This window comes from Pungitius pungitius, chromosome 9 (genome assembly GCF_949316345.1).
Source record: "Pungitius pungitius chromosome 9, fPunPun2.1, whole genome shotgun sequence".
NCBI lineage: Eukaryota > Metazoa > Chordata > Actinopteri > Perciformes > Gasterosteidae > Pungitius > Pungitius pungitius.
The window spans coordinates 6,077,934-6,149,651 of NC_084908.1; the positions used below are offsets into that span (position 1 = coordinate 6,077,934).

General features: G+C 44.6%; 4 protein-coding genes across 5 annotated transcripts in view; 1 reads left to right on the plus strand and 3 right to left on the minus strand.

Moving 5' to 3' along the window:
* Positions 1–18,946: 18,946 nt before the first annotated feature.
* On the minus strand, positions 18,947–50,802 carry LOC119218399 (sodium/potassium/calcium exchanger 3-like). The gene is made up of 17 exons (XM_037472801.2): positions 50,155–50,802; positions 45,088–45,216; positions 32,133–32,209; positions 28,710–28,784; positions 28,236–28,320; positions 27,603–27,706; positions 25,255–25,329; positions 24,832–24,857; positions 24,706–24,759; positions 24,486–24,619; positions 23,490–23,650; positions 22,833–23,100; positions 22,563–22,729; positions 21,831–21,945; positions 21,617–21,729; positions 21,376–21,441; positions 18,947–21,122 (listed from the first exon to the last, which is right to left on the minus strand). The coding sequence occupies exons 1-17, from the start codon at positions 50,348–50,350 to the stop codon at positions 20,970–20,972; spliced, it is 1,998 nt and encodes a 665-aa protein (XP_037328698.2). The 5' UTR covers positions 50,351–50,802; the 3' UTR covers positions 18,947–20,969.
* Positions 50,803–53,385: 2,583 nt separating this feature from the next.
* Positions 53,386–64,221, minus strand: dtd1 (D-aminoacyl-tRNA deacylase 1). Of its 2 annotated transcripts, XM_037472908.2 has the most exons (6): positions 64,093–64,221; positions 63,604–63,694; positions 61,745–61,980; positions 60,906–61,003; positions 57,190–57,345; positions 53,386–56,146 (listed from the first exon to the last, which is right to left on the minus strand). In XM_037472908.2, exons 1-5 carry the CDS (start codon positions 64,133–64,135, stop codon positions 57,190–57,192), a joined length of 624 nt encoding a protein of 207 aa, XP_037328805.1. In that variant the 5' UTR covers positions 64,136–64,221; the 3' UTR covers positions 53,386–56,146. The 2 variants fall into 2 exon arrangements, with proteins under 2 accessions (XP_037328805.1, XP_062420574.1); XM_062564590.1 differs by lacking the exon at positions 53,386–56,146 and having other exon boundaries at positions 56,153–57,345.
* Positions 64,222–64,837: 616 nt separating this feature from the next.
* Positions 64,838–66,993, minus strand: LOC119218619 (small integral membrane protein 26-like). The gene is made up of 2 exons (XM_037473186.2): positions 66,757–66,993; positions 64,838–65,767 (listed from the first exon to the last, which is right to left on the minus strand). Exons 1-2 carry the CDS (start codon positions 66,878–66,880, stop codon positions 65,604–65,606), a joined length of 288 nt encoding a protein of 95 aa, XP_037329083.1. The 5' UTR covers positions 66,881–66,993; the 3' UTR covers positions 64,838–65,603.
* A 3,350-nt stretch (positions 66,994–70,343) lies between these two features.
* Positions 70,344–71,718, plus strand: part of LOC119217576 (collagen alpha-1(XVII) chain) — a 16,883-nt gene continuing 15,508 nt past the window's right edge. Inside the window, exons 1-2 of the mRNA XM_062564351.1 lie at positions 70,344–70,395; positions 71,470–71,718. The exon at positions 71,470–71,718 is cut by the window's right edge and continues 141 nt beyond it. Coding sequence (XP_062420335.1) covers positions 70,344–70,395; positions 71,470–71,718 — 301 coding nt within the window. The remainder of the gene's footprint in view (positions 70,396–71,469) is intronic.

The following is a 71,718-nucleotide window of genomic DNA, read 5'->3' on the forward strand; positions in this document are numbered from 1 at the left end:
GAGACAACAAACAGTTAATTGTGCAATGTTCAGTCCGGTGTAACACCTTGAATCAGGAGCTCCAACAGTGAACAGTCTCATGTAGATCAGGTTGGTCTTCGTCTCTCCCACCAGACGTCTGCCTCTGTCTGTGTCTGCTGGACTTCAACTTGCAGCAGCTGGCTGTCAGAGTGGGGCGTGGATAGAAAGCAGCCACTCCTCTGATTGGCCCCGAAAATCCGGCACAGCATTCCTTGATGGTGGCAGATGGCATGTTCACTGTGGAATAGCACCAGAGTCCAGCATACATCTGTAATGTCTTCCATTGATCGTCAGAGTAACCTTGGGTTCTGGAACAGGTTACCATCAGCCATCGGATCTGGGCACCACTATGGCATCTATTATAGTGTGTATGGTGCTTGTGGTGGATGGACATCATGAGGGTATCGAGCTGTGTTGGACTGAGGCCTCTGGCCTTTAGGTGATTAGGAACCGGTGATGGATGCACTTTTACTGCGTCTGGGTTACTGATGGATGCACCGTTCTTGCGTCTGGGTGACTGATGGATGCACCGTTATTGTGTCTGGGTGACTGATGGATGCACTTTAATTGTGTCTGGGTGACTGATGGATGCACTTTTACTGCGTCTGGGTTACTGATGGATGCACCGTTCTTGCGTCTGGGTGACTGATGGATGCACCGTTATTGTGTCTGGGTGACTGATGGATGCACTTTAATTGCATCTGGGTGACTGACGGATGCACTGTTATTGTGTCTGACTTACTAATGGATGCATCGCCATTGTGTCTGGGTGACTGATGGATGCACTTTTACTGCGTCTGGGTTACTGATGGACGCACCGTTCTTGTGTCTGGGTTACTGATGGATGCACCGGTATTGCGTCTCGGTGACTGATGGATTCACTGTTATGGTGTCTGGGTGACTGATGGATGCACTGTTATGGTGTCTGGGTGACTGATGGATTCACTGTTATGGTGTCTGGGTGACTGATGGAGGCACCCGTATTGCATCTCGGTGACTGATGGATGCACTTATACTGCGTCTGGGTGACTGATGGATGCACTGTTATGGTGTCTGGGTGACTGATGGATGTGTTATGGTGTCTGGGTGACTGCTTAACATCACTAACTGAAGACACCTGCTGCGAGTCCGGTATCTTCGTGACTGTTTCATCACCCAAATTAATCAAAAAGAGTCCCAGTAAAGCCAAACCATGGGCTGATTTATTTTCTTTCTGCATTCATCTAACTCTTTTTGGAATATGCACTCATTTGCTTTCTTTCTGAGAGTCAGATGTGAGGATGGGTACCAATCTCAGGGGAGGGTACACCAAAGATCAGCTGCTGAACTTAATGGGCCTGTTTGCACTCTAATGTCATTTCAGAAATATGTTTTGTACATTGTGGCATATGTATCGAAGTAAAGCTTACTAATAATATACAAATCAATATCCTCATCTAGCTTCAACAAAACAGTGTAGTTCCAAATCCAACAGCTGCACTTCTGCATGTCGACAGGCAAAAAGAAGATAACACTTTTTCCCTCTGCCACTGAAGACCCTTTAATACCCTTTCATCATCTTTTGAACAAGATAAACACCACGGTTGTCTTTGGTGTCCTTTAAACAAGTATAAGAGTACTACACTTCTGACCATAGAAGTGGGAACTTATTCCACAGAACTGCAGTCTACGCAGAGGAAAGTATACTGGGTTATAAATAAACCAGGCTGCGTAGTACATTTTACCTGCATAGGTGCTAGTGATTCTCCTGGTTCTAAATGCAAATGAAGACCATGGCTATAAGGCTTCTAGGCTGTGTTTAAAATAGCCTATCCAGCTAAACATGTGCTCACTGTTTCCCCTAAGGCATATACTACAGTCTGGTGGGAAAGTGTAGCTAATTCCTCCCAATTCTTTCCACTTACATGGAGCCACATTTTCACAGGTCACTAGAGTTTTGTGTAGAGTGCTTTAAGTGCTCTGACAGGCTGACAGCTTTACACAACAGTTTATGCTGTCTTGGTTTTTGTCCTTTCCTGTTGGATATCTCTGCATTCTAACTGCTGTTGACAGATTTGACTTTCAAGCCAGAGTTTGTCGGAAAATGTGTAATCTTCAAACCTGTATACAAGTGAATAGGATTTTCAGGCCCAAAACTGCCCTGAGAGTTTAAAGGTGCTGATGTATATATGAGCAGAAGTAACATCTTTTAGGCTTTGAAAAGTTGTATTACACAAATATTAGCATTAGCACACTCACAGTGTGGGTCTGTGTGTGTGGATCTTTTCTGGTAATCCCATGATAAAAATCACTCCCAAAGGCATATCCTCCATGTGGTTTCATGTCTCTTGTGTTCCTGGGTAACTTCACTTCCTGCCTTGTCCTGTCCTGTCTTCCCCTGTGATTGTCTGCTGTGTCAATGATTGTTTCCACCTGTGTTCAATCACCTGCACCTCCCTTGTGTATTTAAGCCCTGTGAGTCTCTTGTCTCATGTCGCGTCATTGTTTCCTGGCTCGAGTTGGGCCCCGCAACGTACAGCGGGCGGCCCACCTTGGGCCCAACATTTGCCAGGGATCCCCAGCTGACTTCCTGGCGTACGTCACCAGCCTTCGCGGAGACGCCGGAAGGCGTTCAGGGCACTGCTCTCGCTGCCCCACGCTGACTTCAGGGGAGGTCGCCAGCGGACAGTTTCCGGCACCTGGACCCCCCTTAGCCTGGCGGCCCTTCCCAGGTGTCGACCCTGACGTCGACCCGGTCGTGACATTGGCTGCTCGGCTACAGGCCGCCTACGGCAACGCAGCAGTGTCAGTAAGGACCAAGCCCCCGCCGGCACCATGACTCTCGCCCGTCCCGACGCCCGTCCCGACTCCATGGTGCCTGTCTCAGCCTGTCCCGACGCCCGTCCCGATGCCCGTCCCGACTCCACGGCGCCTGTCTCAGCCTGTCCCGACGCCCGTCCCGTCTCCACGGCACCTGTCTCAGCCCGTCCCGATGCCCGTCCAGATGCCCGTTCCGGCTCCACAGCGCTTGTCTCAGCCCGTCCCGACGCCTGTCCGGCTCCAAGGCGCCTGTCCCGACGCTGCTGCTGCTGCTAGTGTGGAGTGAATGGACAGCAACATTAAAGCAACAAAGGGGAAATGCTGTCCCCTCAATGCTAATGTAAACCCTGGTTGGATGAGGATTCAAAAGGCCCGGGGCAAGAACCCCAGAGGAAAGGGGCCGCGCGGACTCATCTGACGGCGCTGCCAACTGGCAGCTGTCCAAAGTGTCGGCACTGGCTGACATGCATGGGCAGTGAACTAAAGAACTACACCATTAACAACTTATTCATTACAATAGCATGTTAGAACTTATTCACTGGCAACATTTTGTGTAAGGGAAAAGGCACGACTTTCATTTTGCAGTGAGAGAAGTAAAGCTGTGGTGAGACATCCACAGTGATAGAGATTACAGTTGAACGCTTCGCTTTAAAAGGTCTCCACAAGTTTCTACGAAATTGCAGTTTCCCACACGAGCGCAATGTGAACATAAATCCTTGTGTCTATGTTGTTTTCTTCCCCCTTGTTTATAGTTTGGGATAAATGTCACCCATCAGAATTGAAACGCAATGCACTGATGGCAAGCTGCTGTCAATCAAAGCCGACCCACACCCCCAAAGTGCCGACGACGGTTTGGTGTTTGATTATTGAATATTTCCAAGGAAAACGTCTTTCACTGTAAAAACTGGGATTGGCGTTAATTAATATCTACTAAATATTAGTACCCATTGCATAATAAAAATGTATAGTTTTGAATTACATTGAGCTGAATTTAATACATTTTGTTTATTTGTTAATTACATTTCATTTAATTTTGCTTGAGTAAAACCAGCTGTGAATCACTGAGTAGACTTTCATTATATTTTATCAGTTGCATTGATAATAATTCAGATGTATGTAAATAATCATTGTCCTTTGGTGTATTCTATGACAGATTTTTTTTTAGTACTACTGAAAAAATGGAGACTTACTAAATGCTTGGCATCTCCATCTGATTATACCAACTGACTGAATTAAGAGCCATTGATAAAGCAACCTAGAGTCCTTGTAACATAGTTGAATTGGATTGGATGACTTAGAACTCCAGGAATGAGCTTATACTATCATAGAGATTAGTTGACATATGACCAGCCTGTTAGTAAATGTAGAAGAAAATATTTGTGAATGTAGAAGTCATTTGGTAGATGTTCATCATCTTTTGGATGTACAGTGCATAAAACTCATCTTTTTGCTAATTCAGGATGCTGGTGAAGACTTTCACGGGACCTTGCCGTACAAAAGATGAAAATCTACAGAAACAAGACGGCCACGAAAGAGCGTCCAGACGTCAGCACCGCGTTGGACGGACTAAAAGTTGTGACTTGACTGCACTGAGGGACTTTCCAAAGTGCTGGTTGGGTTGTGTATGCAGTCAATCTTGCACACTTAAAGAAACTTAAACACATTTAAGGTGTTCCATAAAGTTTCCTTGGAGCTGGACTGTGCAAAGCAGCCTAACAAAAAAGTGAGGTTTTTGTTCAGTCAACTAATTTTCCTGAGTCAGTTCAACTAAAAAGTTGGGTGTACTTGAAATACCAAGTTCAGTGGTGATCAACTTATGAATTCAATTGTAATAGTGTGAGCAACACAGATTTCGCAGTTGACTCAACTGTATAGACGTGTGGCCCCTGCAAAAGCGCGTAGGAAACCCCACGCAGCCACCAACGGCTGACCCTACAGTGACACAAGAACACTCCATTTTGGATCAGGAGCTGCCAAGGTAAGAACGTTTTATCCTGCTTGTATTCATCGTTTGTTAAATTTAATCTTGAATAGGAAACTTGATAAATCCTACACATGGTGTACCTTGCTGCAGTAGTTTTAAGTGATTTTAAAAGCTATTGTTTATGGCCAAGTTTGGCTATTAGTAGTAAGCTAAGGTTAGTTAGCTTAAAATAAAAAAACTTAACATTAAACTATAAACTTGTTTTATAGTTTCTCTATTACTGAGTGTGTAATTTTCAGCTCATAAATAATTTCTTAAGTATAACTGAGGAAATCATGACAACCCATTTGCCAATAGTGCATGGCTATTAACTTAATTCACTGATGTTAGTGTCCTTTACCAGACTCTGTTAAAGGGCAATGATAACTTTAAGAATCAATTTTAAAACAGTAAGACGTCAATTTTAGCCAATAATTCAGCTGAAAACAATTTATTAAAATGTTTAGCAATATCTTATTGAAACGTTAGCCACATACTTCATGAACTAGGAAACAATGGCGTTAGACTTGTCATCTTTTAGGAGCGTTAATAGGGGGAGGGGAGAGTCAATCGCGGGAAAAGCTTTTTTTTTAACTCGCGCGGGCCTGTGATCTTGTGCTTGAGCACGTCCTTTTCTGACGCTATTAGCGTTTACACTACTGTTATTATTAAGCAATCATCCAACGCATGTGTTAATTAAGGTAACTTAACGTGCATTTGTGTAATAAGCTGTTAGGTAACTTGTGACGCGGAACAGAAAATCACAAATGCCCGTTTTACACGGAAGGTTTTGTCAGCACACAAAATGTTGTCTTAGCCGGCTAACGGTTAGTTTAGTAAACGCTCTGTTTTCACCCGAACGTGTCAGTTAGACAGCAGATCAAAACCAAATACAGTCCGGTCTCGAGCCTCTGATTCCACAATGCTGGTGTTTCTCGCTGCAGATGCGCATCCGTTCTCTGTCATGAACATACTGAAAAACCCTTAACCCCCGTTAGCCTTTTTACACACTTGTGCCTGTTCTGTAAAATCGAACTATTAAAACTACAGTTAATTAAATATTAACTATGAAATAAGTTTCTAAAAACTTAGTTCATAGATATATCGAAACACAGTTTTACAGGTACATTGCTTTGGCTGTTCAGTTTTGGTCCATGAATAACTGATACACAGAAAGAATGTTTGTAGTCATGTAACTCTAACTATGGAGATCTCATTCTAACTTGACTTTCTTTTTCTTCAGAGCTGGAGGTTGCACAGAGTTTTTTGGAACAACTTGTCCTGTGAGTCACATGAGTTGGTTCTGCAAGTTCTGCACAGTTTTTTCAACTAACCAACGCAGCATAATAAGGCATTACAAGGTGAAACACGGACACTATAATAGGTCTTGCCCCTTGCCTTGCATCTATAATGACTGTGTGTGCTCTTTTAGGACACAAGTTGCTCTTAGAAATCATTTGTTAAAACATGAATCAGTGGGTACTCCGTCTCAGCCAAGTGTTGCCCAAGAATCTCAGTCCAATGTCTTAACTCATCGGCTACAGTGTGATTTATGCCAGTTTGCGAAGGAAGGAGATTGTTGATGGTGAGCCTCCTATCTCTAAAGTTGAAGCACGATGGCCAGCACTGTTTTCAGAAAGACAGGTAATTATTTTGTATTTTAGCCATGTATGTGTGTTTTTATGTTTGGAAAATACTAAATTATCATTTGTTTTACTCCCCAGATAAGTGCTGAGTTCACACGCTTGGTTTCTACTGATCTCCATCAGTCATTTTTTGAGGGACTAGACAAATATGTCCCAAAACTCCTGGAGATGTACGAGATTCAAAGTCAGCGGTCTTCTAACCTACAGCGTCTGCTTCGTCGCATGGATGAACAAGTAAGGATGGCCTGATTTTGGTAGCCTTTGATCACATCCCTAAACCATCAGCAAAAGTTACATTGTGTAAAAATATATAAATTGGGAATCATTGTCAAATCTATTCTAATCTAACATAAAATAAATTGACAGAGCAACCATTTCTCAACATGTGCCTCACTGTTTAAGTACAGTTGTCAGTTTATCTGGTTGTTTTTGTGTATTGAGACCTCAAACCAGAAGAGAAGAGCAGCTGCTCTAATTGGGCTGCTGTACTACCTGAGGGAGGACTCCAGCCGGCATGTGAAACTCTTATTGTAAAAATATATGACAGAAAACTATAGATCTCTGATTTTACTTTTTATTTCACCAAGCTATGAAATTATGAATTAACTTCACACCTGCAAAATTGTCACTTTTTTGGCGATTTTGAAATCAACGCTCAGTTTTTTTCATCCTTTCGCTCCATGTGGAAGTTTCCGCTGGATACTGACACTGGAAGTTACAGCAATGAACACTAGTTTTGAGGTATCATTAGGGCCTAAGCACTGATGTAGTAAGAGCAGAAGACCTATTGTTCTTAAAATTTTATTATCGTAAGTGTTTTGGCGCAATCTATGATCTTAATCGATTCAGTTTAGAATTTGTCAGAAGAACCAACACACTGTAGTTATAAAAGCTTGAGGTTGTGGATGTGGTGGTGGAATTTTAAAATGACGCTTTCAGCCTAATCTGTATGATAGAACATATTGCAGGTATGTAACTTACGAACCAAAGAAAAGATCAACCTTCCAACCAATTTATTCTTGGCTAAGTTATTTTATTGGAATGTGTCATAACACAAATGGGAACAGGAATTCCACCAATATTGGACTAAACATATAGAAATATCTATATCCTAAAAACTAGTATTTAGCTGTCTTAATAGGATTTTTCTGTTGTGGTTAGGTGGCACCAGGATGTCTTGTTTTTCCCCATAAAGGGTTGGACGTCAGGTTTCTTTTTGTGATGCTACATGGTTAGTTACTAAATGTTTAATTGTGATTTTCAGACAAACAGTTCAGATACGGAAGCAGCAAAGGGAGTGGACATTGGCCTTGTTGTCTTTGTGGAAAACGGTGATAGAGAGACACACTTCCTGCAAGATATTGTCGATGTTGCGGTTGTGCTGGAGGGACGCGTAATCCTGCGCGAACTGAAGAATGTGGCCAGAGCCTTTGCCACTCTGATGGGACTCCTTTACAGCCTCAACATTATGTATCCAAAAGGACTGAGGTACACCTTTGAAACCTTTCAAAAGGTGTTCATGGGCATTGGCAGTGACAACTGTTCGGCTAAAATCAATGCACCGTGCGGAACAGGATGCTGCAGGTTTAAGAGCAATCAACAAAGTTAATAAAACGGCCTGATTTATAAAAGCAAAGGCCTGTTAAAGTTTTTTGATTACATTAGAATTGTTATGTAAAGTGTTTCATACAAGTATTTCTGCCTTGTATATTGTAGTTTTCAGACACGCCTCATGTTTTTTTAAATTCATATTAAAAAGGCCTGTCAGTTCCTGAAATAAATTGTTATCTACACGCTTCTTTTTGTCTGAATTATGTTTTGTGTACTGTTAAAAAAAGGAGATAAAGTTTTTTGGGCAAAGTAAACTTTAATTTGTTGAATTAACTTAACATTGAAAGTAAGATGAACTATACCTTTAAAAAGTAACCTGGCTGCCTTAAAAAGATAAGTTAATTGAACAAGATGCCGAGTTAGGGCAACTATATTTGCCCCACTAAAAACTACACATTCATCCAACAAGAAAACTAGTTTAAAATACTTTTGTTTTCATGTTTATACAACTCAAGAGATGAATTAGAATTACTAAAATTGTTGGTTCTACTAGTCATTATTTGTTGTCTCAACTTGGATTTAGGCTTGTCCAACTCAAGATGTCTTGTTAGAATGACTAAAAAAACTAGTTGGTTAAGCATACATTGTGAAGTTAAACAGACTGTTTTTTTAGACTTTTTTTTGTCAGCCCAACTAATTATTCTTAGTTACCTCAACTCATATTGAAGTACAAACAACCTAAGTTTCTTAGCTTCCCGAACACAACATTTCTAGTGTCACACTCCGGCTGGGGCATGCTGCAGTGAGGACTCAGGCGCAGAGTTTCTTCCATCCAAAGTGCTCTTTATTTTCAAACCAATAACGTGCTCCAACAACGAGGGACATATAGACAATGACGCGACAAAGGACAACAGGCACACAGGGCTTAAATACACAAGGGAGGTGCAGGTGATTGGACACAGGTGGAGACAATCACGCAATCACAAGACAAGGCAGGAAGTGAAGTTAACCCAGGACTACAAGAGACATGAAACTTCAAACTAAAACAGGAAGCGAGGCCAAACCGTGACAGAACCCCCCCCTTAAGGACCGGATTCCAGACGGTCCTAAAGGAGGGTGGAACCTAGAAAAACAGACAAGGGAGGGAGGGCGGGGAACCCAACAACCCCCGGCCGCCCAGGGGACTCCAAGGGTCGGCGGCACGGTGTCGGGTCCCTCCGGCCGGGATGACCGCCGGCCCTCAGGGTCTCGGGGGGCCGACCGCTACGGCGGCCGGGCCTCAGGGTCTCGGGGGCCCTGCCGCTACGGCGACCGGGCCTCAGGGTCTCGGGGGGCCGGCCGCTACGGCGACCGGGCTTCAGGGTCTCAGGGGGCCGGCCGCTACGGCGACCAGGCTTCGTGGCGGGGGGCGTCGGGCGGTGCGGCTCCGGCATCGTCGTGGCGGGGGGCGCCGGGCGGTACGGCTCCGGCGTCGTCGTGGCGGGGGGCGCCGGGCGGTGTGGCTCCGGTGTCGTCGTGGCGGGGGGCGCCGGGCTGAGCCCTGACCCCAATCCCCCTCCAAGGACCGGATTCCAGACGGTCCCCAGAGGGTGGGAAGGGGGGGTCAAGATCGGGCGTCGAGGGGCCGGGATGGGCAGAGACAAGACTCTGGGGGCCGGGACGGGCGCAGACAAGACCCTGGGGGCCGGGACGGGCGCAGACAAGACCCTGGGGGCCGGGACGGGCGCAGACAAGACCCTGGGGGCCGGGACGGGCGCAGACAAGACTCTGGGGGCCGGGACGGGCGCAGACAAGACTCTGGGGGCCGGGACGGGCGCTGACGGGCGTCTGGGGGCCGGAACGGGCGCTGACGGGCGTCTGGGGGCCGGAACGGGCGCAGGCGAGGCTCTGGGGGCCGGAACGGGCGCAGGCGAGGCTCTGGGGGCCGGAACGGGCGCAGGCGAGGCTCTGGGGGCCGGAACGGGCGCAGGCGAGACTCTGGGGGCCGGAACGGGCGCAGGCGAGGCTCTGGGGGCCGGAACGGGCGCAGGCGAGACTCTGGGGCCCGGGACAGGAGCCGGGACCGGGTTCGTGGTCTCCTCCCCCCCCGGGCTCCTTTTCCTCGGGTTGAGGAGGTCTCAAAGCTCGAGGCACATTTTCCTGTAGCCTCTGGGCCCGAGAACAACGTCCGTCTAACAATGTGCTAGAATGCGAGTTGATATAACTTATTTTATTCAGTAAATCATATTCAATTTGACCAAGATTAGTAGTATATAACACTCAATTTCACCCAAATAATCAGTAAATATAAAACCATTTCAAATAAATATTCAGTAAATGTAAATTAATTTCTCTCAAATATTAGGTAAATATAAGTCAATTTCACCCAAAAAGCAAGTCATTATAAATTACATAAGTTAACATGTATTCATTTTCCTTTGAGTATTTGAGTATTAATTGAGTAACCATTGGTCATATTTTTTAGAGTGCACCCAACAGTTTTCTTTTTAAATAAAACTTAGTCTCAGTGGGTTATTAACATGAAAATCCGTTGAAACGTTTAAAGGCAGCAGCACAAACTGTAGACTGGATGAGTCTGATTCCCATTCATCAATAGAGAAGTTCCTAATCAAACAGCATCATCAATATCCCCCTCCTACATGTCATCATCATCATCATCTTTTTCTGTTCTTTTTTTCACTGTCCAGCCCACTAACTTCCAGCATGTCCAAATCTGCTTCTTACGTAACCATGCAGATGATTTATCAACCAGGGGCCGCTGCGCTGATGAATGGAGACGAGTCACCGACGCATTCCAGTTCAAACAATAGCTCGCGCGTGCGTCCTTATTATTGATTACTTAATCTCCCCCATGGATGCTAAATCTAGCAGCTTGTACGAGAGCAATCCGTGCATGTACGGTTAAGCCACCACTATCATTTGCACTTAACTGTACCAATGTGGTTGGAATGAACGCGTTTCCATAGAGAACTGTGGCTGGTGTCCGCGTGCGTAAAGCCTCACTTGCAATCAGAAGCTCCACAAAGCAGATGTAAGGAGGTGAGGACACCACGTGTTACCTCAACAAGCCGGCGGCAGGAATACTGCGTCTCACTTTAAATTCTTGCATCACATCCACAGTGAGGCTGAAGTGATGCATATTCTATCAAATGCACATGCAGACGTACGGTTACGTCTCCGCTCACGCGCACGCACATACCACCTCACCAATGTGGCTCCGTGCACCCTGCTGTGGATCCGCTCATCCGACACCCACCGCCGCTCACATCACTCAGAAAACACGTCAGTACAGTTCACGCCGCCGTCTGTTGGAGGTGGAGGTCTCTCTGTTCCTCTCTCCCTGTGTCTTTGTCTCTCCGGGACTTGTGTCTTCTATCTCACTTTGTATTCTTGCGGGGCTCAATGAGCGCCGCCCGGTCGGCTGTCAGCGTGACGTTGGAAGGCAACCCACTACTTCCTGTGACGTCACACTGGGGCCCGCAGGCGGGGATGGGGTGTGTGTTTTTTTAACGTTTCCAATGGCGTTTTTTGTCACTTGGGAACGTTATAGCCCAACAAAAGGACCTAAACTGCTAGAAATTAAACGACATTTAAATCGCAGTAAATTAAAAAGCAGAATCTGAAATAAACAGTAAGCGTTCATTTGCTCAACCCTTCAAGATTTTTCTTTAAGAACAGGTTTCACTTCAAGACTTTCGATCGATTTCCAAGGAATTGTTTGAAAGTTATTCAAAATAATGGCAGATTAGGGTTACAATTTTACCAGTTAAAATTAAAGTAGTCCATGCATTTTTCTCACATGAAAAGGTTTTTAATTTATGTTAACTTTCTAATATGATGTTGTTGTTTCTGTAGACGGTGAGAAATAAATCAGACAAAGAACCAGAAGAGAGATAAGTAGATCCTTGAGGTTTATTATATGAACTTGTACATTCCAAATCTTTACAACGGTTATATCAGAACACAGAAAAGATAACACTATGCAGTGAACAGAGTACTGGCCACCTCTTTGGAAGACTTACTTTACACACTACTGCCCCTCTCAGGTTCTTCAGATCAACCACACCAGCAGGACTGCAAGAGGGATTTATTCAACTTCATACAATTGATTACAAAAGAAAAAAAAAGAGTTATATGTTTGATCTGAAAAATAAAACCACAGTTCACATTAATTTATGAGTGTGAGGAGATCTTGATTAATGTTGTTTTATTCAGTTTACTGTTGTCATTGTTCACGATTGCCACCAGTTTAATCTGCGAATGTGGTTGTTCACATTCATTATTAATAATAATGGAACTATACTAAAACTCTTGCAGAAAAGCATCAGTTACTGTATAGCAGGGGAAGTATTCATTTTAGTCCTTTATTATATCAAACAAACATTTTGCTTTGGTGTTTCCACATAAAAAGTTCCAGTGCAATGATTATATCAGGGCAATGACAACAGCCCACAATCCTAGACATGAAGAAATGCATAATATTGCTGTTTTCTTTGTCAATGAGATAGTAAAATAATAATGTAGATAAGATTGATAATAAATCGTAGACTAAATGTCATTTACACAAGTACCTCAGGACAAACGATATGAGTAAAGGTGAACATTACGTTGAAGGTAAATGAAGGTGACTCCAGAGTAGTGCAGATGCACAGGATTCAGTTGGTAAGGTAGTTTAGGTTTTTCTTCCTTATTCGGATCAGCACCATCCCAAATGCTGCAAGGGAACAAAGTGACATGAAAGAAGGTTTAAACCCGAAGTACTCCCAATATCTCCCAATGAAACAAGTATACAAAAGAAGCTTAAAGACGGTGCAACAATTTTAAAAAAAGAAAGAAAGAAGGAAATAGCTGAAATAATCGTCCGCTTTCTGCTGCCGATGCACTTTTTAATGCAGCTTTTGCGCTTTCTGAAGTTGTTGTCGTTTCCCCCGCAGCCGCTGTAGTGAAACATCTGGCATCTCTTGAACTTGGGGTTGAATGCGAATCTCCTCTCGGTACCTACCGAGACATGTCCCCCTGTCCACGGGATGGACGCACAGCTCTGCAGGGATCAAGGCTGTCAATCAGGTGGAGGAGCCAGATGGTACATTGGAGCTACTAAAAAATATTTGGGGATTTTCAACTCTCCGTGGGCCCAAAAGTGTTCCACATTATCGCGCATGCATCATCTTCAAAATGTTGGGTCATGCAGCATTTTGATCCCTTGGATCCATTCCAGCTCGGGGTGGAGCTCCTTAATAAGAACAGGGTCTGTCCTCCTAGCTTTTAACTGCTTTGAATGAGCCCTGTTCTAACTCAGCTGTGTGCTTACATTGAGCTCCCAGCAACAAGCCTAAGTCCAACGTCTCAACACTCATCCCCCTCTCATTCGCTCTCTGATGAATTCCTCTGGTTGGGCAAAGAACTACGTAAACATGTCATTCTCCAACTCCCCCCCAAAGCTTCAGCCTGACTAAATAAATAATTTTTTCTGCAGGCTTATCCATAGATGGACGGGGTTGTTGTAGTGACTCCCCAATGCTGAGTAAGCTTACCTCTTTGTCCGCTTCTCCAGCTTTCCTGTGAGTGCTCTTTGCCTCAAATGAAAGGACACTGGTTTTCGTACTTCAACAGTCCAGCATTACATCATTATGGTTCAATCTCTTAGGATTCAAGTGGGAGATTTTGGAAAATATTTAGTATCCGAGGATTGGATTAAATGTGACAAAATTCTCCACGAATTTAGAAAGAATTGTTATTATCATGTATCTAACAACAGACAAAATCCCCTTCTATTGCTCTTTTATTCAGTTGTAAGAATTGTATAATAAGAAAAAGAAATGTACAATCCAATAACACTTGGAGTGTACATCGCTGTGTAACCACAAGAGGTCAGTCTTTGGCTTGAACATTGCGATGCATGCAAATGTCTTCCATTTCCATAATACTTATTGTGCAACTTTTATGACTTTGAAATTTAAAGGCTCCATTTTAATCCTGTAGTAAAAACACAGAAGTAATTCTGGCATCAATCATTACCAGATTATCCGCTAAATCCTAACACACAGAAAGTTAGTGAGTGGGAAGTCTTGACGAATGGGCGGAGGGAGCGAGGCGCCGGCGCACTCGGTTCCTGCCTTGCACAGCAGAGGCCATTTTCATCTATGCATCGCTGTGACTTGAGTTTATTTGGTTTTATTAAAGTCTTTGGCAGCTCACTTGGGTTTAATGAATGAGCTAGATGTGCTTACATTGAGATTCAAGCATAACCCAGGATTCAGGTGACTGGTTTCTACTCTAAAGACAGGATGATGAAACATAATGATGGCTAACAAAAGTGAATCCCTCCCAAATGGCTTGTGCACTGGGTTTTTTGTAATCAATTACCTTTGCACTCTTGCTTCGGGGCTCCGTGTACAACAGATTAGTGTATATTGTAGCAAAAACTCAGTGTGAAGCATTCATATGTTTTTCCTGATTTTGCTCAGTTTTACTCTGTTTGGCCGTATGAACAGGTTCAAAGTGACAAAAGTTCATTTCCTACGCGTGTTCAGACAAAAAGCCGCAACTGTTGTGCAGTTTGCATTCAATCGGCACAATTAGCCATGTAGCAACCGTGCCGCCATTAGCTTTGCCAAGAGTAAAAATGAACTGTATAACAGTGTTAAATGGCAACACTTTAAAAAGTGTTACATTGACACTGTGGAGTGTGGACCCCATGGGACACTTAACAAAAGTGTTCAAATTAACTCCAATAGTGTTCATTTGAGTCTGTCCATTTTGTGTATTAGTACCAATTGTTATCCAAATCTTGGGAAAGGGTCTAAGGTTTGTCGGTTCGCTTATTCAGCCTCTTGGTGTCTGTAATTATCATTGGAAGCCATTGCTGTGAGACGCAAAATTATGGAGTGAAATGAAATAGAGGATGTGAAAACTGATGGTCGTACTTACAGCTGTTCATTCATTTTGTCATGGTCAAACAAAGAGAAACGTTCTTATTGATATCTGGCAAGTACATGAAATCTCATAATTCTGTCAATAACCACCTAATAATTGTATTGTCTGTTGTATACATATAATAGCAGTTGGTGACGGTTGTCTTCTGCAGCTGCGTTAAGGTAAAGGGAAGAGTCAGTTTAGCTTTCTTTGGTACTTACTCCCTCTGCTGGTACTGTTGCAAGGATGCACCAGTGAAGTGACAGGATACTAAACATACTAATAACGTACATCAATATAGATTTTCATCATGATCAAATTGTGTTTCATGCATAAATATGGGTTAACAGTGCCTAAAACCCCTAGATTTCAAATGTAATAAAAATGTGATAAAAGAAGAATATTAAGAGAGGAGAACATGGCAATTTCATATGTTGGAAATATGCAAGTTGGGTGGTGAAATATTATCAAATAAATGAAAATAATGCAGTGTGATTTAATTAAAGAAATCCTGAAGATTGGAGTAATAATCTGATGATGTATTGTTCAAAATACTTTTCTGCTTTTCAGATTCAAGAGCATCTGTGTTGACCAGGGGTGGGCATTGTACAGTCTGCGGGCCACATCTGACCCTTTGGCTGTCCGTGACCGGCCCGTGTGAGGTTGATTAGAAATTACAAAGTAAATATTTTTTTCTAATTTTATCTGATGCAATTTGTGGTGGCGGGCGTGGTTTCAGCTTGGCTGCATGGGGGAAAGAGGGGTAGTGGCTCGGGGAACAGTGCCAGGTGGGAACACTTTACAATTGACTGGTGATGATTGACATGTGTGTGTCCTCCCTCGCCCACCAGCGCCAAGGTAGTCCTCAGGGGCTTGGTGGCGCCAACACCTCAGCATGGACATCCGGGACGAATGGCAAGCACCGGCGCGGAGGTACTCTACAGGAAGGCAGCAACCGTTCGTGCAACTTACTGCTCGTAGTAGGCTCCTGCCTATCCACCGGCCAGCTGATGCTGAGTTCCTCAGCGGCTCGAGTGAGTACCTCCAGCAGCTCCTGGGCGGCGGGCGCTGCCTCCACGCTCACCACGTCCAATTCCTCACAAAGTGTGAGAGTCCCTACTCGTAATAAAGCGGGTGCAAGGGGGAGCACACTGGACAAAACGTTGCAACTCAGCCATAGTTAACCTCACACGCACTTGATGAAGGCACAGAGATGAATGGGCTTGCCCTTCGGCCCTTTATAGCTTCCTCGTCCTGGCGTCGCCCGCCTATAACGTACCAGCTCGCCATTGGTTAGATTTCACACGTGCTTCATGACGCGGTCATGCAGGGGCGTTTCCACGCAGCTTGAGTTCCCTGAGAGGGAACTAGGAGAAATGTGAGCAATTGTTTCTAATCAGGTGTCTTGGCCAACCAATTATCTGGGTTCATGGTCGGAATTTGCACAAAAGAAAAAATGAACTGACACATAAGAGTTGAAATAATTATTATAATATGAAAAAAATATTTTTTTAAAGGCTTTTGAGACACAATGTTTTGGTACAGATTAAAATATGTACTTTTAAACATTTGGTTTGATACAAACGTTTACTCTCTTAACGGCATGCAGAAGGCCCAAAAATGGATTCATTTTTTTGTTTTATGTAAGTCCTTTAAAACATTATATTGTCAGTGCGGGGGGTGCGAGGGCAAGAAGGGAGGACTCAGATGCGGAGTTGAGTAAAATAAAAGGGACTTTAATAATCAAGATTTCCAAAAAAAGGTAAACTCAGAACCACTCTAACCAGGAAAAGGGTTGGAAAAAAACATGGACAAGAAAGAACACACCAACATGAAATTGGAATTGGTTTGCATGGCATTACATGACGGCGCAGAGACTGAAGCACATGTAGCATAGACAATGACGCGACAAGAGACTCACAGTGCTTAAATACACAGGGGAGGTGCAGGTGATTGGACACAGGTGGAAACGATCATTGACACAGCAGACAATCACAGGGGAAGACAGGACAAGACAGAAAGTGAAGTTACCCAGGAACACAAGAGGCATGAAACTACAAAATAAAACAAGACATGAACCCAAACCGGGACAGATATCAAAAATAATGCAAGACTTCAATTGATAATTTATAATTTCCTTTTCAATTTGTAGAAAAGTCCTTCATGTAACTCTTTTGTTGGTGAGGTAAATTTATAATTTAACAGATCCTTTGTTTGCCCTCCCTAGTTGTGTCCTATAACACCATTGAATAAAGAAAAAATCTCTTGGTATTGTACAAACTGATATTATTTTTCTGTCTGATGCCTCCTCGGTTGTAAAACATGACCAACAGACACTTGTATTTCTGCTTTTTTATTGTGTCTCACACGAAACAATACAATCCAAGCAGACCCACGTGGCATAATTAATGTGTTTTCACATTCACAAAGAGGATGTTGCATGATCCTCATTTCTGACCAGAGCAAAAACTGGGTCACTTCAGAGAGTTCCCAATTCCAACTCCAACAAAATATAAGAATGGCAACGATTTAATTTTTTTTCTCTTATCTTAATCTCTGGGACATGTCAAAAAAGTTGTAGTTAAAACTGATCTTTCACACAGGACTCTTCATACCTATTTCACAAAATAATTGGTTTAACCGCATCACTTACTCTAGCCAGAGTAACATTTACCAGAAATACTGTTGTACCTTTGCTCTACTTTACAAATAGTTTTGATAAAAAGACTTAGGTTTTGACTAAATGGCAGAATACAAACCTGCATTCTTCAACTTCTCAAACAATTCTTAATTTTAAATCTATTTGGCCAAAGCAAAAGTGGGGTTCAACAAATTGTGATGGGTGAGCCCTCCCCAGAGTTTGCCTAGGTTCACTTCTGGCCTGCAAAGTGCTTTTTGAAGATACCCATGGCAGTCTCGAGGGCGGCGTCACCTGGGACGGGTATTTGAGCGGCAACGCCGGCTCCCTCCCAGGCCGGCCTGGCGGCAGTGTCACAGTGGACAGTGGGGATGCTGAGGAAGATGTCGGTCTCGCCAACTCTGAAGGTTTTCGGCAGGCGGGAAGCCCCGGCGGTGGTCTCTCCACCAATCATGGCGCGGCCGAATTTCTTCATGATGTAAACAAACTCCTCTGCGGCGCCAACGGTCGCCCGGCTGGTCAGCATGATCAGACTCTTCTTGGAGCCGTACCTCGTGCCTCAGGAAGAGGATGGCACAGAGTTGGGGTAAAGGGGTCAACGTTGAAGCGAAGGATAGAAGTGAAAAAGGATCCGTAGATGAACAAAATGGAACAATTACCAAATACCCGAAGAAGGTGAAAGGTGTGCGTGTAACACAACAGGACAACTTTTAGACCCGTCACTTATTCAAACAACACATACAGACAGTTTCACAGCGCATATGAAAAGCATTAAAGCACTAAATGTTGAACGTGCACCACCAACTCCTGAGGTGATATTTACTATGTTCACTATCTACTCATAAACCTTCATGTTGATATGACTTGGAATTGCCGGTGAGTTCAGGCATGCGTCTGGAGCCCTGTGATGCTCCCGGATGGTCTGTCGTACAGCTTGTCCAGCACAATGTGCTTGTCGCTGTCAAAGAAGTAAGAGCAGAAGCCTGCAATGGCACTTGTTGGGCAATCAATATTGTTCCTGTGTTCCTATGTTGACATAAAAGGCCTAAGACCATGATAATGTCAAAGATAAAGTTTGCAAAGCAGCATTCCTGGCGTTGCTCCACACGGTTAACGATCACTGACCCGCCAGTGCCCCGACGTGCAAAGGAGTAGCGAGGACCCGTCCAACGCTGCTCGTTTTAGTTTGTAACCTTGTGAGTGTTTGCATATATACAACTGCAAAATACGCTACTTCTTAATTATATAATTTGCGATTAATAACTATTAACTAATGTATATTAATGTTGCACGGCGTACCAGTACTAGAAATGTACGGTGGTACCCTTACGTTGAAAACGGTACAATTGAATATTTTTAGTACCGGCACTTAATTTTTCTTTAGCATTATTTTGAGATAATGTCCAAAAAATGAAGTATGTTTTAGCTGAGGCTGAGCGGTAGAGGCTGTAGAAATGTTACACAATATGATGTCCATTTTACCACAAAAAATGACACATACAGTTATTGGAGACAGAATGTGCTCAAAGTAATTTTGAACTTCTGTTTTTTATTTTTGTTGTTGTAGATAAATCATTTCAGTGGCTCACTTTATTACTATTTCTACCTCGCTGTGAAACTAATCATCAGTTCAGTGACAAACCCATAAAGACATGCAGAAGTGGTTTGCTTATGTAAATCAGTTTATTGCTAGAGGACCCCTGGGAACGAGGCCAACATCTTCATCACTGTGCCCAGAAGTCGTCATCAACAAAAAATAAGGATTTACAAACAATTCCAGCGACATGAGCATAAAAGGACAGTGATCAACTGAACAGTAACTGTTGTAGTCCTACATTCTAATAACAGTATAGACGTCAATAGAACTGCTCAGTTATTAGCTGAGCCTCCAAGAGACACACGTTGATCTTGGAGATGCATTCAATTATACACAAAATAATCGGAATAATGAATTAAGCATGCAAACCGAGCGGTGTGTATCAGAATGTAATTACTACCTGGGGATACTCCCCCTCTGCCTTCTCCATGGTAACGGACCGACACAGCTCAACAGCGCTCTCTAGTGGCTGGATATTAAAAGCTCTATTTAGTATGACAGTTGCCAATAAGAATCCTTCAAGGTACAAATTAAAATACAATTTACTTTGAACACATGCTGTTAACGAGGGTTTATTTTGGCTCAAGACAAGCAGGTGTTCAAGCCTTGGATAGACGGATGGTCCTCACCTCCCATTGTTTGTACTAATATGCAAATCCTGCAAGAACTTTCCAAACTCTACAAAATGTATAATTGATAAAGCGCTATTCTTAAATATAAACAACATCAAGCCAGTTTCCAGTACTTGGATTATATTTAGTACAATGTACATTCCAGTAAATACACTGTGTCCGTCCAAAGGGCTGAGACTGGTGGTTAGACATGATCCTTGAATAAATTAATTCATAAATAAATCATGATTATGTCTTCCCAGTAGCAGTCATATCTTGCCTTCACCCTAGAGACTGTGGCACACACACATACACACACACACACACGCACACAAGCAGACTTTTAAGTCCAAATCGTTTATACTCCTATTCTAAAAATACTTTTGGCTTTAATAAGTAACAATTAATACACTCAAACAGATTCTTAAACATGAATATGAGATCTAAGGACTTGAGGGAACTTTAAATTCAGTAGTTCTATGTATAGGGCACCTGTAGACGCTTTACAATGATAAAATAGTATTTGTAAAGTGACAGTGCTGGATGCTGGATCCAGGCAGATCCCTTCGCAATGTGTATGTGTCATTATATGAAGCCCTCATGTGTCTACGTGGGCCGTGTGTTAAACATCAGACTGTCAGTGCAAAGCTACAGTTGACCTGTGAGTACAGCATGCTGGGTAGCCGGTGCTGAGCGTGGGTCACATCTGGACCAGATCTCCACAGTAAAACACAGAATGACGTCACCGGATCATTGGGCTTAGCAAGCCAGTGGTCCCATTTATCAGCTAATATTATATTTATAGACATATATACACACAGAGAATGCCAGGTTTAAATTCAAAATAGCTAAACGGTGTGCTTATTCCCAAACCTTTACAAAGAGTAACAAAGAATGTCTTAGTGCAGCGTATCCTTGTCTCTCCAGTCAGTAGCAGCAGCAGTGGAGTCCATACAGTTTAGTTCCCTCCAGACAGACGTTTGGCTCTATGAGACATTTGGAGGCCATCTCTCTCTCTCTCTCTACGCGCCTCCTGTCCGGTCCCAACAAACTATCTACAGCTCTGCCCTATCACACCAAAGGTAAATCATACGCAACTCTATTTTTCAATTTGAAAGTAAAAAGGTGGGACTTGTTTTCGAGGCGCGGAGAAACTGGAAGCCAGGTGAGCTTTCCTCCATCGACCAGAAGGAGAAGAAGAAGATGCAGGAGAGGAGCGCGAGGGAGCTCAGTGGATGTCTCTGCACATGGGGAGGTTGACGAAGATGAAGACGTTGAACTCGATGAGGATGGAGAAGCACAGAAAGACGGCGTACAAGATGAGGCAGGCCAGGCCCAGTCGCCAGTCCAGAGTCCATTTGTTCAGATGGACGCCAAGGACCTGCAGACAGAAGGGACAGACAGAGGAGACAGCCAGAAGGGACAGACGTAGTGGAGGAGAACAGAAGGGAGAGCAGAGGGACAGACGGGAGGGACAAAGTACAGAGTATTGAAAACAAGTGAAACAAGGAGCCAGATAAAGGCCTAGTCTACATATTGCTTTCCCCCCCAAAAATCACATTTGACAATGACTGATGCGTTTTCAAGTAACAACAACAGAAAATGAATGAAAATGCTCTAAAAAAGTTACTTACTGTGACAAATACTGAAGCTAGCAGGAGTCCAACGGAGAATATGAGTCCTCTGCTGTTGAGATAGATCTGAGGAGGTCACAACACACATTCTATGACACTTACACCACGAGTGGGATCGCCAGGCCAAACAACACCTGATACGTCCTCTGTGTGAGCTGCTGCTGGACGGTGTGGCCTCCTGCTCTGCACTATGGCCCCCGTCCGTCATGCCCGCAGCTCTGCGGAGCCGAGCGGCACTCACGTTGGAGCCGTAGTCGATGCAGAGCGTCTGCAGAGTCCAGGGCAGGCCCAGGCCCACCAGGATGTCGAACACATTGCTGCCGATGGAGTTGGAGATGGCCATGTCTCCCATACCTGAGGCAAGGAGGGCAGCGCTGTCAACGTCTGAGGGGTACGACATCCGCTTCGTTCACCAGGGGTTCATTTCAACTTCCTGTGTGAGTATGTGTGTGTACCTTGCCGTGCCACTATAACACTAGCCATGCAGTCTGGGACACTGGTGCCTGCTGCTAGGAAGGTGATGCCCATGATGACGTCTGGAATTCCCAGAGTGAAGCCGATCACCGTCACCTGAAAGCAGACATTAACTCCATAGATGTGGCCCAGCAGAGAAATACAGCACCCAACGAAGGTTCCTCACAGTCATCTGCTATCAGGAAAACCTCTGGAAGGGCTTTGTATTTCTTTAAACCGATCCCAGGGGTCCTAAGCTCAGGATGCAGAGACGTAGCTTGCGATCGTCTACAATAATCTAATTCAGACCACAAATGAAACATCTGAAATAGAGTTTGTGAATGGGTGACAATCCCCCTGCTCGTGATTAAGACATCTTCTCTGTAACCATGGAAACACTAATGAAGTGAGTGTAGATCAGCTGTACCGTTCTGACTACGAGCAACCGCAGTCTCACAGATCTGTGTAAGATTCACCATTGTTTGGTTCTCAATCTTTTTCTGTCAGCCCCCCCCCCCTCCTGAACAAACAAAAAATAGGGTCTTTCCATCTTTGCTTTGAATTATTTACATTATAATAAATATAATCTAAAGTTGGGAACAGTGCAGTCTCTCTCTCTCTCGCTCTCTGTATCTCTATCTCTCTCTCTCCCTTTGACTCTTCCGCTCGTCATCTTGGCCGCTCTGGGCACACTCATATTTCCGTAAATGAGGCTCCGGGCTGATTGGACTGACCATCCAGACCATGATGTAGGAAAGACCAGCAATCCACATGGTCGCGGTGAAGAAGGAGACCATGAACCATCTCTCCCAGCGCCGCTTGGCACAGTTGGGCACGGTGAGGAACAGAAGCAGGGACAGCGGCCACATTGTAAGCCACTTGAGCTTGTTGAAGGCCCCGGCTGGAGGGACAGGGGACACAGACATGGTGATGGCCTCAGCCCTTTAACAACAAACACTTATTGTCAGGGGTTGTTTCATTTTAAAAAGTCCTCTGTGCTGTACCTGGAACTTTGAAAGGCGCGAGCGGGCCGTTATGGTCATCCTCTCCCTCTCCTTCCCCGTCGTTCTCGTTGTTCTCATTATCCTCATTTTCGTTTTCTGGCTTGTTGGCAGACTCCAGGCGCTGAAGTCTACACCTCCCGTTCAGACCCTGCTCAGCTCCACCCATCCCGTTCCCTAAGCCCCGCCTCCCCTGAGCCCTGGCGGCGGAATCATGGTCGCCGTTGATGCAGTTGACTTGAGTCTCAGTGGTGTTGATCACTCTTTGTCTCTATAAAATAAATGATAGAGCATAAGTAGAGATTACATTCTCCCCCGACAACACACACACACTCTTTTATCCGACCACAATACTTCCATAAGACGTGTTGCATAGCCATAGTATAGGATCAATGGTATTGGTGAGTCCCAGTTAACTACTCAAGTTTCTTTTCATTTGTCTATATCCTAGAAATCAGAAGAGGAGCTTTATTTATTTGTTGAAGCAGAAGTTGATGTTCTTTTCTTCCTGTTTGTTCTGGATTTACATCCAGACTGTAGTCTGCTGCAGACAGGTGTCTGAGAGGAAATTAGAATCCGTTCCACTCCTTCCCTTCATGCTCAGACTGTGGGACTCTCTTAAATAACGTCATCGTTATTGTGTGTGGAGGATGCATGTACTTCGTTGATGAGCATGCGAGAGGCCATGGTGAGGCGGGTTCTGGGGGAGAAGTGGCTGGTGATCATGATCCTCATGCCGGCCTCGGAGAAGGACAGCTGGTGGGGGTACGCAGACAGCAGCTCGTCCACCATCAGCACAGACGGCGTACAATGGAAGTTCGCTGGAGAGAAAGAAAACACACACACGATGATGATGTTTACTTCTTATTCCAGCTGAAAGCACAATTCAACCTCAGCCAATTATTATCTAAAGAAAGAAAATCATGTTTTGCACCATTCCTCTCTAAACGCCTGAGTGTGTGTGTGTGTGCGATTGGGGGGGGGGGGGCGTGGGGTGTTATGCATCGATTGACAGCTGGGGCTGCTGAATCCAGTTTACACGCTAATTAGCGTCTGGAGTGATGGATTATGCACAGTGTTTTTTCAGCAGCTTCCGAGTGCTTCTGCAGAACGACCCAGTCGCTATCCAGCCTCCAGATATCCACTGTGCAGATGACTGAGCTGGAGCTCAAGAGGCTCTCATGTGACCCTGACCCTCCGTACGGACTCTTGCTCCCAGTGAGGCATACAGCTCATTCATTAATCACTGGTATGTGATCCGTAAGTCCAAGTATAGGCCCTTGGTAGGGCTGAGGAAAGTCGTAGGCTAGAAGGATGAGCACGGGCCTGAGGCAGCATCGTGTGCTACTCTCTTCTGATGCTATACTTTCCTCATCCTTCTGGTGACCAAAAACATCTCTGGTAGGGAAACCCGGGAGGATTTACAGGCAGACACATGCACGGTTAGCAAAACCAGATGGCAGGTGAATGTGGTCACTTTACTCATGTACCCAGTGTCAGATTGGGACTTGAAATCTGGTGGCTCTAAAGCACCGTGAGAATCTCTACTGCCAATCCACAAAGTCATCCTCACTGTCTTACCCTGGAGCGGAACACAAACGGATGCCTTGCATGTCCGTCCATGTCGGTGTGCACAGGGGATCGGCCCAGCAGTACCTTTCTTTAACAGCACTGCCGTAGCATCACACGAGACGTTATCCTCCAGATCAGTACTTCCTGTCAGCCCGTTGGACAAATTCCCAGAGCCCCCCTTTCGGCGGTCGAAGTAGCGATGCGCCCTACCGTTGAACCTGGCGATGACAGACGAGGAAGACGGGGGAAACAGCTTTTACAACTGGGGGCAGCGAATAAGCCAACTGAGAGTGGTGACACTCACTTCATGATGAGGATGTAGACTGCATACATGAGAATCAGGACAAGGGACTCCCACCTGCACACAGACACTAGGTCAGCTCAATGTTCACTGTAGACATACATGAAGTTATGGTTCTTGATTACTCACCAGCACACCTTCTCATCGTAGATGAACTAAAGAGACAAAGAGGTGTTTAGTGAAAGCACTTATGAGGTTTGCTTTGTAGCATTCTGAAGTCATGTATCACAGCATCCACGTGTTCACATTATCAAAGGTATCAACACCACAGAGTCCAATTACTCTTAATACTGCTGTATTCTGCTACCCAACTGCTACCCAAGTATACATAAGGTATTAAAATTATAATATTGACAAAACAACCCAATCAGGTAGTGTCATTCATTATATGTGCGACATTGTTTTGGTGGATGACATAGTGTACTAGGGCTGGTCCACTCAGAGCATACCAAGCTCAAAAAGGGGACTGGATCTGTTATCTGTAACATACTCATAACCTAAACAGGCCATTAATGATTCATAGTAAGTACTCCTGAGTATCCAAGCTCTTACCGCAATGAGGGCGATGATAGAAAAGGTGTAAAATATGGAATCTCGGAGAAGAGCCCAATAAGAGAGCTTCACTGCCTGCAAAGAAACAAGACATAGGAAGATTTATATAGGTGTATATATATATATATATATATATATCGTACAGTCTAATAGCTACACATCATTCATGCTCTGTTGAGCCATGTATTCCTTTTGGCCTAAGTCGTAATTACTTTAAAAACTTCAATGATTTTAATTAATTAGAGAGACAATTGATAGTATCCTCCCCTCAACCAGTGCCAATCTGTCCTCGGATATAGGAACCTTGGAGGTAGCTGTTTGTTGAGAGGACATGTACCACAGTCCTTCAAGGTAGGTGTGATTAAACCTCTTCTTAATTAGGAAACCTATCCAGAGGTGTTGGTTAACTATACACCTCTTATCTCCCCTTCCTCTCTAAGATCCTAAGAGAAATCGGTCCCAAATCAGTTGTGTGACTTTCTCCATAACAATGGTTTGTTTGGATTTAGAGTGCATCATAGCACACATGGTGAAAATTACGACATACCTACTACTCGACAACAAACTTGTGTCTGTTTTGTTTTCGTCTACTTGGACCTTTTGTGCTGCGTTTGACACCATTGATCATTGTATGTTGTTGCAGAGACTAAAACATTTTATTGGTATTCAGTGAACCATACCATGCTGGTTGAAGACATTTTTATCAGATCGACTCCAGTTTGAGTTCCTCAAGGTTCTGTCTTGGACCAATTTTATTTACATTTATATATACTTTATTTAGGAAAATTGATCAGAATACACTGAATAAACTTTCATTTTTATGCAGACGATACTGAGTTTTATCTATGGATCAAGCCAGACGAGACCAGCCAGGGATTTTGAGCATAAGGACATCAAACCTGGATGACCACAAACTTTCTGATGTCAAACTCGACCAAAACAGAGGTTATTTTATTAAGCCTGCTCTGGTATTCAGTGGCACGTGTGGTGCAGGGTCAAGGGTCAAGGGTAAATGGGTGCCACTACCCCAGTGTTTCCCCTAGGTTTACAACTTCAGGGGGGGTTTGGACCCTCTTGAGTAATTGAGCAGAATAAGAATAAAACTCCAACGCTCCATAAATGCTGGGTTACTTGTTCCATAAAGTAGGATGGGAGCCAGAGCCTTCACGTATCAAGCTTCTCTTTTGTGGAACCAGCTTCCACTTTCAGTCCGGGGGGCAGACGCGGTCACCTCATTTAAGACAAACCTTCAGACGTTCCTCTTTGGTAACACTTATAGTTAGGGCTGGCTCAAGGTAGCCTGGACCAGCCCTTACATAAGCTGCTATCTGGAGTATTTGTGTTTTCTCTCCTGCCTTGGCCCCGCTTACACCTGCTGATACAATCATTATTATCATTAGTCATATTACTGGCGTCATAAATGGTTGTTGCTGTGGTCGTCCTGGCTTGTTACTCAATATTTGAATCGTTTCTACGTCTTTTACGTTGTTCATTCTGTAAACATGACATCCATGCTCGAGAGGGATCCCTCCTCTACCGTTCCCTCTAAGGTTTCCTCTTCTCCCTGTTAAAGGTTTGGTTTTTCTTGTGCTGATGTGAGGGTTTCGTGACAGAATGTTGCATGTATGAAGAATGTAAAGCCCTCTATGGAAAAATGGTCATTTATGGCTGTACAAAATCAATTGAATGGAATTGAATGCAGCTCTGTGAAAGTGAAACGCCTCCAACATCATCACCGTAGTGGTGTAAACCCAGAATTACAGAGTTACCATCCGAAAATGCAGTGACTCACACTGTAACCCTCCTACACAGAGCTCACACTCCATTACATAAGTGGAGGGCCAAACATCACATCTTCATTGAGCCACTCCCAGCTGTGGAATGGTTTGCCATTTGGAGGCGGAGCAACGTGCAGATCAAAGATGTGAATGTTTTCTTGTACTCGGTTCCCCTGAACCTGAAACCCCCACACAAAAGGTGTGCAGTAAAATTGCAGTTGCAGTTTTAATCCTAAACTTTGTTCTTTCAGAAGGCCACATTAAATATAAGACTGATCTCTGAGATAACCTGAGGGTGGAACACAGCATGAACTAAAATCTACATCATGTGGATCACATTTCAAATGAAGACTTATCTTGGTGCAGTCGGGCTCATGGACTCTTGCATGCATAAATCTACTCTGTGTGTGTGTGTGGGGGGGTGTCCTGCTCCTGCTACAGAAACAGACCGTACACATGAGTGCTTTGTCCGTCCCACTCTGGTCTGTGGCTGAATATTTAAAGGTGACATTCACTGTTTGAAATGCCAGCAGGTCAGTGTGAGCATCGGCTGCAGCGGTGACATCATACCTGGCCGGCGAAAAAGCCACACACACCGATGATGCAGAGGATGTTGAAGACAGCTGAACCCACGATGGTCCCAACACCCACGTCACCTTTGGTGATGAACACACCTGAGGAGAGCACGAGCCAACACACACACGCACACACACACACACACACACACACACACACACAGCATCAGGACTCCATAGAGAGAACACATGATGTGTTGTACACTACTTGACATTTTCAGTGGCAGCACAGAGCTGACAAACAGATGTCACATGTAGCAATGCCATTTATCTCTCTCATGCTCTCCCTCCTCCTCTCACCCCCCCCCCCCCTCTCTCTCTGTCTCTCAATCCTACCTCTCTGTGTCTCTGCATCCCATCTGATTAAAAAGAACACACATCATACATGTATAAACATTTCATTTTTAAATATATATTCTTTTCCATTCGCACTAACAGGGATGTGAACCTGAATAAAAATGAGAAAAGACATAAGCTGGACAGTTGGATGATGTGGTTGTTGTGCAGCATTCCTGCTGGTTGTTTTTATTGTTATTGTTGTGTTCTTCTGGCCTGTATGAATGGGCTTTCTGCGCCTCCCTAATGCAGCTCCAGTGTTGTGGCATGTGTCTCAGATCGAGGTGAATACCTATGATGGAGGTGAAGAGCTCAGGAGCCGAGCTGCCAGCGGCCATGAAGGTCGCTCCTGCTACGTCCTCGCTGAGGTCGAGCCGCTGCAAGACAAAAAAACAAAAGCACAGTCTTGTTTTAAGTAAGTATTGGGTTGGTTGAGATGGTACATGTATGATTTAGATATCGAGCTATATAACCATGGCTCGCACCCTCACAGCCCGATGGGAGTACATCAGATCTATTTATGGGATTGTTGTGAAAATGTCTTGAATGCATCAGACACTTCACATTACTCTGTCATCATGAATCTATTGTGGTAAAACACCAGAATCTCGCACCACCACACATCAACACATCACCGCTGACCCTTTGTTAAAGAATGACTACAAACTTGTGAGTGGCTTATTTAGTCTTTAATATGTATTCATAATGTTAAATATTAAAGATCTGAAATCAAGAGTCTAGGAGCGTTAAATCCTCACATTCATACCTCACACAGCTTCTCCAGCGAGGGCACAAAGTAGTCGTCACAGACGAGGGCCAGGGCACAGAACATGTAGATGGTCTGCCGAGAAAGAGGCGCAGCATGAAACGATGATCAGATAGAATGCGCCGATACTTCAAATAAGCTGGTTACCACCTCCCCTGGATGAACACATGGATCCGGCTTCTGCTTATTGAAATAAACTGCGTGAAGCATCATGACCTCGGACCTGGAACAACACTATGGGGCCCAGTTAAAGAACGGCGGTATTATGAATCCGTGTGGCTTATTTTCATTCTACACAAGCGCTGCAAGCGTTCAGGTGAACATTCTGTTTTACCTTCGTACCGCGTGTGAGGCTCTTCTCCAAAGTGTTTCTCTACAGTGGATGTGTAGAAACAGACGGGAGAACCAGCACGGGAGCAAAGTAATGTGTATTTCAGACACCTAACAGAATGGACCTATGTATGCTATATTTAGCTCCACCTTGCTGTCAGGAAGTGCTTTCCATCAGGGAACTGGAGGCTTTATCACACGACTTTGCTATGTGTGTTGGTTCGGGGTCACCAAAGTCACATGATAACACTAACCCAGGAACCGATAGAGGCAGCAGTGGACCAGCATCTCCGTGTCGTTTGGCCGATGCTCAACACATCACCACTTTGACGTGTTTTCTTGGGCCGCTTAAAGCCTCTCTGTATTAAATTTGTATTCTTAGGAATTTTATAAATAAACAGTACAAAGCTCAGGCAGCGTGTTTGATAAGTTCACTACAAAATAAAGTTATCTTCCATATGGTCTGTCAGGATTCATTCAGGCTGTAAATAATCTACTGTGTGAAAGCTTTTTAATGGCTTCTTTTCCTGGTGGCTTATGCAGAAGAGATAAAAAAATCAGTCGGACTGGAGATAAGAGAGAAAATGGCAGGTAGTGACGACAGGCTGACGGGGAATGTGTGAACAAAGGACATGAAGAGAATATGTTTCACTTCGTAATGATGAAGCCTTTCAAAGGAGTTCCATTATTCCATTTTCCAATTGAGTCCCTTTAATTTACACCAGGAAATGTCCTGTTTCTCAGACTGAGCCACACATCTGGGGTCCGTTTCAAGAAGCGGGTTTAGTGGAAACTCAGTTTGTTAACCCTGAGATGAGGGAAACTCTGGGTTGTCTGTTTCAGAAAGGGAGGTAACTAAACCTCAGGGTCAGTTGCTATGGTAACTGAGCCTGTGAGCTGAACTGAGCCTAACCTGGTCGGGAGCAGGTTTGCTTCAATAAACCTTGAGTTTCTTTCACAGGCTCCTCCTTCTGACATCAGCCAGCCAATGACAGAGCGCTCCTTCATTTCCTCATTCATTCACACTCTGAATCCGGCGGATTTTAGCGCAGGTTCCACATATGAACAAAATAAGATCCTGTTACGTTAAGTGTTTTCTGGAACATGCATGTCCTTTTCTGGACGATCCTGTTGATGAAGAAGCGGTTTTACTTCGCAGGGTGTTAAACGTCGGGAGAGAATATTGAGTCCCGATATATATTGTAATTTCGAGATACAGGTGAAACTCGAAAAATTTGAATATCGTGCAAAAGCTCGAAAAGGGTGAAAGTCATATTATATATAATATCTCACTGTCCTCATATAACTAACGTCCCCCATCGTGGACATGCTCTCACATCTGAGAACATTCTTTGTGAAGCATTACTTTATCTGCAAACAGCAGTTTCCTTTACAACATCAGTGATGTGGAGAATATTAATAAAAGCTGCTGTATGCAGAGCCATGAGAAAAGTTTGAAATGTTTTTGTTCCTTGGACACAAACCAGTGAGATTAAAGACGATTACCATAGGATGCGCCTGAATAAAATACATTATAGGTTCAATACCAGTTTTTACCAGCGATATTATTCTTGTGATTAAATATGAGCATGGTGTGTATTTCAAGCCTGTGTGTAGTGCAGTAACAGTGTAAAACAAATGTAATTTTCCCACTGGGAATAAGTAAAACATATGGATTATGATGTGTGTACATTAAATATGAACTGACAACACTATATTGGAACTTAAGCGTTGACCCAAGCAGCAGTTTTCTCCCACGCTTCTCTGTCTTTTGCTGCAGTAGCGTGTTGCTTTGTTTCTAATTACGGTTCATACTCGCCGTACGCTTGCATTTATACTTCCAGCTCAATAGGGGTGACGTATGCCGACCTTTCGTTCGTGGTCGTTGCCATGGTAACTCGTTGTATCATGGCTCCATTCATGCTGCCTTCAGTGCACGCGCTCAACTCTGACTCAACCTACCCTAAACAGCTGCTCTGAAACCCAAAATTCAGAGTTTCCCATCTCAGGGTAAATCAACTCAGAGTTTAGGGTTTGACTCAGTTTGTTGAACCTCCTACCTGAAACGGACCCCTGGTTGTGTTGGTGTCTGCGTGTGTGTGTTAATGAAAGTACTACCTTTGAGCAAGGTCATCACTCACTGAGATGAAGATGTGTTCATTCAGGGGAATCAAAAGGTCAAAGTTCATTGGTCATCCCGAAAACTGGATTTAATCTTCAGAATTGAGGTGAAGGTGTTGCAGCGATGGAAGTAACACGTATGAGTGTGCATGTTTTATAAAGCATGCAGACAAGGCATACTGGAGGTGTGGCCTTTGAGAACAGATCTTTTCTAAGTATTGATGCTAGACGCGTTGGACTGACTAAGTGTTATTATTGAATTTTGGTGTTTAGTGTTGGGACTTCACCGTGTTGGGGAAACCAAAGGTGAGAGAGGCCTACATGTAAAAAATAAATAAACCTTGCCCAGCTCCAGTGAGGCATTGTCTTGCGCAGTGTGAGATCCCCTCCACTCACTAAACTGGTGCCTCATTGGACGAGAGCCACAGGAAGTAACCTCCATTTCACCCTGTACTGCTGGGAAAGGCTCGCTGTAAGTAGTGGCAGCGCCAACACTGTGGCAGCTCGGCTCATCTGGGAGTTCTTAGTGCTGTGTTTATGTGCCGCTAAGTTCCCCGGAGACGCTGCTATGAGCTTTCATTACAGTCGGCCCCTCAGAGACCGTCAGCGCTACACAACGTGGGTCAGTCTGTGCTGGAACATTCTGCCCGTGAAGTGACAGCAGAGGAGCTCCATCTGAGCCTTCACCCGGCTTATTGACGCCATGCTGGGCCGCGCCGGGCCATGCCGGGCCACGCAGTAGGTGAGGACTATTTCTAGCATTGTACTAATCCACATTTGATGCTTCAGGATCAGCAGGATAGTGTGTGTTCGTCCACTCCAGTTAAAATCCAATGATTCATCAGGCATCTGGGCGTCAAGCAGAAAGCTAATTGATGAATGAGTGCACCATGCGGACGAAAGATTAGCCAATCAGCACCAGGGGAGGGACTAAAGTCAAACGCAGGGCTCGGTACTGAGAGGGAAACTTACACACAGGACATGCAGGGCCACGGCTCCTTCTGTTCTTTCTTGGTGGGTGAACAGGTCTGTGGGGAACTCGTGCAGAGCTGGAAGAAAGAGACACACACTGTAGGGTTAGAACAGGGGTGTGTGTGGTACAGGGAACATATTTCGATGCACAACCCAAAGAGGAAGAAGTCAGAGAAGTCCTGTGTGCTGACAGGCAGCGAGAGGGAACTGGGGACAAAGAGAGGACAAAAAAACAGGGAGCACTGCAGAAATAGAGCGACATTTAGGGTACGGCAAAGATGGAACGGGTGGTGTTTGGTGGGTGGGGGGGGGCAGACTCCCACCAGGGTGAGAGAACAGTTGGCAGACACACAGAGAGCGAAACGGAGGGAAAGACGTCAAATGTCAGAACCCGGTTTGAAAGTTATTCTCCACCTCGCCACTTTCTTCATGACTTCCTTCCCTTCCTCCATAGCTCCACTTGCTCTTTGAGACTGCCAAGACTGGTGAGAGCGGTGAACGCCCCCCCCCCCCCCACACACACACACACACTCCCCCCCTCTCACCTCAGGAAACAAAGGCTGAAACCAAAGTGAAGTTTTGAGCAGAAAGGTCAAAGGCAAAGGTTATTACAAGTTGTCCTGAGGGGGACATGTCTGCTCTTCCTTCCTTCAGTAGTTAATGAAGAGACAGCATGGACCAACTAGGCCACTGTGAGACAGGGGACGAGGGACTGAGAGGAGAGGAGGACACAAGGTTCTAATCACTTGACAGAGGGCAGAATGTCTTCTGCATTATGCAGTCACCGAGTCAGTTTATCATTCCACCTACGTTTGGTTTTATTTCAGCCTCAACTCCCCTCGCAGAATGAGAGCAGAGAGAATTGTCCCCTTCTCTCCCACTCTCCCCTGTTTTGTCCTACGTTGACCTATTTGCATCTTCACAGTCCTCCTCTGCACTGCGCTCCACTGCTCGACACAACCAGAGCAGCCCGTAAAAAGACACGGGACGGGGCCCCAGCAGCGGAGCGGAGGGCCGTCCCACAGCTGGACGTGATGAATGTCTGCCGTACCGAACTGCCAGCTAGCCTAAACTCTGTGACACAATGAGGGCTAAATGTGGATGAAGTCTCCCAAGTGCTTTTTTACAGGCTGGACCTCTGCCTCCGCTCTCATTCACGTGTGTCACATGGCGCGAAGCGCAGCGGGATGTATTTTGTCTTAGCTTTGGTGAGTTCAAAACCGCGTCCTACTACGTCAGTTCGAATCCGATAAACCCGTGGGTTATTTTCTTGTCTGAAGTAAAAATAAAAAAAATCACCAGAAAAAGTGATATTCATCAGTGAGAAAAACAACAAAGAAAACAAAATGATCAGACTGCTGAAGCTGAATGTCTCCTGCAAATGATGTCCTCAGGGACCAGGAAGTGCATATGCAGATGGGACACAGCTTCTAAATGTGAATCACTAACACATGCTTGTGGTTCTCTGCCAGGCCTCATTCTTGTTTTGTCAAAGGTTGACAGAGATTTTTCATAACGCGTCACAGAAAACAGACGCACAAGACACAAGAAGAAGGAGTAGAAACCAAAAGGGACAAAATGATTGGTGTCAGCTGGCATCATGTCTGAATGCTGGGACCTTTATGCACCAATTACTATTTTTACGTTTTAAATTCCCTGTGGCCATTCCTTCTTTGGAGGTGGACTCAAAGTTGGGAACACTCACACACCTTTGTATTTCGTGCCCAGTGACAGTACAGGAAGTAGGCAGAGTCCCTGCTGTGATTGGGCGACACAAGATCGTTTGCAGCTTTTCACACTCCATGATTCCATGATTCCATGTTTCCAGATTCGGTGTTTAGATGGGCTGGACTGACATTGTATTCACACTTTGAGCTATACATCAACCCACTCTCGGTCTCCTGTATCCTTTCATCACGTCGGGGCAGTTGACCGAGCACACCCTATTCCACATGTGTCACTGCTCACTACCGCTGCTTGTTCGTGGTCTCCTGATGAACCCGAGGGAGGGTTGAGCAGGAGGTCCAGCTGCCCTTCCCTCTCTCTGCCTGGTGACTGGTAAGGTCTTCACACAGCAGAGCCGGTGATGCTGCTTCTGGCACAGTCTGTCCGAAGACGGATACTGTGAATGTATACTCAAACCTTTATTGTTGTTAGACCTCCTATCTGTGGGGAATTAGCTCTATCCATTACGCTGAATTATTTCCTTTTATCTTTTTCTTAATACTGGGTAAAGATATTGGAATCGTTGCTATTTCTCACTGGGAGGTTAAAAAGATGAATTTCCACCACGCACCTCTGGGTTACCAGCAGGGCACCAGCGATGCAGCTGCTAATCACAGCGTGCATCACTTCAAATGGTATTTCCTGTGTGGAGTCCTACTGTGTCCACTATGTGGTGCTAGAAAACACACACACATATTACTCATCGTGTCGCTGGACAACATGAGGAGATCACGCCATGTACATTTCATCGATCCGGTGATTAGGTTGACTTCCTGTGGTCAGGAGGTGGCGCTATGACTACGACCCAATATGGGCTGTCCCTACCCGTATTAGCCTAAAATGTCATTTGCATATGACCTACAACATCTTCATTCATGGTATCGTACCTAACAAAGCCTTTGGGAGGGAGGAGTTTAAAAATGTTTGTCTAAAATACATGAACAACTCAATTTGTTGTGAAATACAAGCGAGGATCTAAGACCTAATCATGATGTGCCCTAAAATAATGACCATGATAAAAACACCAAACAATCATCAAGCACATGATTACAATCGTCATACCAACATGAAATCTGAGCTCTGCACTTAACCCGTCTTGATCCTCATCATTATTCTCAGCATCATTATGATTACCATCAGCATCAGGAACATCGGGCTGCTGTGAAGCTCAAGGGCACTTAGGCATGTGGCAGTAGAAGCCTGCAAAGTAGCAGCCCCTGAGCCGCGGACTGACGGTATTCATCGGAAAAATCGCAATGAGATCGCAATGCCCTTGCGAGGTTTTGATAGTCTGTCCTTATCTGTTTATTCTGCAGAGCAGCGAGACCGCATCCAGGAGGCTCAGTCGTTCGCACTCACATCTGCCCACTTTGATTGGTTTCATTGATATCACAACTCCTGCTTGGCTGCCGTGTAAAGCGTGCCCCAAAATATCCGTCTTAGCACATGGCCAGACAGCGAGGCGCAGCGTGTTTAAGTAGCAGAGAGCTGGAGGAGCCGCTCTGAGCCGGAGCCCTCGATGCAGTGCATTATCCATGCTGTTTGGGCATTGGTAATAAAGAAAAGAGCATATCTGCCCCGATGTACCATGGGATCCGTTTTGGGTTGACGGTCAAGAGCGGACTGCTGACCTGAAAGCTCAGCAATAAGAAAGGAAGCAGAAAGAGGGAACTAGCTGGTCTGGCATTTAGCTAATCTGTAGGTGAGGGTCACTGGCCCCAGCTACACCTGCTGGCTGTAGTACACACACACACACACACACACACACAATGAAGACACACTCCAAGGCCAGAGATTTATCCCACTCACCCTCTTCTTCTATACTGTGCACTAGTGAGAAGTGGCAGACAATGAATCAATCAGCAATCAGGCTTCAGATCAATCGGGAACACGTCATTCTCGCCTCAGATGCTTTATTCCAACATGGCGTCCCAATGGTTCCAGTGTTAGTCGCGTTCTCGGATCAAACACTGTAGAGGTATTTGGGCTTCTGCCTTTTGGGGCCACAGAGGATGTGAATAAGGACCGAGGTGTTAATGGATCAAAGAGTCATTTGAGACCATGAACGCGGGTAGGTTATAGAGAGGGACATCAACAAGCAGTCGGTGCTTATCCAGCTCTGTGCTTGGAGCTGTCCTTCGCTCATCCACCCAGTGGCTGGGTGCTCTCGTCCGCTTCAACCTCGTCCTCCCTCACTTCCCCCACATTTCACATCTATTTATAACCATCACTAAAATGCGGGTGGGAAGGTGGAGTAATGCTTGAGAGTCTTTGGGGATTTCCTGTTATCTCTGCTTTCCAAATATATCATTTAGAGGCAGGAAGCCCCCGGCCTGCTGACGTTCCCCCTCACTGCTGTCTGCTCGGGGCTTTTTCCTTGCTCATCTCTTACCAGAGGAACAAGAAAGCTGAAACCACTGCATTTTTAGTTTAACATAAAAAAATAATCACAACTAATATCTGTTTACTCAATATGTATCCCAGTAAATGAGAGCGAACAACTCATTGACTTGAATGAAGGAAGCAAATGTAACAGCTAGGAGTTATGTATCATCAGAACAACATGCTGTATTGATAAAGGACCTTGAAAGAAGTTGAAACTTCTAATGCTAGCCGCCAATGCTAACGTTTCATCACTGTTGATCACAAAAGGTGTGTTAAAACAGCCAAGCACCTGGGTGTGAACATGGTGGAAGAATGGATGGATTACTGACTAAGACTACGTGAACAGGTCCAGGGGCCCCAAAAGAGACACATACCAAGTGAGTGTTGGGCCAAGGTAAATGATAACATTATCATGTGTTCATATGTAATCTCGTTAAACACTGTGTTGGTGATAACACACACATACACAGACACACTAACAGTTAAACCAACACAAACGACATGTAGTCATGAAAGCTAAGAATCCACGATGTGGACGGTCTTCATTCATTCTACGGCGACAGCACCGAAGCGGGTCTTAGCTTTGCTGTTTACTCATCAGAGGTGGTGTTCAGGGGCATGTCAACCCCATGACAAGCCTTTGCACAAAGGCTCCTTAAAGCATCGAAAAACCTTGTCCTTAGCTTTGAATTAGAAATCACACTGTGTCCCTGTACTTATCTAATTGTGCAGGCACTGAGCTGGAATACAGACCAGTGTACTCACATAGACCAACGGCTTCTAGTTTTATTTGAATGGGGACATGAATAGGGCTGTGACTAACTAAAGCTAAAGACAAATGCTATTTAGATTCAATCAATACCCATTGTGTTTGACATTTGCTAGAAACCATTTCTAATGAATCCAGATGTAGGATTGCGCCTACTGAGGCTGATGTTCACATTTTGGGATATGAGTCTCCACGTGATCTGGGCTGAAACTGTAACCTTACAACCAGATTTCCATTCTTCAAGTGTACAGTTTTTGTATCTTTATCAACATTCAGAAAGTCGTATACGGATGCTTATATACCTGCAGAAATCTCTCAAATGCATTGTTTCTTATGATGACAAAATTATAGCCCTATTCATTCTGGGCATTTTTTAGTCTCAGTGGGTGAAATGGATGGGAATACATCTCCCACTGGGCTCTCTCGTCATGCTAACATCAAGTGGAAGCTATCCAGCCCTTCATGAATGTCTCTCACAATTCTGGGTAATTACACTCAGTGGGAGATGTTTTTCTGTGTGTGTACTGATTTTGTGCTTTCCCCTCAATGAAAAACACAGAAAATATCTCCTAAATGATGTTTGGCTGTAATTACACAGTGGTGGCTGAAATTAGAGCTTTATTATCGCCTGGTACTGAGCACTCAAATGACTCCAACCAAATGAGACTTTGGAGGGACTAGTGAGCCACATGTTTCAGTAGCTCAGTGTGTCTCGGGTGAGATTCATTCCAAAAAAGCATTGCCCACTTCCGACCAGCTGTGTGTCATAGACCTCCAACAACCAGCCCAGTTTGAGTGTGGAGGGGAGACACTGGCGGCATGAAGGGAGGCTGGGCGCCACACAACATCTCTCGTTTCTCCCTCCTGGGGGGGGGTCGTCTGACCGTGGAAGGCAGAGCTGTAATGTTAAGAGGACTCTTGTCATCTCCCGCCTTGACTACTGTAACTCTCTCCGTGCAGGTCTCCCTGCTACCGCCATTCGACCACTGCAGCTCATCCAGAATGCAGCAGCTCGACTGGTCTTCAACCTTCCGAAATACTCCCACACCACTTCTCCGTTCTCTTCACTGGTTACCAGTGGCTGCCCGCATCCAGTTCAAAACATTGGTACTGAGGTACCATGCTGTGAATGGATCGGGTCCAGTCTACATCCAGGACATGGTGAAACCCAACCCGCACACTCCGCTCTGCATCTGCCAAACTGCTTGTTCCTCCCTCTCTGAGAGCACAACACTGGACACAATCACAACTCTTTGCTGTCCTGGCTCCCAGATGGTGGAATGAGCTCTCTGATGACATCAGGACTGCAGAGAGCCTTTACATCTTTAAACTAAAGACACACCTCTTTAGACTCTACCTTGACTAAAACACTAGCAAACCGTAGCACTAACAAATCGTAGCACTTAAATTGTACTTATAACGGCACTTTTCTATAACATGTTTTTGAAACTGCTTATTTGACGAAATTGTACTTTCTTGTCTGTTTTCTTGTTCTTCTGAGTTTGTATCTCTATGTGGAAATGAACTTATTGTAAGTCGCTTTGGATAAAAGCGTCAGCTAAATGACATGTAATGTAATGTAAAAGAGGACGCTAAAGACGATGAGGTCACATCCGTCCTGTGGAGCCTTTAGTGGCGCCGGGACAACAAAGAGCGAACGCTGAGGACAGCAGCAGCCAGGGGTCTGATGGCGCTCAGCAAAACAAAGAAGGGAGATTAAAGTTGCATCTGGTACCCTCGGCGATCTGTACGAGCTCATCCCGTCCGCATGCCGTGCATATTCAGAGCGCACGTGAAGGGCTGGGGGCCTGTTCTGCACATGCTCAGTGGGCGACGGTGATGCGGGCTGACACATCGCATGTCGCGAGCGTACTTACCGCGCTGAGTAATGTGACATTTAAGGACTCGCGCTTTTACCCTTCCACGCACAGTTTGCGACACGCACGCTGTTCACGACACCTACACACAGATGTGCTCACATGCACACACTACACACATATCATGAATGCACCCTTCAGCAGAGGAGTAGAAAACAGTTATTGCATGTTAGAGAATGACACATCAATCTAGCTCATCACTACATGGTTATTCTGCCCCATTGATCCTCTGATGAGGATCCGGGGATAACAGTGTTTCGCTGCTACCAATTAAGTCACTCCATCAAATCAAAAAGTGAGAACAGCCGTCAGCAGGGTCTTAACCAAACTCAAGTTACAGAACAGAAAATGACGCTCAGTCAGCCCTATCACAAATGGAGGAAATCAATTGCGGTTTCAACTAAAAGCAACACCCTGGTGGTCTTGGCTAAAGCCTGAGCTCCTCTCTCAGCATGTGCCATGTGATCAGGGTCCCGGGATGTCCTTTGTTCACCTCCCTGATGGGGAGATCAGCTGCATGTGTGTTTCTTCTGCACCTGCACAGCAGGTAAAACCCCCAATTTAGCAATTTACCATCACACCGCAAAACCTTGTGATGCTACAACTACGTACTCAACTAAGTACACAAGTCAGGCTTGAGCCTTAAAGCCAGTAAGAGAAAACTCTGATGGATGGGGATATACATAAAATGGATTCAGTGCATGTTCATTTAACCATTACAGGATAATGAAGATGTGCAATCCAACTGTAGCTCTGTGAATCTGTCTCTGAGCGAGCAGCTGAACTACAAAAAGCTCCAGAAGGCTAACGACTGTGTCATCGATGTGTATGAGTGGGAGAGTATTTAGATGCTGATGGCGCCACTTATGGGAACCTCTATCATCAGAATGTGAGTGTAGAATAGCTTTCTCCACCAACCCCATCAGGTGTCACATCCACCAGCACATCAGTAGAGGTTAGACCCAAACTCACAGGGCTCAGTTTTGGTACCACGCTTGCCTTCCATACAACACAGATGACTCACTTTAAGCCAGTGTACATCGCCATGGTAACACAGGCTGCACAGCTTTCTGTGAAGCAGGTTAAGTTCTGTCTATTGAATCCATGTGTGAAGCTTAACTGCTCGAGGATCATCTGTGCTGCTATGAGACCAGTGAGGAGAGAGGTTCCAGTCCCACAATGCAGCACTAGGTCTGAAGGACAGAAGAGAGAAGAGAAGAAGAGATGTGGGTTTGTTGCATTTGTACCCAAACAGTGCATCCAAGAAGCCGCACGGCGCCTACAGCACATTATTGCATTATCAATTATGAATGAAAATGAGTGCGGCTGACATTGTTTCACATGAAGGACTGGAGCATTAGATTATACACACATTCCCTCAGCATGAGGCCAGCTCACTGGATACAGAATCAACAAAAAAGACATCATGTGGTATTGAATAATGTCATAATTTATAATTATCAAACCTTCATGGCGTAGATCTGAGAGGACAAAATGGGTAAGAGAGATGCATTTGCTATCATATAATATCATAGAAAGGTAAAAAAAAAAACACCTGCAGCAATACTTTGTTTCTGTTTTCTATTTGGACAGCAGCAGTAAAAGGAGGACAACTGCTTCAACACTCACAAGGACATCAGCAGAATGAATCTTTAAAAGGTGCATCGTGCCCCTTCTGCTGCCAGAAACAAGCTGCTCTCCTTTGCTCAAAGAGACAACAGCAGCAGGCATCGCCTCCTTGTAGGAAGACATAAAAGAGAGACATGCTGGAGACACGGGACAACAAACAAGCAGGGAAATAATGGGAGACAAACAGGAAGTGCGTTGGATAAATGTAGTGAAGAAGGCTGAGAGGGAGCAGGAGCTGACTCTAACCGAGCTCTTGGCTGTGATGGCTCTGGGCTCCTGCACCAACGCAGCAAACACACTTGACAATCCGCAATGACTGCAACTGTCAATACAGCGTTTGTCATTGTGCCCACTCCGATAATATTGTAATATGGCAGAATTTGCATTTGATTAGTGGCGGTATTAGTGAGTGATTGTGTTTCTAATTCGATGGATTCATCAGCTGTATTATGGCCGTGCTTACTTACTGGGGGATATGTGGAGGAGCCAGGAGGAGGACTTAGAGAACAAACGTGCTCTCACCAGGCCAAGCACCCTCACATTCATCAATATCAAGGCTGCACTCCTAACGGCTGATCCTGCAGCCACCCACATTCACACACACACACACACACACACACACACTTCTGACAGAGCAGCCCTGGTTAAGTCAGAGCGGCCTCCTTTCCTAAAATGGAGTGTTGCGTCGGAGCCGAGTTGAGAGGATGTTTGATAACGGAGGACTCGGGGGACACCCCCCCCTGTGGAGAGCACTCACATGATGGGGGTACCCAGACCACTGCTGTACACAGCTGCTCAGCGGCTACTGTGTTTGAGAGAAGGGCCGACAGAGGACCAGTGTGTACTGCAGATAAAAAGACACATGACCCATCTGCTCTCACATCTTCAGAAGCAAATACAATCAACTTATTTTCCACCCTAAAGGTGGAGCATCAAGGACAACATGGCCTCAGGCATTACATATTGACAGTGAAGTGAATGAAATGAACAACTCCTGCTTACCATGATAAAGGGAAGGTTAAGAACAGAACCCCCCCCCCGACCACACATGCACACAAATACACATGCTCTGTGTGACCTCAGCACCCTTCTCTAACCAGGAAACCCTCTCTCGTATTTTCAGCAAACAGCTGGCCCCAGAGGGCGGGAAATACTGACTGAAAGTTACCTGGATGTATATATCGCTACCAACCAATGCAAGCTTCCCCTCTTTTCTCCTTGACTGGCAGATGAATGACAATTAAAACCAGGAAGAGGAACATATGGGGGAGGAGGGGAAACCTGCTCTCTCACTGTCTCTCTCCCCCATATTTCATCACTTAATCTACAGGCCTCCGACTTCAGGCAACAATCAGTGGGGGCCTCCCCCAGGAGCACAGAGCTGACGGCGCTCCACTCTGTGGGTGGTGGAAAGACACATGCACAATCACTGGGTGTGCACACAAGTGGATCACACGCTCAGTTCATTGGCCAATTGACAGAAATCTAAAACACAATGTTGATGATCAATGAATGAATCCATTCCAACACCTTGGCCCAGACTGGAACAAACTTTAGAACATACTGGATGGATCAGGAGTAGACATTGGTGGTTCCAGTATGGAGCATGTGTAAAGATGGACAATATGACAGCTTAGCTAAAGCCAAAACATCTGGATCGCCCACTGCTGGCTGCAGCAGAACTCATAAACTCCGCCCCCTTCTGCAGGGAAATAGAAACACACTATCTTGGCCAAACTAACGTGAGTGTATATTCATGCATGTAAATATCCATCTGTATAACACAGTGGGCTCTGACGGAAACAATAAAAATCATAATTAAATAATAACCTTACACGGTAAATACATTTCGTCACAAAAATGGTTTAGGCCATTCGTACCATGGTGACATTTGTTTAAGTGTTAATGATTTGTGATGAGTTATAAACTAATCAGTGAGAAGTCGTGATTGACAGCTGCTGGGTGTGGAGTAGTTGTGGACTGGTTAGTAAAACATGTGTGAATGTGATCATGATTTTATTTATACACAGACAACAGTTAGCAGGTGTGTCTCTGTAGCCAGACAGACTCAATATGCTGTTGCAAATAGAAGAGCAGCTCAATTCTTTGTAAAGTAGGAGGAAGTGGAGGTCTATGGGATGCCCTCACCTCCTCGAGGGCCACTGTGAGGTTGCCATAGATTTCAGTAGGAAAACCTCAGCCAGTTTTTTTTAGCCGTGCTAGAGATCCCTTAATATTGGGTATCTACCCAAACAGAGTCTGAACCGAAACATGTATTCCTAAACATTTGTGCGCTTTCTGTATTTTCCAGCAAACCGGAGACTCCTGGACTGAAGGTGTATCACTCTGTGTACACTGGTGGTTAATGACTTCCCTCACCAAGGACCTTTGGATGAGAAATGATGTCAGCATGTCAGCGCTCGAAACGTTGTTCTGCTCAAAGGCAGTATTCAAGCGATGGCGTGTGGACTAGTGATGACAACTGATTTGTGAGACGGAGCTCAGTGAGTCAGTTCACTTCCCCAACAACTTAGCTAACAGCTCAGCCTCACCGCCTGCTGTAACACTAACCGTGACGTGGTCAATACATAACTTGATCTACAGGCCTCTGGCTTGTTAGCATGCCGATGTTAGCATTTAGCTCAAAGCTACTTTGCCTATCTGCAGCATGCCAGAGGAGCTAGCGAGTGTTGGTGTGATCTGACTGGTTCAAGCATCCTGGTTTGCTATTGGAGGGTGATGGAGAATCTGAGGTTCTGGGAGAGAGAGTTCCAGACGGACGAGGGGGGTGCAGGCCTGGAGAAGGCACTGTCCCCCCAGGTCCAATGATTGGACGGGGGTGAGACGGGTGGCAGCGACAGGTGGCCTGTGCAGGAGGTCTCAAAGGTACAAAGAGGTTCATGTTATGGTATAGTCAGGAGATCCTTGGATTGGATTCTTTGCGCCAGGACTTCGGTCTCTTGTACAGAATGTGAGTTTTGGATGTATTGTAGTTTGCTGAAAACCTTTGTGGATGATTACATCTGATAAAATACTTTTGAAATGTCTGATGGCAATATTTTATTAGCTAAAATGGCATGGTAAAAATAATCCGTCAAGGAGACTCAAGATGGCTGGAAAAAGAAACCAGAGATATCGTCTTCTGTATTCATTATTCAGCTTGGACAGAGATCTGAGTGTGTTCTGCTGGTAGCGATGCCTCAAGCTGAGATCAGCTGCACAGGTCTGCTAACATCACTTTTTTCACACAGTACATCTTTAGATGTTTCTACTTCTCCAACTGGGCTGTTTCTTTAGACAGCTGGTTAGACAAAACCTTGGTCAAACCTAATTCACCTCATTGAGGGTTTCTAGAAAATTCAAACTAAATTATTTTTTAGTTAGTTGTCCACTAGCTTTTTGAAACACACATATTATTTCCTTAAAATCAGTTAAATACAGATTGACTTAATAGAGCTTCATTTTTTCATTCCAACCAGAGAAAGGAGCAGAAATCAGTTCAGTGAAAAAGACACAAAATGGTCTCTATTTCAGTGAAGAACTGTCAGTCCTTCAGAAGGCAGCCGGGCCTGAAGCCATCGGGGTATGTGCTGTAAATTTAGCCTGAGACAAGGAAAGGGCAGCTTCTGTATAATAAGGAGGGTAAGATGATAAGTCCATCTTTGACCTACGCTCCCTCTATGGATGACAGCAGCGACCTTGGGAGGGTGAGAAAGGAGATTGATGACAAACATTTTCCTTAAAGAGCGAACAAGAGAACCGGCCCTCCCTTTGGACGCAGGTCAGTGGTGTCCGGTCCAAAGTAAAAAAGACGAATGTCAGAGCGACTTGTAGTGAAGCATCGCTACATGCTACCTGGTAAACACCAATTATACCAGAGGAAAACATCAAATGTCCTTCTGTCTCTGCCTACATCTAAAAATAGCGACAGATTTAACTGATGGAGACAGATTTAACTCTTGGAGACAATGACAAATAGTGTAGTCTACATGACAAAACATTGTTGTATCTAACTTTAAAGCATTTTATTTAATTATTAATTTAATAAAATCACCTCCAAGGGGCGTTTTACCTGGACAAAAAAAACGTTCAGAATGCCTTCAGCATCCTCACAAACTACCCTTTAGTGCCTTAAAGAGAAGTATCTGGTTGATAAGATAATAGGTCACCATGGAAACAGGGATTTCTTACTGAGATGTAGCCACAATGAGGGAAAACATTAGAGAAACAGAGGTTGGAACCTGAGAGATGAAAAAATAGTTTTAGCGAGAGAAGTAGAGCAAAAGCTGGTTGGAGGACATAGGCGTAAATCTGCAGGATCCTAAAAAAAGGTGTGACAGAGTCTGAATAAGGAAAGCGCTGAGGCAGCCAGAATGTCACCTGCCGTTGTAGTCTTTGCTCATGGGAAATCATCTGACTCCACTTTCTGGGTTACCCCATATCAGGAAGAGAAAATAGGGGGACAGGAAAGGGTAAAAAGACCGAACATGGGAAGTGATTTTTTGTGGAGGAAAAGGGGGAGGGCAGAAAATGTGGGTGTCCTCGTTCGTCCGTCCTCTCTCTGTCCTACCTGGAGTAGTGCAGTTTTTGGATTCTTCCTTCTCCATTTCCTCCAGGCTGCTGTTGTCCGTTTCCTGCAGTAATCTTCTCCCGCCCCATCTCTCCTGGTGGTCGCTGCCGTGGCTGGAGACATGAAAACCTGGAGGATGTTAGTCACAGTAAAAAGTTAAAAATGAGTCACGGACGTTTCATTGCAGGTACAGCGTCTAAGACGATTTCAAGACTCAAATAAGATTCTAACTCAAAGACTTTAGACAAGACTGTAGCTCAGAATATAACACCAGGTGTCTGGCGTGAAGACTTCAAAATTGACCTGGACATGGAGAATTTAAGACTTTACATGGACTCTAGGTGAAAGATATGTGACCTGACCTGGACTGCTTAAAGTTGAGACTAGGAATGTATGTTAAAGATTTGAGTTGACTTGGGCTCTAGCTGACGTTACCAGGATTCAGTCCCAAAGACTTGGGACTTGTCCTGGACCCTAGCTTAAAGACTTGGGACTTGTCCTGGACCCTAGCTTAAAGACTTTGGACTTGTCCTGGACCCTAGCTTAAAGACTTGGGACTTGTCCTGGACCCTAGCTTAAAGACTTTGGACTTGTCTTGGACCCTAGCTTAAAGGCTTGGGACTTGTCCTGGACCCTAGCTTAAAGACTTTGGACTTGTCCTGGACCCTAGCTTAAAGATTTGAGAGTTGACTTGGACTTTAGCTGAAAGGTTTGATGCTTAAACAGGAATCTAGCTTTAAAACTTGAGACTTGGCTTGAAACATGACACTGGTTACATGTCATTTAGCTGACGCTTTTATCCAAAGCGACTTACATTGCATAATAACCCATGCGTTTCATTTTGCCTGGAGAGTAATTTGGGGTTAGGTGTCTTGCTCAGGGACACTTCAACGTGGCACGTGGGGCAGCCGGGATCCGAACCACCAACCTTGTGGCTCCCAGCGCAACACACTACTCCATGCACCACCATCACCATTGGATACTTGATCAATCAATCCCATCAGTCCTAAAGATGTGTGACTTTACCTGCGATCTAGCTTAAAAACCTGAGACCCAACTGGAGATTGCATTCAATGGGTTGTCTTGAATTGGACTAAAGCTGTAATGGCCTGCCTTTTGATTTCCTGTTTTCTGTGCCTGGGACTCCGCTTCCTGACTCACACGTTTGTTCCAATACAAAACTTTCCAGACTTGTGTTGTCTTTTACGTTGTTTATTTTAAAAAAACAAATACAATTTAGGTTTATTTGAGTAACAGAGTGGACAACGGGAGGTCAAAAGACTGTGCCGATGTCCCGCCCAAAACAAAAGGAAGCCCCGTGACTTGACCCCACCCCCTCCTCTTATCCGTTAATCCTCGTCAAGTCAATCTAATAAATCATAAGAATTAAAGTTGTTATGAACTTAACATACATTAAGGGAATACACATAAGTTCTACCAACAAAATCAATTAAAAGAAGAATTGGGACTTGACTTGGACTAGCTTAAAGATGCATTTTTGTAATGGAATCTAATGCAGATTTTGCAAATGAAGTTGGAGATGATTACGCCAGCTCGCCCCCCTGCTTCATCACATGGATACACTCCCAGTCAAAAGCTTGGACACATTTTCTCATTCAATGCAGTGGATTATGACAACAGTAACAAATGGCTCAACTGTTGATTGAGTAATGAATTAGTTCAGTCGCAGGTCTAGAGGCATTGTGGACGTCAGCACACACAGTGTACACAGTGAGCGGAATCAGAGCAAGCAGTCAGTCTCAACTTACTATGTACGAGGACACAAAAAAGACTCAGATTGTATAAGTACTGAATATTTTAGGGCTGGGACTGGAGTTTCTATTCATTTTCAAGTCTTACAGTATGTCAATTCTTCAAAATCCACATATGTTCAGTTTACAATTCTCCCATTTAAATGCACCGAATGAAACCAAAGGTTTGTCGTTAAGTATTAAATTACAAAGATTTTTTGTATTTTTTTTCAGTTTTTTGTCAATCAACCAATTGATTGTTTCTGTTCTATTTTACGCCAGCACATTCACCATAATACTCTTATTGTCATGAACAGTCCTTTCTTGTCATGTTTATGTATAAGTTACATGTTGCTGTTGTAGTTTTGTTGGTGCTAGAAATGTGTGTGTTAAGTAATTTGTTTTAATTTGATTATTTATGTAATAGTGGGATAGAGAACAGCTGGAGGAGTGCACGACAGATGTTCCAGTTTGGTATCCCGCCCTCATAAATTCATACACTAAAGGGGAATTTCATGATTTTCCAAAACAAAATTCTCTTGGGGGGGTGGAGCAATAGTACAGCGCACAAAGTGGGGCTCCAACTGTGGCTACATCTGCACATTCTTCAAGAAAGCAGCCACACCAAAGAATTAATTTCATACTTCAGAGAGCTCAGCAGGAGCACTCTGCTCTTTCCACCCTGCCAACACTAGTCTGGCCTAAGCAAGGGATCCAGGTAGAATTAAAAAGCCCAGTTATTTAATACTCCTCAGGGCCTGACTGAACTTCTCACCTGGCCTCCCCTTATCTATATCTAACACGGCAGCTGCAGCCAGAGCTACAGCAACAGCAGCAACTACAGCAGCAGCAACAACTACAGCAGCAGTAACTACAGCAACAGCAGCAACTACAGCAGCAGCAACAACTACAGCAGCAGTAACTACAGCAACAGCAGCAACTACAGCAGCAACAACTACAGCAACAGCAGCAACTACAGCAGCAAAAACTACAACAACAGCAGACACTACAGCAGCAGCAACGACTACAGCAGCAGTAACTACAGCAACAGCAGCAACTACAGCAGCAGCAACAACTACAGCAGCAGTAACTACAGCAACAGCAGCAACTACAGCAGCAAAAACTACAACAACAGCAGACACTACAGCAGCAGCAACGACTACAGCAGCAATAACTACAGCAACAGCAGCAACTACAGCAGCAACAACTACAGCAACAGCAGACACTACAGCAGCAATAACTACAGCAGCAGCAACAACTACAGCAGCAAAAACTACAGCAACAGCAACTACAGCAACAGTCGCAACTACAGCAGCAACAACAGCTACAACATAAACAACTAGAGCAGCAGCAACTACAGTCGCGACTAAAGTCGCAACTACCGCTGCCGCAACTACAGCACCAGCAGCAACTACAGCAGCAACTACAGCAGCGGCAGTGATGTTTGCGTGCCAGCACTCTACTCTACTCCCTTTGTCTGCCTTTTGCTATCTTACACACGGAAGAAGAGGAGTGTGGTAATGCTCCTCTGTGAGGAGGTGTTGAGTGCTCCGCTTCCAGCTCCACAACATCACGCTCAATTTAGAAGAACTTAATTTAGTGCGTCATAAATAATCAACTCTAATTGATATTCTGGCAAGCTGATTAACAGTTAACTAGAACACATTAGGGACAAGGGAAATGCATTAAGTTCCACCGAGTCATGTTGGGCACATGCAGGAAGTAGCACTGTTGCGTTTTCCATGTAACTAGGATACAAATGTATAATCCCACCGACGATGCACATATCTTCAGTGTGTGAATATTCATGCAGGCCCCCTGTCCATATAAAGTGATAAATACGTTCTACTTTAGCTGATGCTGACTCAGTAATGGAGAGAAGTGTTGGGGGCAGAGTGGAAGATGGGTAAAAAGGGGTACAGATGTTTGCTGTTAGGAAGTACAGCAGCAGTTACCCTTTATCTGATTGAATTGGGGTTTGTTTGGCAATAATGATTAAGCCAGAAGAGTTTAGGGATGAAGTTGGAGAAACACAGGCAATAACCTGGAGAAGGTTATACAGCGGTACATACTCCAGTTTGTACCCCTGGAATATACTGTACACTGCCGTTGACCCTGGGGTATGCCGTAATGTATTCTCTAGCTCAGAGGTCACTAACTGGCGGACCGCGGTACGGATCCGGACCCAGAAGCCGTCCCATCCGGACCCAGACCAAAAGCTGAAAAAAGACAGTTGTGATTTAAACGTGACAGCGCACTTTTCGACTGTGCAGCTTTACTTGTCTTTACGGAAGTGGCTTAAAGCACAGACCAATAGCAATCGAGTTAAACCCTTCCCACGTGATACCACTCGACCAATCGAGGCCAATGATATCGTCTCAATACTGCGGAAAGAGGTAGCGGCCGGCAAATAACAAATAAAAAGAGAGTAGGAAGAAAAGAAAGATAGTGAAATTTGAGAAAAAGACAAGTGAGACAGCCCTACTTTTATTTAGTCAATTGAGAGAATATTATTTATATTTGCAGTCACACATATATGTTCAGTTCAATATTGTCAAAAGAGTTTTAGAATGATACTGAATTGATTTGATTTGTTAGTTGTGTATTGATTTTCATGCAGATATTGATACAGCTCTATTCCTCTATTTAATCACACTAAGTAGTGACATTATGATCTTCCTGACCTTTGCTTCTGGAAATTTTACATTTTAGTTGAAGACCCCTGTTATAGCTTATACCCTGTTTTTACTGTTTATCCTGATGTACACCCGGGTTTGTACCCGATAGTAACCCAGCACATACCTTCGCCTATACCCTGTTTTTTGCCCTGGTGTTACGGTGATATACATCGTGCGGTATACCGGGTTGTATACCCGGCTGTGTGTACCCGACTGTTTGTACCCAGCTGTATACCCCACTGTATACCTGGATGTATACCCTGGTGTGTACCCTGGTGTGTACCCGACTGTCTATACACTGTTTTGGGTTATGCTAATATCCCAATACTTGGAAAAATAACCAAGGAAGATGTTAGAGTCCCTATAGGTACATGAAACCACGAGAATACAATTCATTCAGACGCTATAAGAGGAACAAATGGCACCAAGTGAGAACAGGTTTCATCATTTCCTCCTGAGGCTGAATATGGTAAAGTCTCTTTACAAGCACAGTGGGAAGCTGTGTATTTGGTATGAAAATGGAGAACTGTTAAAAAACGAAGCTTAGAGACACCAAACAAACAAGCAAACTAATGGAAGAATTTAGCTCCCCGTCCCGGAGCTTCAAACAGCGGCAGAACGAACGGATAAATGCTCACCTGAATGCTCCGCAAAGTAGGAAAGCCCCTTCACGACCAGCAGCAAGCCGCCGAACAAACATATCTGGATTAAAAGCAACTCCTTTCGTCTCTTCCGCCTCGCCTTGACCTTCCTCTGGTTCGGCATCACTTGCATCGGTCGATTCCGGAGTCGGACGCCCGGCAGAGACGTCCCCCCTGCCGCTGCCACATCCATGCGGACCGCGGGAGTCTACGAACAGCCTCCGGTCCCCCCCGTCCCCTAAAGCCAGAGAACCGCTGTGCCCCCCCCGGGAGCACGCGACCGGCACAGCGGGGGTTTACAGCGAGTTGTAGGTTGTCAGCGGCGGGATGCTGTGCGCGTGGAGGCGGGTGTCGCTTCTGGAGTCATGATGGGATGCGGCGGAGGAAGAAGTGAGGGAGTGTGGAGAGCGAGGCACGCGCACGCACGAACGCACACACACACACACGCGCACACACACACACACACCTCAACTCAAAGTCAAAACCAGGTCACAGTAGATCCATTTGCTGGAAACTTAACCATCATTTGAGGTGTCTGCTGCTACTTTTACTATTAGTATACATTCCCTTTTATTCCATGTGAAGGAGGACCATTGGTGAAGCTGTGGCCGCTGGCAGTGCAACGAGCTGGAAACCCACCAGTGAGGTTAAGACGGTCATTGTGTTCGATACCAGTTCACACAGTAAGCACACACACACATTGGCATATTACCAATAGGAATATTTAGCTAAATGCTCCAATGGGCTCAGCAGCTCCACACGCCTCTCTGCTGTTTGCTCCAGGCTACAAACATAAACAGGACGCACTCAAAGGCCATAAACCCGTTTTATTCTGATATCAAACAAACTACATATGCGTGCAGTTCAGCCATGGAAGCACATATGAGTCAGAGCATCAACCATGAAAGATGGAGATCGTACCTAAACCCATTTCAGATCTGTAGAACTCCCAAGCGATCAGTTTTAAATGCAGACCTTTCTGCGTTTATTATCTAGCAACCATTTAAAGAAGTCACCAGTCAACACGCTCACTGCTTCAACTGAAACACTGTGCTGCCAGGAGAAGATGTGACAAGCAGACATTTAGAGGCTGGGAACCCTTCAAGCTGAGAAACAACACTTCTGTTGCTAACATACACACACACGTTTTTACCTGTGAACGGTCAATACAGCAGTGATAGAGCCCAGTAGTCATGAGAGATGATGAGAGGGAAAGGACTTCTGCCCTAGAAAGCAGAAGATATTTAAGGTTCTTATGAACAAAGGAGTGAACATATGTCAGTCTATTTTTAGACGCATGTACAATTTACTGCATAACTTTGTCAACTAATAGATGTCATATGTAATATAATATATGCCATTCTTCATATATATATGTACATTCTATTGACTAGTCCAATCTTATAAGTTCAGGTTCATGCCCAGACTTTTGGCCTCTGCTGGGAATGTGTAATTGATGAAGGGGATGATGTAATGGTGTTGCTCACACAGCCCTTAGACATCGTCTACGTCTAACGACACAATGGAAGGTAGGTCTTACGGATCGATTGCTCTCGTGGCTACATGTTGGGATTTCACAGTGCGCGTGCCATTTGAGGAAGGGAAGTATAGCTCCAGGATGGTGGATGAAACTTTTTACAGGCCAAATTGGTTGGTTGATTGTTGGGCCTGAGGTTTCATATAAATAGCAGTGGAAACTTTCCAGCAAGAATGGAAAAAGTGGCAGCGGCTCTAAGCAACTTGGTTTTGTGTGTTTTTAACCCTTTGGTGCATGGAGCTTGGAGCTTAGCGCGATAAATAAAAGACTGGAGCTCTAAAAGCTGCCATGTAACCTGGCCCTTCCGAAATGCAAAGGGAGCGCAGACAGGGCATGGAGTTACCAAGAGAAATGAATTCCCAACCTCTCAGAGGCACACAGAGTAGGGGGAGAAGAAAGGAGGAAGGAGGGAGGGCAACAACTTAAATCCACTTAAATTGTTTTTCCATAGCCAGTGGGCTTGGCAAAGGACTCTCACACACGCACAAGATGTAAGATACGTTGTGGAGAAGACAAACCAGAAACAGTGTGGAGGAGAATGTCTGGAATTTAACCCACAGCCAGCGGTCTGAGCGTCCACGCCCCGCGGCTCAGGGCCTCCTCCTGCTCACACAAACACAGGTAACGCCTGAGACCAACCATGAACATCTGCTCTGCTCACACTACCTGTTCTCACCCTTCCTCAGATGTTTGGTACAGCCCCCCCCCACCCCACCCCCCTCCTGCCCTACAGTCTACTTCCTCCTCGGCACCGTTGAAGCCTGCCTGGCGTTGGGATCACAATGGAGGCATCACAGAGCACAGCTGCAGTTCCTGCTCACCTTGAAGCAGCACAGAGCCAATAGCAGACATATTAAGGTCATGTTCACCATGCAGTAGCCCTTCTCCACCTCAGCTCAGCACCACTGGAGGGACGGAGGAAAAGGGTTGCAGGGATCCAGCATGGTCAGCCAGGAATAGCTCCTTAAACTAAAAAGGAGAAGTTGGGACACAATAGACGGGCCAGGTGGTGGTGCTGAGTGCAGGAACAAGGACTGCGCCTACGTCACACAAAGCACAGTGGAATAAAGCAAAGAACAGCGTGGATCACTGGTGACGTCTTTATGAGGTGGAAAATCAATTTAGACCGTGTAATAATCCTTCAAAATAAATAATATATAATAATGACAATAATACATTGTCCCTGTGTTTCTGGGAGGCCCAACCACTGGTCAATGATCACACCGCTGGCCGTCCTCACAGGGGACCCACGTGTCATTGAGACAAACTGAGCTGGAGTTACTCCGTCCGAGGAGATGAATGGTGCGCTGTCAGAACGATCATGTCCTCGTCGTGGGTATGGTGTGGGGCAACAAGGAACAGTGTAAGCCAGACATAAGCTCATTTTCAGGTTAATATTGCTCTTCGTCTTCTTTTTTGAAGGTTTAAATGTTAAAATAAAAAATCTACCAAGACTACCAAACAGTCTGATTGAATATTCATGGGTTCATCCTGCTGAAAAAAACCTTACAGCACCTGTCTCTTTAAGTCCCCACGCCCCCTCTTCATGAAAAGGCATTTTAAACCAAAGGTAGATCTCAGGCTTTGGCTGATATATTCAAATGAGTGTATGTGGCACAGGAATAGAGGCCACATCTGATTGGCTTTTTGGATCACATGATTTCTGATCTAGCCTGACAGTTTCCTTCCTTCACAGTGGGTGCGTTGATGGGCTCTCCAGATACACAAACCTATGACAGCATGCATCGTCGAATAAGAGAGACATTGAATTCAATCTTTTATTCTCAGGTCAAAGTGAAATCACCGGCAGGATTTATTCAGTCTTTTTTCCCCATTGCTAGATACATCACCTTTCAAGACAGCCTTCATGCGTACTGTGGCAATAAAAAGCAAAGCCGCCAGGTTCATTTTCATACTTATGTTACTGTCCTCATGTTCATTTGCCAAGGACTCTGAGCTGAGTTATGCTTCAAGGACAGTCCCATGTCCCTGAGCGGAGAGGGATGGAGGCAGCCAGGGATGATGTGAAAGACAAAGTTGAGTTGAGGTAGACACGCACAGTGAAGGAGGATCAGCAGTCCGAACCACTGAGGACGGAGGGAACTGTCCACAGTGTGAGATTGGCACGGGAGAAAAGTATTAGGCTGCTAACATTACATGTCATTTAACTGATGCTTTTATCCAAAGCCACTTACATTGCATAATAACCCATGCGTTACATTTTTGCCTGGGGAGCAATTAGGGGTTAGGTGTCTTGCTCATGGACACTTCAACATGGCACATGGGGCAGCCGGGATTCAAACCGCCAACCTTGCAGGTCCCAGCGCTCCACACAACCCACAAGCAGCTACTGGTCATACCAGAGCACGTTTACCTTTTAAGGTCGGAATGACAATCAAACGGTTAAAGGTAGCAAACATATTACACACCCAGCATTCCTTTGGTACAGTCTCCACTCGGTTTATGTGAGCTTGTGTGTGGTGCAGAAAACCAAAAGCAACTGGCTGAAAGACACTCCAACGGTGCTCTGTGCTGACTAAATACTGCTCATAAGGATTAGCACCGCAGCAAAGACAGATTCCCTTCAGACATCATGAGTGAACAGTGAGGAAAAATGGTCAATAAACAACCTTTTTATTGTTCATTCAGTTTCCCAAATAAAAGATGTCTCTCTAATGGTTGAATAAACTGAACACATACAGTACACTGTGTGGGATAATAATGGCTCCCAGCGGACATATTTATGAAAGACATCCTCATCTGAGCATTGCAACAAGGACTGAAGACCAAAGATAACAGAGCAGTGTTTCTCCTGCCATTTTATCAGGCACCTTCCAAAAAGTCTAGAATTTCATTTTTATTATTTCAACGCATGGCAGTTCCGCCCCGACACATGCCAGCATATGTCCGTTACTTTGGACTTGGCTGCTAAATGTTTACTCAGATCAAGATTTCTAGCTCCTCCTATTTCTAAAGGCTTTAAAGAGGAGAGGACCTCTTTGTATGATCCTGCAGATAGGGATTTTATAAATCAGTGAACTTGTGACAGTGATGTGATCACTTGAGGGAACCTAAAATAATGCAGGTGGTTTGCTTAGGAGAACAGACTAAGCTGTACCAAATACGTCCAAATACATGCAGCGTTTCAGACGTTCCCACTGGAGACAGGAACAGGAAGTACGACTGGCAGAGCTCGGCTGCAGCCTGCTAATCGCTCAGAGGGACTCGGTGTTCTTTATCCTCCTCCTCCTCCTCCTCCTCCTCCCCTGTTTGTGCACTAGTAAACAAACACTGAAGGCAAATAGGAGCACCCCGAACCCCTCCACATCCCCCCCGGGGGGAGCAAACACCACAGGAAAAACAGACAAGAGTCAACACGATGAAAGAGAGGCAGGAGGAGAGGGCAATGTGGACAACGTGCTCCTCTCTCCTCGGTGCACATTTAAAGCTGCCATATTGTCCTTTACCCAATATACTAATGTATAAATGGGAGCAAAGTTCTGGGACACTTCAGGAAAAAAATATTTTAGAATAAAAACAGCTGTTGTGGCTGTATTTATGTCCGAAACAAATATCGAACATAATGCATTCAATTGCCAAACGCATACCATGTGGCGTGGGGTTAGTTAGCAGGTAAAGAACTTGAGTCTTTGGCTGTGGACAAACGTCATTTTTACAAAAAAGAATGTCAAGAGACGCATGGAGACTCCTTGACTGCTCCACCATCAAGCGTAACCATGGAGCCCACGAGGGCACTCAATCAATAAACAGGATCACATTTGGGGATTCCAGAGAAGAAGGCAGAAGGCTTTATATATCCAGATGTCAAACTGATTCCAAGGAAACCGATGAAATGAAACACCACATAACCAGGTGATCGAGAGACAACACATTGGAATGAAGATACAGAGCCCCTGGAGCCGGGTAGCTCCTTATTCATTGTCTTCATCAGAGACATGGAGTCATGCTGAGCTTTTGGAGGTCGACCTCGGTGCGTGTCGTGGTTTGGCCACAGCAAACTCTGTCCGAGAATCGTTCTTGGTCCCAGAAGGGGCCAGCGGTCATTGGTGGACTCTCCTGTCGCATCATCAAACATGGTCTTGGGATACTTTTAGGGATCCTGAAGAAGGTCCCCATCACATTAGACCAGATACGGCTTGCTCTGAGAAGTTCCCTCATTAGCATCCGCTACCGTAGAAAGATTTGTTTTCTGTTGACAAAGGCTCCACTAGTTGGTGTTAGTTAGCTCTCTGCGGTTCAGGTTCAGAGGGTTGTGTTTACCCATGAGAGAGAGGAGCCTCTCAGCTGAGTCAGCCAAAACACAGTGAGATGTATCCTCGGCCATAAGACGCCATTTTCACAGATGGAAACACAAGCAACATGATCAAAGGCGTTTCTGTGGCATTTCACCCCCAGCCACCAGCCAATGTAGGACCGTAGTTCTTCCTAATCCTGTAATCAAACATTTACAGCGATAATAATGCATATTTAATTTAGTCTCCTGCTTTAAAATGAGAACAGACATGACAATATCAATACCCATTTCTCTGTGTTTGAACATTGTTGAAACGTTTAAGATGATGCACGTACACAGCAACAAACCTTTAGGAGATATCTATCCTTTGTAACAGAGGTCACTAAGTGGCGGTACGCGTTCCGGATCCAGACCCAGAAGAGAAAAAGACTGCTGTGATTTACACATGACAGCAAACTTTTTCGCTGCGCAGCTTTACTCGTCTTTACGGTAGTGGCTTAAAACAGACCAATTGCATTCTAGTTAAACCATCCCACGTGATACCACTCGACCAATCAAGTCTGTTCCTGTTCATACCCACTGCAGCACTAAACCAGTGTCTCATATGCTCAGAACCCGTTGAAACGGCATCATGAGGCGCAATGAGCTCCTCCACGTGAGGAGAACGGCCCTGATGCATTCAGGCCCGAACCTCCTTATTTCTCCCGCTTACCACTTTTTTGGTAATATATTCTATTAAACCATTCAATTGTCAAAATGTGTTTCGGTTTTATTATTTGCGGTTTCCCCCCAGAAAAGGAGACATTCAAGCTTATCTTCCCATTATTTTATCTAAATTGAAGGACTTTATTTGAACATGAAGAAATTTTCACATTTTATTTATTTTAGTTTTTAAATGCTGACCTACTTTTGGTTAATTGAGAACATTACATGTGCGGTCACACATATGTTCAGTTCTTTGTTACATAACAATAAATATTGTCAAAGGTGTACTGAATTCATTAGATTTGATACAACTCTATTCCGCTCTTTATTCACACTAAATAGTCACATTATGATCTTCCAGACCTTTGTTTCTAGAAATATTCTGACTGGACCTCTTCACATTTTAGTTGAAGACCCCTGCTTTATAATAACATGGAGAACCATTTATTCAGTGATTTAAGACCTCAGATCTCACTTCTTAACACCTGCAGACAGGGAGTTTGTATTACACGTGCGCGCCCCTCACTCTCCTGACCTAGGGCTCTCTGTCCGACGACACGTCCCCGTCAGCCCCACTGCTGGCGTTGGGGTCCCGTTTGGACCGCGCAGCCCCCTTCTCCCTGCTCGACTCTGAGGGGCCCTTGGAGCGCGTCTTCTCCTTCCTCTGCTGCTGCTTCTCCTGCTTTGACAGCTGAGGAAACACAAGAACTTGATTTAAAATAAGGACAATCTTGCATAATCACACGTGCTTTAAAACTGCCCTGAAGAACATCCAGGTGTCTCTGAAGAGGAAACGGAGTTACATTCAGTTCCCGTCAAAGAACACGCCTGAACTTTGAAGCTGTGTGCTTTCGAGGTGTCATCAACATCATTGCAAAACTAGAGCCGAGGCCTGCGCTTGTATATTTTTAGATCGTAGCCCAAAAGTATCTCTGCTAAGTAACTTCACGCTATCTTGTCATGTTTTCCCATTAGTACAATTAAGATAATATGAGGATGGCAAGACAAAATGTTTTCCCTTTCCCGCTGGTGAGAATATAGCTACCACTACGTGAAGAGGCACTTTACAATATTGTGTAGTCCAGGAGAAGCTTGATCAAGGAGTATCAAGTGTTTGAACGGCACCTGAACGCACCGCACCACACGCTAAGGCAGTGCACACTGAGCGGTTTGCAGAATAAATTTGGATGGTCTGTCATTTTTATAGGTACCCTTCAACTGTGAGTGATGGAATCTAAAACAAAAATCCAGAAAATCCCATGTATGATTGAAAAAATATTTTTTGCACTTTACTGCATGACTGAAGTATTTGATACATCAGAAACCTTTGTTTGCAAGTACAGACATTATACATTTCCTGTAGTTCTTGACCAGGTTTGCACAGACTGCAGCAGGGATTTTGGCCCAGTCCTCCACACAGACCTTCTCCAGTTCCTATCAATGGGCAACACAGACTTTCAGCTCCCTCCAAAGATATTCTAGTGGTTTCGGGTCTGGGGACTGGCCACTCAGGGACGTTGAGATGCTTCTTACGAAGCCACTCCTTAGTTGCCCTGGCTGTGTGTTCGGGGTCATTGTCTTGCTGGAAGACGACCCATCTTCAATGCTCTTACTGGGAGAAGGGGGTTGTTGACCAAGATCTTGCGATACAGGTATTGAGTAGGCAACAGGAGGGCTTCCTAAAGACAAACTAACAGGTCTGTGAGAGCCAGAATTCTTACGGGTTGGTAGGTGATTAAATACTTGAATATGGGATTTACCTGATTTTTGTTTTGGATTCCGTCACTCACAGTTGAAGAGTACCTATAATACATGCTTGTAAGTGTAAGTGGGAAAACCTGCAGTGTATTAAATACTTGTTCTTCCCATTGTATGTGGAAATGTTTAACAAAAGGACTGCACAACAATCCAGTGTCTATATTAAAAATGACACAGAACATTTGGATATCAACAAAATTCAAGAAATCCCTCCTTGGGAAGAAGGAAGTTCATTTTGAAAAGAAATTGGAAGCAAGACCTCATCACTCTAGGCTTCCATGTGCACATCATGAATGTATCATGACCTTTGCTGTGTGTTCAGTTCCCCCCGAAGCTTCCGACTTGCATGACAATTAGTGGAGTGAATTAAACAAGGAGGGAGAACCACGTGAGCGCCACAGACCCGCTCACCACATCTGACAACCACTTCTCTCCCCTCATCAAGAGCTACCCTGGGTCACCTTATGCTCACTTCAACGAGCCTGTAGTTGGGTCTGCATCTTCTCACGCACTCCTAAACAACCTCTCACAGTGCCACTCTGTAGTCACAACTGCAATCAAGCCCTCCTCTCCTGAGCCCATGTATCCCCCCCTCCATCTGAACTGGGCCTGTAAACATAGGTGCTAAAACTTTAATGGCTGCTGGGAAATATTTATGAACTAAATGTCATGTTGAAAATCCAAAGCCTTGCATAACACATTACATTATTCAAAGGAGACACAAAAAAGAGAAAGTTGGTGTTTGAACCCATTAACATGGTATCGAACCTACCACTGGTACGTATCCGTCCCTCTTCCTGCCATCAGGTATTCCATCGCTAATGATGAAGGATTTATTTTTCTGACAACGTGTTACCTTGACTTTGGTGAAAAATACACAAAAACAGCAATTCGTCCTGATGAATTAAAGCAAACCTCAAAACTAAGTGTCTGTCATCCTGGAGTAATAGGACCATAAAGGGGAGTAAGCCCAGTTGATACAGGGCCGTGTGAAATGTGGTGAAGATCAGCTGACATATTCTCATGCAGGATCCCTGTTCAAACTGCTTCAGCCTGCTTCCTCTGCAGGCCGCCTGTACGCAGCCCCCCCCGCTGCGTGTGACTTAACCAATGTCACTTCTGTGCCGGCTCCGTTCTGTACCCCCGGGGGTCTTTGCAGCTGTTCTCCCTGCCTGATCACGTAAGCACAAGGAAGGGCGGGCAAATATATGTTCAAGCAAATGGAAATCAAAGTTGGCTTTGCTTAAAGTGGTGCAGACTGAATTGTCTTTTTTTGTTTTAGCTATAATCATCAAAACGGACCTGACTTGATCAAACATTCTGTGTAAGCTGGGTAAGCAGGGGAACAGGCCCCCCCCCTCTGCCATCGTCCCAAAGGCAGCACTTCCATTGCTCTGGAGAACGCCATCGTTTGCTAGATACTTTATTACATCACAAGTCATTTAGCTGACATACATTACATTTTGACCCATGGCTTACATTAGGGGTCAGGTGTCTTGCGCAGGGTCACTTTGACATGGCACATGGTGCAGTCGGGATTCAAACCCCCAAAGACAACCATCCAACCAAGTTTTTCAACCTGGGAACAACTGCAGCTGGAGAGGGAACTTCCAGACAGTGATCTGTTACCGATGCCTTTTCTCAACAGTGCAAATATAAACGTTAAGAAGCGTTTTATAACCAAAGAGATGCAACCATTAAACACCCAAAGAGATCCTGCCTTAAGCCCCACAAGGCAAACAATGAACAAACGGATATGTTCATGCATCTGTGTCTTTGTCTAGTTTTTGGTAACCAAGGTGTATTTATTATTTATTTCTTTTGTTTTATTTATTTAGAGTTTCATTTTTCACATCCCGATTCTAATGTCTAAATATTGAGAAGAAGTAAAATGTTCTTTGAAAAAGCGTACTTGCAATATTATGATACTATATTGTCATATTGACATTAAATGATCAGTGGCATAAAATGGTCTGAAAATTACAATAATATTGTTTATCACAATTCATTGTTGTGCAATAAAAAGCTGACAGAGATCGCGTGTCGGAAAAAGTTTGTATACGTTTGTTCGTTCAACAAAATCATTATTATGAAAGAACACAAGCGGCATCAGTTACTGCACACAGAATGGGGGGGTGAACGGCGCCACCCAGTGGTTCACATTGTTATAGTTTAGTTTAATTTATAGTTTTGAATCATTTTAGGTTGGGTAGAGAGTGGCAGTTAATTTGTTTATTTAAAATAATAAGTAAAATTGTATTTTTTATATTTCATCACCAACGGTCCTCAACGGGCTTTAAGAAGAAGCAGGTCCCATAATGACTCTGAAGTTGTACATAACTATGTAGCTCCTCTTACTAGCGTTAATCTGAGATTTAAATTAAACCATGGCAACTGAGCCATCTCCACGACAACGGAAGAAAAGCCATCCACGCTCTACGGTTAAAAGCTCCAGCAGAGAGCCAATAAGTGGACCTTGAGTTCAAAAAGTACCTGTTTGGGGTCAGAGGGGCCCGTAGGTGACGTCAGGTCGATGGTAACAGGTCCATCGTTCTGAATGTGGACCTGCATGTAGGCCCCGAACCGCCCGTCTGGAGACACAAAACCAAAAGGGACTTTTAGAAGAGCCTTGAAGAATGACACGTGGACAATCATCAAAGATGAAGCACACTGTCCGGTTCCTCCATCAGCCCAAGTAGCCGCTGCCTCCCAATCCAACGGCATCACACCCTGAGGCGGCACATGAGGACACAGGTGGACCTGGACCCTCGAGACTTTGGGGACGAAAGATGAAGGGGCAGGAGATTTCAACTTAAATGTTGTCTTTTCTTTAAACAGGGTGCCGGAGATTAATGACTCCATCTGTGAAATGAAGCTGTGGGCCGCGGTGGAAAAGCGCTTCATCATCAAATTTCCTCTCTGGAGTATGGGGGGGGGGGGGGGGGACTAATTAGGAAGCCTTACGCCTGGCTTGCTGGGACAAGGTGTGCTGCACACCCGCTCCCCGGTGGGATGACCCAATTCACAGCCCCCACCACCAGGAAGTCAGTCAGAGCCCCCCCTTCTCGCTGCAATGTAATAGGACAAGGCACCGATTTAAACTTATGAGTGGGTGGTGATAACGGTGACCTTTGACACCTTCTTTTTAATAAGCTCATCTTGTCCTCCTGGGACTTCACATTTGCGGCAGCTCCTCATTCTGACCGCCACACTGTCTACTCCGACCGCAGGAACCCACACGTGTGATCTCCTCCTGCTGCTATGCACACAGCTGGGGAGGGGGACCCGGGACACTCTCTAAAGCCAGGTGTCTGGAAGCGATGGGTACTCGCCCTTGATGAGCTCCGGCTTGTAGCTGCTCCTCATGTTCTCCAGGATGCTGTTGTAGAAGGGCTGGGCCAGCTCTGCAGGCATGGCCAAGTGAAAGTCCGGCTTGTTGGCCTTCAGAACACACTGCAGGGTGAACTGGCTCACGCACAGCACCTCAAAGTCCCGGTCCACCACGCTCTTGGTCCAGGCCCGGCCTCCCTCGTCCTCAAACAGCCGCAGGTTGAGGATCTTTCGGACTCTGAAAACACACGAGGGTCAGTGGCTTCAGGAGCTCTGGCCAGAGGCAACACAACGGACACGTGGTTTATTGTCAACGAGTACACTACTCCAGAGGTCCCCAAATACCGGGCCGCAGAACAGTACCGGTCCGGTATTTGGTACCGGCTGCACCACAGAACTTTTTTTTAATGTCCGTTTTTTAGGGGAATTCTCTTAATTACGTGTGCGGACAGAGAGGGCACAAACTCAACTGACTAGAAAAGAAATGCAGGGGACATTTTAAAGTTATTTGTCATCCCTCGGGGAACTCACTCGAATGAGGACATGTGCTGACATACACTCACCGGCCACTTTATTAGGTACCCCATGCTAGTAACGGGTTGGACCCCCTTTTGCCTTCAGAACTGCCTCAATTCTTCGTGGCATAGATTCAACAAGGTGCTGGAAGCATTCCTCAGGGAGTTTGGTCCATATTGACATGATGGCATCACACAGTTGCCGCAGATTTGTCGGCTGCACATCCATGATGCGAATCTCCCAAAGATGCTCTATTGGATTGAGATCTGGTGATTGTGGAGGCCATTTGAGTACAGCGAACTCATTGTCATGTTCAAGAAACCAGTCTGAGATGATTCCAGCTTTATGACATGGCGCTTTATCCTGCTGAAAGTAGCCATCAGAAGTTGGGTACATTGTGGTCATAAAGGGATGGACATGGTCAGCAACAATACTCAGGTAGGCTGTGGCGTTGCAACGATGCTCAATTGGTACCAAGGGGCCCAAAGAGTGCCAAGAAAATATTCCCCACACCATGACACCACCACCACCAGCCTGAACCGTTGATACAAGGCAGGATGGATCCATGCTTTCATGTTGTAGACGCCAAATTCTGACCCTACCATCCGAATGTCGCAGCAGAAATCGAGACTCATCAGACCAGGCAACGTTTTTCCAATCTTCTATTGTCCAATTTCGATGAGCTTGTGCAAATTGTAGCCTCAGTTTCCTGTTCTTAGCTGAAAGGAGTGGCACCCGGTGTGGTCTTCTGCTGCTGTAGCCCATCTGCCTCAAAGTTCGACGTACTGTGCGTTCAGAGATGCTCTTATGCCCACCTTGGTTGTAACGGGTGGTTATTTGAGTCACTGTTGCCCTTCTATCAGCTCGAACCAGTCTGGCCATTCTCCTCTGACCTCTGGCATCAACAAGGCATTTCCGCCCACAGAACTGCCGCTCACTGGATGTTTTTTCTTTTTCGGACCATTCTCTGTAAACCCTAGAGATGGTTGTGCGTGAAAATCCCAGTAGATTAGCAGTTTCTGAAATACTCAGACCAGCCCTTCTGGCACCAACAATCATGCCACGTTCAAAGTCACTCAAATCACCTTTCTTCCCCATACTGATGCTCGGTTTGAACTGCAGGAGATTGTCTTGACAATGTCTACATGCCTAAATGCACTGAGTTGCCGCCATGTGATTGGCTGCTTAGAAATTAAGTGTTAACGAGCAGTTGGACAGGTGGACCTAAAAGTGGCCGGTGAGTGTATGTTGACAAAGTACAGAGTACTATTAGGACCACAGAGGATAGATCAGTTCAGTACCCTGAATGCATCACTGTGGTGCTGCCCTGAACACAAACACTCACATGTAGTCCGCATCCTTCTGGGTGTCCTCCACGGAGACTCCTAGCAGGACACACAGTCCTCGTCCGATTGAACTGATCTCTTCTTCTCCCACTGCAGGAACACGAGAAGCGGTCGATGACATGAGCACTTAGGGTCTTCATTCAGTGACAGGACAGGGGACAGATCGGCGATGGACAGGGGACGGACAGAGGCGGGACTGGGAATAAACACGCGACGGACTGGGGATAGACCGCTGACAGAATGAGGACAGACAAGGGACAGACTGACAATAGACAGGGGAGGCAGTGTCGATAGATATGAACACCCGTCCAGTCTCTGGAGCCATGCCTCTAACTTAGCCACTAGTGCTAATGCTAACCTAGCTAGTTGAGCTAACGCGCATGCCCGTGACGTTGCCAAAACCAAACTTTTTGCCTCGGTTTAGCGCCACTACCAGAGGGGGGGGGGGAAGGACATGCCACCTGCCACAAGTGCGGAGGGTCTCTCACCTGTCACGGTCGCCTTGGTGACCCTCTGGATGATCGCTCTCATGGTTCCGCTCGTGTCTGCCCAGTCGCTCCCTCAGCTTCAACACAGCTCCTGCGTGGACGGGACGCTGGCGCCCCCTAGCGGCTGGAACCCGGATGTGTGGCTACATGTTTATTGTATGAAAGGATCAGAGACGACTTTGTTTATTTATTAGAACACATTTTCATCTTAGTTTATTAGTTTTAGTACACTGATGATTACTGGCTCCATTAGAACTAGTGAGTATTAATATTGAGGATAATAGCTGTGTCTGTAGTAGTATTAGTACTGTGATGATTACTGTCTGTACTGGTATTAGTAATGTGATGATTGCGGTGTATTTTCACTTATTATTGGTGGTATAAGTGGAAAGTTTATGGGGTTCGTCTTATCCAAAGTTTTTGAGAATTGTTTCGTTTTTAATCTATTTGTCTGATGGTGTATATATTGAAGCATAGTTTCAGTGTGTTCCCTTAGTGACGGATGGTAGCGCATTCCTGCATCATCAATGCATGTAGTTTATCAGAATTCATTGATTTTTGTTGTCCCCCGCCTGTTGAGGAGTGACCATAAGTTCACAATGGGATCAAGGCCTGGGGAGGTTCCTGGCCGTGGACCCAAAATGTCATGAATCATACTTCAACCGGTCACATTTAATTCACATAGAAAAACTAAGGATTACTGATGGAACAAAGATCCCCTCAAGAAATCAGATATTTACTCATGTATTCATCAAATATTTCATTTTGTCAGTTTGGATGATAAACTGTAAAAACCATATTTGAAATTCAAATAACATCTCATCTTATGAGGACAGAGGCTGCAAGTCGCTTAAATCGGAGAGTAAAGCTTTTAAAAACACCTTCAATCGTACATCATATTCATTTACGCTGTCATGGTGACGTGATTTGTTGAATCAAAGTGCTGTCCACATCAAGCCCTCCCCGACTCTCACAATCTACCCTTGGTCCTGCCCAGTACATTCGGTTTCAGGGTTTATGGCGTACATTGGCTTTAAGGTTCAGGGGAAACACTTAATAGTACAACAGTGAACTTGGACTAAGCTCATTATACTTTTGTAAAAGTTTTGAAGGCCTTTCACTTCTAATGGAGTATTTTACAGAGTGGCATTTCATCCCTCACTTCAGCAAAGCATCAGACTTTAAATACTACGAAAGTGAGTATAGTAACCTCAAACTGGCAATTGTAATAACAAACCGAGTGAGAGTTGATACAACAGTGTGTGGCCAATCTGAGCAACGATGCCCTGCGCCTTTAACAACATTACGATAGAGTACAGCGTGTTGTTGGGTCAAACCCTACAAACATGGTTAATGTTATTAGCAGCACATAACATTCAGAACAGCACCTTATAAGATGATTTATTTACACGTCACCTTATTCATAGAAGTAAATTCTAAAAATGAAAGGCGATATCCTCACACGAAAGCATCCGTTCATGGTGAATAATAAAAAGCTGGTGCAGACGTGGTCATTTGTTGCCGTCTCCGCTCCCGGGTTCCCCGCTGAAGGATCGGAGGAAGTTGTAGATCCTCGTGGTGTACGGGACAAAGTCTTTCTTGTAGATGATGACCGTTTTGGAGTAAGCCGTCTGGTGGACGTGCTCGTTCGGATCCCGTGGCTCTTGAAGAACCTCTTCAAGGGGCAAAGGGAGAGTTAGTTAGAGCTGACATGGAGTCTGTGTGGATTACATGCAGCGCGACCACTGGGAAAGGCAGCCATGGCTAATTCAATATAAAACAGGTTCAAATGTGACATTTATTTACTGTGAACACTTTCTTAGGTTTATTAAACAATAAATACAAATTTAAATAAAGATAAAGAAAGAAATATTTATCGAAGCAGTTTAAATCAATAGTCGACAAAGCAACTTTTACTGTCAGACAAATGTGCAGTATATCGAAGTCCTTCATGTGAAAGAATTATATTAATAAGAGACAACACTAATAACCAATTACAGCACATCAGTTTGAGTGAATGCTAAACATGTCTCTACATTACGGCGTATCGGCACTGACTGCAGAAGAAAAGCTACGTTCTGTTGAATGTGAGGCTATTTCACATCCATTCCACAGTTCAGTTGGGCAATAAAAATATATCAATATCATACAACATTATTATTGAAGAATAAAAACAATAAAAACAATAACTGAACACCTGCACATTTTGTTTCAGAGAAACTGTAATTCTGACAATATGAATAATTGTATTCAAACATTAACAAACCATTTCCAAAGACTAACCTCAAGTCATATTCATACAGCCAATTGATTTTGGAGTGATGCACACCGTCCCAGATTACCGCATCCTAATGCTTATGGCATGCAAAGGTCAACTTTCATGTGTGTTCATGAAATTATCTCTTCCTATCATGTTGGCTAACTTTAGCCTGACTCATAAAAGTCCCCTGCATTTCTCTTGACTCTGATTTATAGTTATAGAGGAATCTGTCACATGTTTGGCAATACCTAACGTGTCCACAGGGCGGGGCTAGTGAGTTGGTGTGAGATGAATGTCTGTTTACGGATCACTGGCTGTTTATTAGGACCTCATTAACCTCCTACAGTGATACAGTCACGTGGGTTACGGGACGTACGTCACGCCGATAGTCCGCTGTCTCTCACCTGGCGTGTCGTCCTTGGGACGCATGTACCTGTAGTACGAGTAGGACCCGAGCATCGTCCAGATACCGACGGCGTAGACCGCGGACACCCGCAGGTTCCACGTCATCAGGGTTTTCAATTTCATGGCGGAGAACTAGTCTTCCAGACGCGCCGCTTGTCTCTTCTGAGTCTGTGGGCTGTTTCTTCAGTGAGAGAAGGGCGCCGCCATGACAGTCCACCCGGAAGTACAATGGAAAAGGAACACTTCCGGTCGGGCTTTTATCAAAGTTGCAAACGTTTTTTTTTAAAATAAGAAGTATGGATGTAGTCGGACAATTTTAAATGATATTTAAATAAATATGTATGAATAAAAGGAGACAAAGTAATGTCCAACAGATTTTAGGTTAAGCTTGTATTGTCAATTATACACATGCTTGTATACACGTGGTATTACATAGCAATAGCAAATAAAAAAGTGTTGTCTGACTTTTATAACAATTTAAAAAAAAGGTATTTTAAGAAATGTTTATGATTAAAACTGTTTAATAATATACTGATAACATTTTGAAATCTTTGTTCACATTGTACAGAAATTGTTTGTTAAAGTGGCATTCATGAAGCTCCAAATGAATAAATATGTTTTTGCACACTATCAAATGTTGGAGGATGTAGAAGAATGTGGAGCCCATGACCCAATGATGAAAGCAGTATAATATTTATTCCTTTGCAGTATTATGAACTGGGTGTCTTCACATTCAATGTATGACATTTTTTCTAAGCTCTATAAGCTTTATGCTTTAATCATTCATCATTTGAACGTTCAGTCTCTGAATACCAGCTTTGTGTGTTTCTCCATGGATTGAGTTTCAATATTTCTATTGTATCTTTTTTGCACTATAACTTTTCATGAAATACAAATAGCCCACCTCCTGCAGGCCTTTTCAGGCATGTTAGGGCATTTTAGTGCATGCGAGCATGTCTTTTATTGTATCTCAGTGCATGTTAGTGCACATGAGCATCTCCCCGTGGTTAGCTGTGCCCTGTTCTCATTAGCACCGCTTCTGTCTCCATGTTCAGAGCCTTGTAGAGGCAATAGAAGTGCTCTGAATATTGAATGTAGCAGCTTCAAGTCTTAAAAAGTCTGAAAATAAGAAAAATAAGGATTATGGTCTTATGGTCTAAAAATGCATCATATATAATTATTACCCACCTCAGGCTTGCTGTTCAAACACAGTTGGGAAGTAACTTATTTTAGTACAGAACAACAGCCTCCATTTAGTACTATTAGTATTATGTTGTTTATTTTGTTTTAAATTCAAGTGATGCTGAATGATGTCATTCATCTGCAGATGTTCCAAGTATATTTATTATCTCTTGGTGCCCTGAAGCATGAAGGTTTAGATCAACTCCCATCTGCACTGACACATACCTGACTAATAGCGTTTAGCCCTGAGCTTCTTAATGCCACTCACCCAAACTATTTTCATTTATAAAGGAAAAAGATAACGTTTACTTCACATCGGAGGTGTTGAGAGGAAATCAAAGCAGGAATCTAACGCAGCTATATTTTCAAGGCAAAGACAGATGATCCACATTAATAGAGCGAGAGACGGGAGGAAAAGCACACCAGGCTGTGTTCCTATTGGACGGCTGTCACATCAACATTCCAAAACATAAAGAATTCATACATATGTTTTATTCCAGATGTCTGGACCAGGCAGTACGTGAAAGCTAGATAAAGCTGCACTCAACTAACTGAATCACTGGTGCTGAAGCTGTGATGGCTGTAGTTCCCTGGTCATTGGTTTGGGCAGCACACACACACACACACACACACACACACACTCTACGACATCTAACTACAACCACAGGTGTAACTCCCAGTAAGGAAGCGTGCAATCCAGTTGTGTTCTGTAGAGTCTGTTGAACTGTTGAACCAATATACGTGATGTACCTTCTCAGCTCCAGTGAGAATGAATAGGAAGTAGAGCGCCTCGCAGCCCCTGTGAAGCTCAAAGCATGTAAACACACTGGACTTGTGACTCCACACGGGAGCAGTCTGCTGCTGATTGTGATCCATGTCTCTGTCTTCTAACCTGCACGTAAAAGTTAATGGCCATCACTCTTTTGTCCATATTGTTTTCACTTTTCGTTCGCAATGACGATATTTTTTAAGCCATGGCCACATTTGTTTAATGTTTCAGACTCAGTCGTAGTCTTCACACTGGAGACAAGCATGTGATTATAGAAAGAAACCAATTTGATTATCAATAGAGTCATGCACACACGCTTTGTAAGCCTTTATTCGATTGATAGAGCCCCAGGCGTTCTTCCTGCAGAGGGGCTGGCAGGGGCCCGTTCCACTTTGTTGGGACTTGCCGCTGGAGAATGAGTCAGACACAAGCACTGCACGGCGTATTCCTTCAGCACCTGGACTTGACGCACTGCCATGTGCTGAACAAGACGCACTCATCGGGGTGGAAGGATTACTTCTGAACAACTAATCCAAAAGGTAAGAAAACTAAAAAATATTCAGCTTTATCAAATCAAACAGATCTATTAGCTGCTGTGTAATCTTTAGTTAAGACTGAACCATGACCTTCAAAGAACTAACGTGAGTCATAGAAGCCTAATCGTTGTAATTAACAGTAAATTACTGTTGTAGTCATTTGTGTTACACACAACGCTTGAGGCTGCTATGACACATTAGCTTTATTGATCATTAAATACATGCAATAACAAGAAAATAATGAATACGCATTATAAAGTTTACTCAGACAAACACTGTGAGGAGGTCAGACCTTAGAACATGAATGGATGATTGAATGGAATTGTGGTCATTATTTATTATCAGTACCACTATTGCATTTAGAACGGCAGAAACAGAGGAAATACGATCTTAAACAAAACATGCAAAGCCCACAGCCTTTGTGCTTACAGTTACTGGGGCACAGAGACTCACTCACTCATTTCTCCATCATTTCCATTTTTCAAGAGTGAGCCATCCGTTTTTCTACTCGTTCTTGTAGAGAGTTGCACGTGCTCAGTAGCAGTTAGACAAAGAATTTAAGCTAAAGTGCAAGCTAGAGTTCAAATAAATGCCAAAGCCAGATTGGATTGGCAGGTGAAACTTTGTATTATGCACTTTGAGAGGGAGGCGGAGGAAGGGGGCCTGTTTTTCAAAGGGCACATACATTTTATGAAATGGGGAGAGTCATAACAAGAGCTGACGGCATGTCGTTTACTACTGCTAAAAGTGGGAGCATGATGGGCGACGTTGTCGTGGACACAACAAGGAATCCAACAAAATACTTTCAAACTCACCTGCCCTGATTTGACTTTTAGCTTCTTTTAGTTGAAAGGCAAGATCAAGTGTGCATACTGTGACGCCCTTTCTATTCAGCTTCACGGGCGCGTAGGATTCTGAAGAACTTCTACCAAAAGAATCACGGCTACAAAGGAAAGAAATGTGACCCCACAAGATGAAAGTGTATTCCTCAGGAATAACCTTCTGCTCTGTGTAACCAAATTCCACTATTCCACAGTTGTAGGCCGTCACATTTCACACAGGATTCATGCTGCGTTTTCTTTGTGACAGCGAGCATTGGATGGACAATCTATTCAGAGCCACGGCTGTGGGAGGTGTTGGAAGCAGCACAGGTGAGATCTCACACGTGATGGCCTTTACATGCAGCAGCTAAGAATACACATATATATACATATATATACTGTATACATGGACCATGTTAATGTGATAGGAATTCATAACAGGCTGTAATGCAGATGGCAAGTATTAAGTGTCTTGACTGGCTCCCAAGTTGTAGCGGAGGAGCCGTCAGTGTTGTGTACCCGCAGCAGGATGCTTCCTCTGTGAAACTCATCCCTGACTAACATCCCAGAGGAAGAATGAATTATTCACACGCATATTTAGATTGTCCACCTACACATGGAACGGCAGATTGTGAATTTGTTTTATACACCCGGGAATTTACTTCTTCATGACACACCGAGGAGAGGGCCCTCGTAGAGAGCCGCAGGAGGACGTCTGGAGTCCAACAGGAAGTCATCAGCACTTGTTCCCTCCACTGCCAACTGGATTCTTCTGATTTGGGAAGACATGTGTGACAAACAAACATTTCTAGACCGCAGGCGATATTCAACAAAAAGATTTGATAAACCAACTAAGTTACTTTGAATAATGTGAATAATGTTATAATGGCTGATGAATGTCACATGAGGTGGATCATATTGTATGTCAATGTTATATACACAGCTTGTGTTCTTTTCTCAGACAGTCAGAAAACTCATTTTAAAGTCTATAGGCAATTATAATCATATTTTTCCACTGTAGGAAGATTGAGACAAGCTTCCAGATGTCAGCTCGTCTTTTTTTTATGAAGAACTAAGATCATTACAGTGGGCAGTGGCAGCAACCTTATAGAAGTCATAAATCAATCTGATACATTATGGAAGGATTCCTGTTGAATTAAAGCATGTTCAGGCAATATACCATACAAAAGGAGTTAGGATAGGTATTCACGCTATGGGTCACATATGAGCTTTGCCAGTGCAGTCTTGTAGAAACTGGATTCAACCGATTAGTCTTTAGCTAATCTTGGAGTACTTGATCTGCTGCTACAGGTGAGATGAAAAAAAAAGGATGTCAGAAACGATCACTGTACTTGATGGCTCATATCTGCCTCTTTTTTTTTCTTTTCCTTTCTTTCCCTTTAGGGTCTGGTGAGAGAACGGCATCAGGAAGCTCCAGCAGCACCGTTCTGATCACATCCAGCAGCACCTCTGGGTCAGGAGGCCTGGACCTCTCGACTCTACGAGGCTCCTCTGCTGCGTCCTCCGGGGGGGGGAGACTAGGCCCTTCGGGGGGCTCTGAAGCAGGGTTTGGAGCCTCCGGAGGAGGAGGCTCCTCTAGCTTGTCCTCTGCGAGTAGTGGCACAGAAAGGAAGAGGGAAGGGGGTCTTGGTG

Coding starts and splice junctions, on each gene's coding strand:
- LOC119218399 (XM_037472801.2), bottom strand. CDS start 50,350: ATGGATGTGGCAGCGGCAGGGGGGACGTCTCTGCCGGGCGTCCGACTC. Junction 27,707..28,235: donor GCTCTTCACCTCCATCATAG/GTATTCACCTCG, acceptor TGCTCTCCTCAG/GTGTGTTCATCACCAAAGGT. Junction 24,858..25,254: donor CTATCATCGCCCTCATTGCG/GTAAGAGCTTGG, acceptor TTGTCTCTTTAG/TTCATCTACGATGAGAAGGT.
- dtd1 (XM_037472908.2), bottom strand. CDS start 64,135: ATGAGAGCGATCATCCAGAGGGTCACCAAGGCGACCGTGACAG. Junction 61,004..61,744: donor CAAGCCGGAGCTCATCAAGG/GCGAGTACCCAT, acceptor TTGTGTCTCCAG/ACGGGCGGTTCGGGGCCTAC. Junction 57,346..60,905: donor GCCCCTCTGACCCCAAACAG/GTACTTTTTGAA, acceptor GTGTTTCCTCAG/CTGTCAAAGCAGGAGAAGCA.
- LOC119218619 (XM_037473186.2), bottom strand. CDS start 66,880: ATGAAATTGAAAACCCTGATGACGTGGAACCTGCGGGTGTCCGCGGTC. Junction 65,768..66,756: donor TCCCAAGGACGACACGCCAG/GTGAGAGACAGC, acceptor TGCCCCTTGAAG/AGGTTCTTCAAGAGCCACGG.